The sequence below is a fragment of the Scatophagus argus genome, chromosome 23 (genome assembly GCF_020382885.2).
Source record: "Scatophagus argus isolate fScaArg1 chromosome 23, fScaArg1.pri, whole genome shotgun sequence".
Classification (NCBI taxonomy): domain Eukaryota; kingdom Metazoa; phylum Chordata; class Actinopteri; family Scatophagidae; genus Scatophagus; species Scatophagus argus.
Genome location: NC_058515.1, coordinates 1415929 through 1488017, shown reverse-complemented (window position 1 = coordinate 1488017; position 72089 = coordinate 1415929). Strand labels below are relative to the sequence as shown.

Sequence of the window (72089 nt, the reverse complement as noted above, 5' to 3'; positions counted from 1 at the left end):
TTAAATCTCGACTAGAATTCGCCGTAAGGCATGTGGGAGACTCTAAGGTCAACTGAAAGAAGGTTCTTTGGTCTAATGAGACCAAAATTGAGCTTTTTGGCCATCAGATTTAACACTATGTTTGGCAGACACCAAACACTGCACATCACCACAAACGCACCATCCCCGCCGTGATGTTTCTCAAGAAGACTTATAAAGGTAAAAGGTAAGATAAATGCAGCAAAACATAGAGAAATCCTGGAGGACAATCTGATTCGGTCTGCAAAGAAAACTATGACATGGGAGAAAATTTATTTTCCAGCAAGACAATAACCTGAAGCATAGAGTGAAAGCTACAGAAAAACGGTTTAAAGACAACAAAGTGAATGTTGTGGAGTGGCCCAGTCAAAGCCAATACCTCCAGCCAGAGAATTTGCAGCTGGACTTGAAAAGGGCTGTTTATGTCTGATTCTTGTGATTCTTCCAAGCTGGGAAATTACTTCTCTGCATTTAACCCATCACTGATTGAAACACACACACATGTAACATGCAGTGAAACACACAGGAGCAGTGGGCTGCACCAAGTGCCCGGGGAGCATATATTGGGGGTTAAGTGCCTTGCTCAAGGGCACATCAGCTGGCTAATGGGGGGTGCTGACATTATCACTCCACCACACTCAAATTTTTCCTGCCTGTCTGGTGGGGAAATCAAACCAGCAACCTTCCGATCATAAGCCGCTTCTCCAACCTCTAGGCCACGGCTGCCCCAAACTGACATTAAAAAGTAACTGACATTACTTTAGAAATCTGTTTTAACTTTGACATTGAAGAGTTTTTTCTTTAAATATTTGTCCAAAAAAGCCCTTGATTCCATTTATAAACACAATTAAAGAGAAGGTGCAAAAAAGAAGTACTTCTGAGTTCTGGCAAATTTTTTGCAGGTCTTCTCAAAGGTTTCTAGGTGATTTCATTATTTTGTCGTGCATGGATGTGTGAGAAAACTTAATTTGTAAATCAGAAGGTCCAGAGACAGTGGGTCAGGGGAGAGAAAACTGACAACAAAAGCTATCTCATGACACTTTCCAATTAGGTCTAGGCTACAGTCTTTAATCAAATTATAAAATTACACTGAACTCTTTAAGAAACTGCAATGTTGATGATATTTGTGACACACAAAAGCTTCCATAAACCTAGTCTGGAAGTATAGCAAATATAGGATATCAAATCCTTGCATAACTATCAATGAGCAATTCCACCATGTCTGAAACATGAGGAAAAATAAAATAAATTAATGTGAAAAAAAGAACTGGAAATCACAAATTACCACCTCATGATGATTATTATGAAAAAGCTATAAGACAAAGTAAAGACACAAAATGGACAACATTTGAAATGACCTAAATGACCTAAAATAACACAATGCAAGTATTGTATAAAATATATGTAAGTAAGTTGTAAAAAGACACATGGGAAAGTGAAAATAAAGAAAAAGGCAGGGATATGATGAAAATGAGGGTTGAGGAGCTGAAGGGAATGGGAGGGGAAGAATGGGGCTGAGTAGAAACACATGCTCAAATGGTGTGACAGACACAGAGAAAGAAGCTGCTCTCCGTAGGATTTCTTTAAGCTGGAGTGTTTCTTTCTAGCACTCCTCCCTGTCTTGGTTCTGGTCCAGCTCTCCCAGTTCTAATCCAGAGATGTCAACCTTTGGTCACACTGGTTCAACTGATATTGGTTTTTGAAACCAGATGCTGATATTTTTGCTTTGAGTCATCAGCCGTACACCCACCCACCCAAGTATCGCGTAAATCCACAGCAATGTATTTAACTGCAAGTGAAAATCCCCCAATTTTCAAAGATAGAAGAAGAAGTAAGAATAAGAAGTCAGGCTCTCAAAATAAAACATCCAAACATAGTTAAACTGTTTGATCATATAGAATGTGCAATATAATGTGGAAATCATTTCTAAAATTTCTAAAAAACAAATTTTTCAGCCCTGTACATATTGATATGCACTGATCAACATTAGTTTTCATTTGGAGTCATAGAAAAGTTCCAGCAAAACAGCAGCAAATAAACTCACATCTAGATGTTCCCCAGACTTCTACAGCACTGGGATGATCTGGATATAATGGTTGTCTGAGACAGAGGCAGGACTGGTGTCCAGTGTGGTCAGTCTGAATTTCTTGTCTTGTTTTAGGATATTCCTACTAGATAACTGTGTAAACTTCTTTTTTAATCATCTGGATACAACAGCAATTTGTACAACTTCATCTTAAACATCCACCATATGTCTATCTGGGCCTCTGCTTTTGACTATTTTCGTGACTCATGTGTTTGGAGGGATGAATGATTACATCTTGCATGGTATTCACAAAATCCCCAGCCTCTTCGCTCAGCCTAATGGGGTACAAGCACTTCTTTGTCTTTTTCTAGTTTGAGTGGAAGTGTGTAAACCTCTGTCCCCGATGTTAAGAGGCTAAATGAAAACTTAATTTTCGAAAGTACAATGGAAAAATGTAATAAATTATTAACACGTGCATAACATTCCTGGTTTATCAGCTGTGGCCATTATCAGCCCAGTAAATCAGCAAAACTCTGTGTCTGCTGGGAACTTACAGAGCAACACACTAACAATATATCCCTATAAGCCCTGAGGTGTGAGCTGTACAACTGCTGTGAAACTGGAAATTGGAAGTATGTCACCCGGTTTGGATTCCAACTGTGGTCCCATACCAAACCTTAATAACACCACTATGAACCTGGACACATGACACAAACTGTAAACATACATGTTTAGTCTGCTGACCTTGATGAAGTGCCCATTCAAAGATGTATTTCCTTACTGAAGTTTTACTGGAAGAAACAATGCTAATGGGGACCATGAGGTGGGTAGATCAAAACCCCTCTATGGAGTCATCACTGGAAACAAATGCTGCTGTGTTTACATCAAAAGTTTTCCACCAAAATGCATAATGTTTATCTTTAAGATGTCACAGACATGCTGAATGCATTTCCTTACCCAAAAAAGTTTTAAACCTGCATTGTTTACACTGGCTATTCTTCTCCTCCTCATGTAATGATTGTTATTTTACTGTTACCACCACCAGCTGCCCCTACCACCTTCAGAAATATACATCATGTTCCTTAAGCTTTTTGTGGGTGTGTGGGTCCTTGTGACCATACCATGTAGAAGGTGTGACTGAACTGACCTGCATTTCAAAGCACAGTTCAACAGCACCCCTAGTGGCCAAAAACACCGCCAGATAGTAAGTAAAACTATACTGTCACTGTAATTTTTGAAAAAGAAAGAACACATTCTTCTTCTTACTTCTTCTTACTCTTGAGGGGAACATCATTAGTAAATACTGTTATGTATGTGCATAATAGATTAGATGTTACTCACGCAGCTGTGGATGAGTTCATTATTCTAAAGTCGACCATCCACCAGCCTGTAAAGTGCAACTTAAATGCTTTGCCTGAACTGCTTAGCATTACATTTCATTTTGTTACAATCAAATACAACACCTTGATGAATTCAGCACACCCAAGGGGCCATAACCTTTCTTGGACTGGTATACTACATGGCTAATGTTAGAGAATGTTGGCAAACTTTAGGTAGTGATATTGTATAACATGACAATGACTCCAATCCAAAAGCAGAGGTCCTATGATTGTTGAAGTGACAAATTTGTGACTCTGTTTTTACAAATGTGCTGAGACACCAAATTATGGCTGCATTTTGGGAAAAAAATATTGGACCACTGCATAAAAACTAAAACCATTGTTCATTGTACATTATGGTTTTCTCATCGAACTACCTCACTTCAGTAGAACAACACATGTTCATCTCATGCACATCTGGTAAGACTCTTATAGCTGCATAGCATGAGGAAAGATGAAATAGTTTGGTGATTTAGGCAACCTGGTTCTGTAGTATACTGTTTGTGTACTTTCTGTTGCTATTTGCAAATTAACTTTGAATGGCAGGCTGAACATTTATCTGACCCATCCCTGGAGAGGTGTTCCTTGCATGCCCCACCGGGAGGAGGCCCTGAGGTAGAACCAGGACACGCTAGAGTTACTATGTTCCTCAGCTGGCCTGGGAATGCTTTGGGGTCCACCAGGAAGAACTGGAGGAAGTGTCCGGGTAGAGGGAGGTCTGGGCATCCCTGCTCAAGCTCAAGCTGCTGCCCCCGTGACCCAGTCCCAGATAAAGTGGAAGAAAATGGATGGATGGATGGATGGATGGATCTCTCTCTGCCTCTTTCTCTCACAAGCTAATCTTGTGCTTTGTTTTGGCTTGGGCAAAAGCTATTTGGATTGAATGGGGAAGGCTGACAAACCTCTAAACACACAAATTTAAGCAAAGGGAAAATTCATTCAGATGTTTGTCCCTACTTAACTTTGTCACAAGTACTGGGGGGTTTAGGCTTGTATCTACGGTAACTCAATTGTTTAGTGGTTAGAATTTTCCCTCACAGCAAGAAGGTCCTGGGGTTGAATCCCAGCTGGGGCACTGCCTCCATGTTTAGAGCTTTCATGTACTTCCCTGTGCTTGTGTGGGTTTCTTTTGGGTGCTCCAGACTTCCCCAATATCAAAAACATGGTTAAAGTCCAACTACTCCTCAGAGATGGGTTAAATGCAGAGAACAAGTTATCACAATGTTGTAGTGACTATGTGACAAATAAAGATTCTTTAACTTCTAATTCATTCCTCTGTTGTCCATAGGAGTCAGTCTTTCCCATGACTACACATTTCCTTACCAGAAAAAACAACAACAAATTATTTATTGCTTGTTGCAAAAATCCCATGTAGCTGTGGACTCACCTGTGGATTGATCTTGATAGTAGCTATGTCTGATTTCTTGTCAATGTCTTTAATGCTGGCTTCATACACATCACCATTATGCATCTGGACCTTAAGGAAAAAATAGAAGTAGGAGATATCAAGTTCTTTAAGATTTCAAATGACTACTTCATATCATAGGTTGTGGTTTAATCTTTTCTGTCAAGTTAGCTTTATATTTTATATTTTCTGTCCGGTAGCTCCTTTAAACAGCCTTTTGGTTTTAATCTTATTTTTATTGTTTTCAGTCTCACCTATAAAAGAAAGACACTCATTGGCACTGAATAAGCAGGTGTGGTGTTTTGATTAAACATGGCAGATTTTCTGGGATGATCACCGTCCCAGGCACCATTTAGTCACTCAACCAGACCGGGAGGCGGACCGGGAGGAGAGGAAAGAGATCCAGGATGGGAGTCATGCTAGCCCAGTTTGGACTTGGACTGCCCCTGGCTAACGTTTGGTCCTAGTAAAATGAAATGGACGAAATGGGGCTAGGGCTGGCCAAGCAAAATCAACAAATCAAAGGCTGTTGTGCCTACATACAGAAACCTCTCTCAAACACAAGATCCCACATCAAGCTGTTGCACTCAACAGGCAGAACAGCATGGTGCACAGGATTCTGGTAGGATGGTATATATTGCTCTGTTTTATTTTTTTATCCCATTTTAAATTTAATCACCTGTGTGTATGCCAGTGTTTGAGGCCAGTGATTGCATTTGCTCACTCTAGTGCCTAAGGTTGCCAAGTAGTTACAATTTAACATCCAATTCTTATTCTTGGTATGAGAAAGCAACAAACTCTCCAACCAGGACAATAATAAAGATGACAAACTTGCATATCACTAGGGTCTCATTAAAATCACCTGTTAATGTTATCTCACAGACATGTCTTCAGTAAGCTAGTCTAGCTGCATCATATTTTCAATTTTCAATTTATTTATTTATATGGCACCTTATACAATTCAAAATTGTCTCTAGATGCTTGATGATATGCCACAGCTGCCTCTCTTGAAAAGAAGCTTAATGCTAGTCCCCTGCCTGTGTGTTAAGTACAGGATGTTGTTAGCCTAGCTTAGCATTAAGACTGAAAGCAAGTTGAAACAGCTAGCCTAGCTGTGTCTAAATTTCAAACCAACACCTCGAAGGGTTAATGATTAACTTGTTTTATGTCACTTGTTTAATCTATACACAAACAGAACGGCTTTACAGTGTTACATTTGTTTTACAGGGAGTTAAGAGCTGTGCAACAGTTAGGTGCACTTTAACTTCCTGAAGTTGTCACAGTGAGGTTGTCAGGTGCTGATCACATAGATAAATGATGTTCAAGAAATAGTTTCAGGATGTAAATCCTCCTAAAACTAAAACTCACTGTTATGCATTTCTGTTTGGGTATGTTTGGGGATTATACAAACAAGATGTTAATTTGTGAGCTTTAGAAGTGTTTGTAGCAGTATTTTAGAACTTTGGGCACAAGCTAGCTGTCCCCCACCTTCCTCCAGTCTTCATGCTAAGCTAGGCTAATCATGTCTTGACTCCAACTCTTAACATGAGCTTGACATCTTATCATCTCACTCTTGGAAAGAAAGTGAATTGTATTTCACAAAATTTTGAACTGTTCTTTTAAATTAACACTTCTACTTTTATTTATATTACTCTCCTTTTTAGAACATTTATCCTCACAGTTCTTCTGCAATCTGAGGATTTATTAAGGATTAATTAAACTTAATTAGCATATGATTTAGATGAGAAATATTTCAAGGGAAATATAAATGACCAGTGTTTCTGTACCTTGAGGTGCTGCTGACCGGACACTGTTGTGGAGCTGGAGACCACATGGGCATTAGTAACAATCAGTCCATTCTCTGACATCACAAAACCAGATCCACTAGACAGAGGGATATTTCGACCAAAGAGAGGATGCCTGCAGTGTGGATAAAAACATCAGTAAAATTAGCTGAACTAGATTACACAGAGCCGTGATTACTGACAGTTTTGCTTAGTCCATTAGCGCAAATTTGAGACTTTATAATAACTGTTATTATAGTGTAATATCTTCAATAATCATGGCTAAATGTTGCACTAATGTAAAGACCCTGACAAACTAGCTAGTTCTGAGGATATTTGTGTAAATCTGTGTGTTTGTTTAGCATCCAAATGACAAATGGCTAATGAAATACTTAATTAAACACTGAAAACCATTTGTTAACCCAAAGTTGTTTTTCATGGATTCTAAATATTTACTTTTTAACATGTCTAGCTTACATATTAACATAACAAACAAACATCTGTTTCATTCAGACAGCAGCTCTACTGACTTCAACAATCATCACCACAGTCCCCAGGTTACAATCATCTTAATCACACTGTCTGTCTGTCTGTCTCACACACACACACACACACACACACAGCAAGAGAATCAATACCTGAGAAAGAGTTCAATGTGGACCACTGCAGGAGCAATTTTCTCCACCACATCGGCTATGAAGTTGAACTTGTAGCGAGGACTTGCAGCACGTGATGGACCTATACTGGCAAGAAGAATATGTATTTTACAAAAAAGTCAGCACTAAACTGCAAGTTTTCACCAACTTGGTATCATCTGTATAAGACTGGTCTGAAATAGTATGCTGACCAATGGTGTGACTGAATTGTCAATTGACAGAAGAAGAAGACGAGAGGTAAGAAATACACCATGTAAGAGCAGAAACACTTACACCAACCTAGAACACTTAAATAAACAGAACTAACAATGAGCACTTGCCAGAAAAGGCATCTTTCTGAACGTCATAGTGACACATAACAACACATGACACATAACAGTCTCGCTACTGTTAACCCGAACCCTGTCCACTATGCAGCTGTCAGTTTTGGTCACCTTTGGGCTTCTGTACTAACAGCCTCTCATGAAAGTGACACTTAAATTCTCTGCTCTCCAATTTAAATACCTAAAGACAGTAAATCTGCTTCAGGACATTGTAAATCAGTTCCCTCTGTTTCAACACATAAACATTAAAAAACCACCTGATGGCACAAACATGGCAGCACTGATGGAAAGTTTCATCTGCCGTGTAATAATAGGTTATACGTCATCTCCACAGCTGCACTGTACGCTGCTGAGCCAAGTCAGCCTTTGAGGAAAATATGGTTTGTTATTTTAGACTGAAAAGAGATTCTCAAATAACAGGCAGCCAAAAGTCTGAAGCCAGTGGGATTCAGTCTTAATATTTATAGTGTTAACATTTCACATTTCTTATTACACAACTTTTAAATGTCATTAGGTTGCCTTTAAATTATTTCTAAAAAAAAAATGTAATGAATTAAATATAGCTGCAAATTGAAATGGATGGTGTCTGTTGGGGTAAGTATTGTTTTTGTGTGAGAGATAAAGGCAGTTTTGAATTGTGAATGAAACCTGAAGGTTTCACACACACACACACATATAGTTTGGTTCAATAACAGTAATTTTTTATTTACGAGTGCACAATTTAACCTAATATTGATATTCTACAGGCTGATCTTAATGTGATTACTCAAACTTTGTAATGAGAGTATCAAAAACATTTGTTTTATAGCGTCACCAATTAGTAGATTTTTTTTTGTCTGAGTAGTGGTTGAGTGGTTGAGTCTTATCTGCTGAGTTTATGAAATATACCTGTTATAGTTTCATGAGACCCGGACACTTTTAATGCACAACAAGAAAAATAATCTTAGAGAATGCAAGAGCTTCACTGCTTGAATCTCTAATAATTCATGTGTTTTATAAAATTGATAATTACTGTATTGTTTGGGTCGACATCAAAAGTATCACTTCTCAAATTGCTAGTTTTATTTAAGAATAAGAGCCCTGAAAGAAAGGCGATTTGGAGTTATGTTTGTGTTCACCTTATGAATATCATAGATCATTATAGCAGGAGTTTGAAAACATAAATGGAATAATATCACTGAAGTCAATTTCTTACAAATAATTTTATCTTTTGGATATTTCTGACATGGAACTCTTTCAATATGCTAAGCCAAAAGGTTTTTCCATATACAAGGTAATACACACTTCTAAGAAAAAGAAGAAAAACGGATGCTACTGCTGGTAGAAAGCTTAAAGAAATTACTTTCTCTGTTTGTGCAGATTTTTTCCCCAGAGAGATACACTGACCACATGGAGGGTGTTTAAAACAACACATGTGAAGGCTTTCATGACCTGCATAGAGTCCAAATCACTTCCACCGGGAAAAAACTCAAATGTTAAATGGTATATAATCATAATTTTGTTGATAAATAAAGGTTTAAAACTTCATTTGATTTAGGAAAACATTATCTTGGCCAAAATGAATTCAGGGCAATTTTCTGCAAACTCTCTTCTACTGGTCCAAATCAGTGAGATGGATGATTTACTGCAACCGATTTGGGAACTGGGATTTGCAGGTCAGTTACCCATATATTTTTAGTTTACCACACCCACAAGGATGTCATGCTCCAGTGGTGTCTGTGTGTGTGTCTATGTATGAGTGTCTAAGCCATAAAGCCTCTAAACCCAGACAAGTAATTAAGATCAAAGGAAAATATAAATAGAGACTGCCACAAATCTGGGCTGCAGTTACTTCCTGTTTCCTCAGTTAATATTTCTCATTGGGATTTGCGTGTATGTGTGTGTGTGTGGGTGCATATTCCAGAACTGTGGAGACTCACCTTCCTTATGTGGGACAAAATGCGAGTCTCTGCAACATAAATCATCATCAAATCAAATGAAGAGTTGCTTTAAGGTTAGGCCGAGGTTAGAGTTAGATTAAGGAAGGGTTGCGATTAATGTTTATTGTTATGATTAGGTGGTGGTTAAGCCTCCAGGAAATTAATGTAAGTCTATGCAATGTCTCCAAAAGTGATGGAAACACAATTGCATGTGTGTGTGCGTGTGTGTGCGCGCGTGTGTGTGTGTGTGTGTGTGTGTGTGTGTGTAAGAGAGAGAGTAATGAAGATGACAATATATCTGATAATATCTGAATCTATTGGGAAGAGTACCATTCAATTTACTGAGCGACTCATGCTAGACAAAGATTGAACCCATGGATACTCCATGATGTTTTGTCAAGTGGTGCGAGTATTAAGTTAAAATGTCAACTTTGTGCTTACGAATAAAATTTGTTCTTGATATTTATGATCTCCCACAGAATGAATTGTACTTGTGGTGACATTTGACTTTTCCTGTGTCACTTTTCCTATAGCCGCCATAAGGCCAAAACATTAACTTTCTCCTATCACCCGAAAGAATGCTGATAGTGAAACGATTCAGCAATACTCAACGTTTAGTGACAGTAATGTGTAATAAAGTTTACTTACAACTGGAGTACAAAATAATGGTATATGCACTTCTGCATGCAATTTTTCCTTTACAGATCACAATCAACTTGTTTAAATGCTTGCAAATGGCAAAGCCTTATATTCCACACTCCCACAATCAACCATAAATAATCAACGCAAAATGCTCATGCATATACTTCTCCTCAGGATGAAAAACAAAGAAAGAATTAAAGCAGCACTGAGCGGGCCCTCGCACACCTGCGCAAATCGTGCATGAGGCCTTCACAACCATTTGCCAGCAGGTGCCGCTACGTGTATAAGTGAATATTGGCACGTCGGTGTATTAAGCTTCGCTTCACTTTGATCCAACAGCTGAAGTTTGGTGTAGACTGAACAATGCATAGTCGAGTTACAACAACTTCCTATTTCATGGCGAAGTGTGGAATTTTGCCCTGCATCCACGGAATGGGCAGTTCTGACTGCATTTGAGGTGTATCTGGTCAATTTGAGTGAAAAATGATCCCTGTAAATAGCCCAAAAAACATAAAAATTTGAATATTAATTCAAAATGTCCTGCTGGATTTATATCATGGCACCAAGGGATTAAACTCTACGTGCCTCCAACGACGGGCCTACCAAATTTCATTTCATCGAGTGAAACATAGAGTCAGCGTTATAGAGCCATTTTGCCACACCCAATACAAAACCTGTATCAAATATTACGATTCTCCTCTTGGGAAAAGAGTGCCAAGTTTCATGAGGATTTGAGCATCCCTACCCTCTCGAACACAACTTTTATTAAGGTCTTGAGGTTGCTCTGACCAAATTTGAGGAAGATCTGGTCAAACTGCTAGGATAAGTATATCCAAAAAGAGCGCTTGCCAGTATGTGGCAATATGATTGAGGATGAATATTGTCATATTAATCTATTTAAACCAGGAGGTTCATCATACCTGTAAAGATTGAGCCAGATTGGATTATGTATGTGGGAGGCAGAGGATCTCCCTGTTTTATGGCATGTCATTGAACTTTCAGGGGTCGTCATGCCCACACGGTGTGACAAAAACTCAAGCTTCAATAACTTCAGTAACTTTTGTTCATCATCTGAATAGCACATTTACCAAACAAAGGAGAAGTTTGAAAAACTATAATTTGTGGAATTGTCAAAAAAAAAATACACCAAAATCACACTTTTGAGCCAAAATGGCAGACTTCCTGTTGAGTTTGAGTTTTTGTGTGTCCTGTGAAACAGGGCCGAGGGCCTGTTTTATACTATTTTTTAAGGAGGCGCCGTTAAGTCGTTTTGCCATGCATTAAATGGATGTTATGGACACCCATAAAATATAATATATATTTCACCAGACCTGATGAGTGTGCAGAGTTTCCTACGTATTTGATTATGACAAGGCCTCCAAAAAGGTGATTTTGACTGAGGAACAATAGAAAAGAAAAATTTCAGTAGGGTCTTTGCGCCTTCAGTGCTCGGGCCCTAAAAAAGTTTGAGAGGTCAAAGACTACAGCAACTGTAAATGCAGCAACAAATAGGACAGTTCCAAACATTAAACGATGTAGTAAGAGGTGAGTGCCGAGAAGCATGCTACTGCTGACGTTATAGAGCATGAACCATGTGGGCAACAGACCAGAGCAAGTGTTAATCAATTTCATTGTATAGGCGACTGTGAAATGACAATAAAGACTATCTTATCTCTTAGTCTCATTTTGACAATAGTTAAATGAGTGAGGTCTTAAAGAAGTGATCGAACCACCTACCTGTCTATCTATGCACCTGCCTACCAACAGCCTTTCACAGGGTTAGACGGACATGTTAGCTGTTAGCAAACTAGATGCACAATAATGGCTGAGAAAGTGCTAAAATTTCCTTGCAAATCGATTATTATTATCATTACTGTTATTTCCATAATAGCCCATTACTAACAATAGCCATGTTCATTGTTTACATTCCTTATGATAATGTTTTAGGTGAGTGGTACGACTCTGATTCACATAGGTGGGAAGCCAACATTCCTTGCAGCAAAGCTATCTCTCTCAGCTAGTGGTTGTACATATTGCTGCTAACATATGAGTGAGAACTGATTTGTGGCTCTGTGTTGACCAGGATGACAAGAGGCACGAGTATGGACAGAAATATGTGTTACTAATGACTGAATTTGAGTCATATCATATTTGACTCAGTATGCACATGTACTTTGCTGCAAAGCTTGCAAATGATTGCAACATATACAGTTGATCATGCTCTATTTTGTTCCTTCTCTCTCTCTCTCTCTCTCTCTCTGCTGTAAGGTTTGAGCACTGTAAAACATAATGTGGTATTATTTCAAGCAGTGCAGATGTGACTGAAAAAAGCTGACTTGCGATAGAAGGTACATCTGCCAGTACTAGATGACCAGTATCCTACTAATTTCGTTGCAGCCAGATGCTTGATAAAAAAACAAAAAAACAATGTAACCTTTTATTAGCCTATCACCTACCAATACACCTGACCACCTGTTCTCTTCACACCACAATGCAATTTCTCTCCGTGGGTTGCTGTTTATTCTAATCCCCACAGACCAAAATGTTATGGTTCAGGCATAAAACTAAAGAAAATTTCCTCAGAAATAAAACTACAGTTTTCAACAGATTAAAGACCTAATGTTTTTAAAATATCTACCTCCCTTTGGTCACTGATACGTAGTTAAAAGAACATAGTCATTACATTAGCCTAAGTGAACAGCGGTGCGTATGCACTTGATTGCTCTACTTTAAGAATCAGATGTGTGTCTCAGTAAATTGAAACTGAATTTCAAGAAGTGAATTTGAATTGTAAGAACTGAATGTAGACGCATATGAGAGTTGAACTATTGGTGAGGATAAAACACAGTTTCAGAGCAAATCAGTTAGATTTCTCTTTCAATTTTACTGTAATGGGGGGCAGCTGTCGCCTAGAGGTTGGAGAAGCAGCTTATGATCGGAAGGTCGCTGGTTCGATTACCCCACCAGATGGGCAGGAAAAATTTGAGTGTGGTGGAGTGATAATGTCCCCACCCCCCATTAGCCAGCTGATGTGCCCTTGAGCAAGGCACTTAACCCCCAATATATGCTCCCCAGGCACTTGGTGCAGCCCACTGCTCCTGTGTGTTTTACTGCATGTTGCATGTGTGTGTGTTTCAATCAGTGATGGGTTAAATGCAGAGAAGTAATTTCCCATCTTGGGATTAATAAAGTAACTTAAATTTAGATTCAAGTGTAAGTGGCTCAAATTCAGTTTTTGATAGCACATATTTTTGCCCATACTGTATACAGGACTCAGCCCTCTCTACAACATGATGAGTCTTATTTCTTTAAAATACTTTCTGTACAAGCGGGTCACAATACTTGTTTCACAGTGTACTAACCTAAACAAATGTCAAAGCCTAATGGAGATCAACATAAACACTGTAGGACTACCTTTGTCTAGAACAGTGTGTTAAAGTGTTTGGCTAGTGTCAGTATGAAACATTTCCTTCAAGCAGTGATCATGCTCTAACTTAGTAAAGTTTAGCACATAACAAGAAAGTTTAGATTGGACAGTGGGAGTGTGTCTGTGATAGAGATGGAGAGAACGTGGGACAAATGAGGCTAATACAGCATGTAGTGTTTAATTTCCAGTAACTTTTCTAAGTGTTTGGGTTTAAACGGAGACAGCAGTGTAATAAACTTTTGGGAACTGAAAAGCAGGGACATGTATATCAGTCTAACAAAGGAAAGGATACAGAAGTGTGGACATAATGTATACTGTATTTGGGTCTGCAGAAATTTGTCATTCATTGACACTGGTTTGCTTTAGGTACTTTAACTTGACCAGAAAGCAGTGGGGCAGATAGAAAAGATCCTTTGCTACTGAGCTTGACATATCATATCATATCGTGCAACATATAAATGTTTCAGAGCTGCAATAGCAGTCTCCTTCATAAATGACAACAGGGTCACGTGGCAGCATGCAGTACAAAGGGTAAATCACTTACTAGACCGCTCAGTAGAGGTCTTCATAGGTCCACAAGAACCATAAGACCCGAGATCTGACACAGGATTTGTTGGGGCTTGGATCCACATTTATATGCTTAATCGGGCGCAGTGCTGTTGTTATTGTGTGCAACTTGCAACATTACATTAGGATGAGTATCTCAAAGAAATATTAAAGTCTCAGAACAGAGCCCATGCCAACAGTTGGGGAAACCAAAGCCGCTGGTCTGGCATGCACAGCATCTACAGGCGTGTGGATGGATGATTACAGGAGGGTCAGTTTCACACGTGTTGCATTGCATTACATAGACGGCATTTCGTACATTATTATTAAGGTGATATGTGCGGCGCATCTCCATTTCAGGGAAGAAATGGGACGGCTCTGAACCTGAAGACAAAACTGCTCGAGCAAATGTGTGAATTGGGTCTGACCCCTGTTGAGATCCACAGATTGCTGTTTGTCAGTGGACAAGCTGTAAATGTGCAGGCAGCGCTCTGCACTTGGGTGTATTACAGCAAGTACTTAATACAGTACTGAAGCACACTTTCAGAGCCTGCATTGAGCAATGTAAGGCATTTTTAACTTTCTGGATTACAACTCAAACAGTCTTCAGCACAAAGATGCAAAACGAGGTGGAATACTAAACTGGAGATGGTCAAATCTGTGCTTAGTGTATTTGAAGAAGTTCAGTCCATTCTGTTTGAACAAAGAGAGATGCATCTCATGAGTAACATAAACAAAGACATTCTTCAGCTGCTTGGAAAATTTCTGCAGACTTTGAAAGGCTGGCTCAAACTACTCTACATTCAACCTGATGTCCTACTGGAAAATCAAGCTGATGAGTCATTGATGAGTCATGTCGGCTGATCCACTACCCCTCCAGACACTGAAACACAGGTGAAAAGTAACTTTACCCTCTTCTAATTTCTGACTCATTACCTCTCTATATATGCATGTATGTACATAAATATCTATTAAACATTTAATTAGCTAATTAACTCATGTGACCATGTCATAATGTGCACCGCATTCATTGCCTTAGCTTAATATGGTTAGTTTAGCAAACATTCACTAATTAGCACTAAATCCAAAATACAACTGAAGGGGATGGGAATGTCATTACGGTAGTTTTTCAGGAATTAATCATAAACCACAGTGTTGGAAAAACTAAAGTTCTGACCTGATACATCACCTGGAAACCATGGAAGCTAAACATTTAGACAGCTGGTGGTGCTAGACAAAGACACACCAGTGCTGGTCTCATTTCAGTCTGAAAGCAGTGTGGCTCAAACCTGCTGTGGACCCTTCTGAAACAAATACAACTGTCTGACCGCCATCGGTGCTGAGACAGAATCTCTTCGGTTTAAAGGGACATCACATCATTAAGCCGCTCCACTTTCAGACACAAACATGTTTACAGGAGCCTGCAGTGCCCAACACACGAACTCAGTGTTTGGGTTGAGGAACTTTGTAGGCCACTCCGCAGGACAAAATAACAGCCTTTTCACTAGAGGTGTGGTTAATTCTCACTGTCTGCTTTGTCCCAAATAAATAGCTCGCTTTAACATGTTGTTAAACCTGCACCTTCCCTGTAACCACTGTGTGTCGGTGCTGAGAAGCATTACTCTGAAGACAAAACCTTATTGATTTGGCTCTTATTTGTGTAAAGACAGTTGAAAAAGTACAACTAAAAATACACAGGGCAGGTTAATAAAGTACGGGTGGAGGATCACAGTGCACTTATGAGTCAACATGATATTGTGGGAAAGGCTTTCTACATTTCTACTGCTAAGTTTAAAACAAGAACGAAATGACTTTTGTAGTGAGACAATTTTGTCAACCAGTGTCATATATGAACTGGACAAAACAATTTAACTGTAATCTGTTAACTTATTGCACACTACAGTGTGACTGATTTGACAACATCAGTATTTGAGAATTAAAGAGCCCATGTACACAGAGGGGTCATCACTTTTCAAATTTCCAAATTTCATGAACATGAATGATAAAATTGGAAAAACAATATGAAATGTTTGATGTGTTCATCTGAATCCCTTTATTTTTATAAATAAATATGTTTTTCTCTGTTTTGACTGTTCATTTAAAAAAGGTTCAACAAGATCAAAGGCTTACTTACTATACTTGACCTTGAATTACTTAAAATGACTTAAAAAATAAATTAAAAGATGGCAGGAGTGAGCAGTTTAGGAGAGGGCTCTGTTTAGGGTCCTAGAAATATTTGGTCCGGCCCTGTCAAGTGACTGTTTTTCCAAATTAAGCTATCATTGCGTAAATCGTACCTATGCTCGTCTCGCACGGCCCTTTCTGGGTCTGGGTGATGCCTTGCTGTCCTTGCTGCAGAGCGCTCTTGCTGGTAGCCTTCAGCTGGCACACATTGCCGTACGTCTTCCCGTCGCTTCCGCAGACTTCTTGGCTGAACTTGCATTCACAGACGCCCTTGGAAAACCGCTTTCCCGCCGGGTGTTTGCACTCCAGTCCGTCCCCGCACGGCAGATCGTCCTTGCGGCCGCACGGCTCTCCTTCTCCGTGCGCGCACACCAGGCAGCAGTTGCAGCGGTCTGGCACGTAGCCGCTGGGGCAGCTGGGGCTCAGACAGGTACTCACATCGCATCGCGTTGGACACTTGGCTTTCGGTTCTGCGTTGGCAGACTCCTTGAGGTAAAAGAACACAATTGTGTACAGGAGGACTTGCATTTTTTTTAAAGGAGGATTTTGACCGGATAGAAACTAAGAGATAAAGAAAAGTTTAAATGATCATATTCCCTGACTGCGCATCACTGTCGGGGGACTTTACAAAAGGAACTCCACATCCACGAAAGACAGAACAATAGATGCTCCCTCAATATTACAAACTACATCAGAATAAAACGACGCTGATGTTGGGACTTGAACGGTGCAGTATGTATCCGCGCGTACTTCCTGCGGCTTCAGTAAATCAGCAGTAGATTGAAAGAAGAGAGTTGATCTAATGTTTTCTGTCTTTCCTTCTCCCCAGCTGAGTGATCATCCGCTCACTTGGCAGCGTGAGCGGCTTCAGCAGTAAAGGCGGCTGTAGACGGGGAGGAGACGGGGGAGAGCCGCTGCGCTCCCGGGGGCGTGGCAACCAAACTCAAACTGTTGCCGGGTATGACCTCACAAAGTGTCTTACGAGTCACATTCTCTTTTATTACTAACAGATGTGGTGGTGGAGAGTCATAGGAGATGCGGTAGCCAAGATAGTAGGAATAATGGGGTCAGGAGTACAAGTCCTCTCAGTGCGCAAATGTTTGAACTTTCTACATTTTACGCAGTTCACTAACTATAAATGTTATTTCTCAATATTATTTTTATCTAAACATCTTTTCAAGGTATTACCGGGACAAATACATGAGAAAAAAGCTCTGCATTTTTTTTTTGCAGGGCTGTTGAAGATGGGTGCCCAGGTGGCCTCCCTCAGACGTCTTCCTGCACGGTCATTTAGTTTGTGTCATATTCCTTCAGTTTCTTAACGGTGGATTTAGCTGAACTCCAGGGGATGTTCAGTGACCTAGAATTCTTTTGTATCCATTCCCTCACTTATAATTTTCAGTAACCTTTTTTCCAGAGTTGCTTGGAGTGTTCTTTTGTCTTCATGGTGTAATTGCAGCCAGGAGTACTGATTAACCAGTGACTGGACCTTCCAGACACAGGTGTATTTATTGTATTTCACTTGAAACACATTCGCTTGGGTGATCTCCATTTGATTAACTGTTAGACGACTGGCACCATCTGGCTGGACCTCTGCTTATTTAGGTCAGTCACTTTAAACGAGGTCAATACTTATGCAATCACTTCATTTACATTATATATTTTAATACATTTTAATGACATAGTGAAATAGCGTGGTATTATGGCAGTTGTTGTCTTTATTGATAAACACCCACTGTTCCCCATGATAAGATAAGATAAAATAAGATAGGATAAGCCTTTATTAGTCACGCACTGGGGAAATTCGCATTGTCACAGCAGCACAAGGATAACAAAATAAAAGGTGCAGTCTGGTAGGTCGAGTAGAAAAATATACCAAGTAAAAAATTATGGGTATATTTACACCCTTTTCAAAAAGAAACTATCAATAACATATAATACACACACACACACACACACACACAGTATTTACAGTATTTCACAATTTTTAAATTGTCAGCAGTAAAAAAAAAGTTATAATGTGACTAAGGCAGAATTGTTCACAGATGAAGTAATGTTTTAAAGTTTTAAAAGTATGAAGTAGATGTATAAAGTGACTTGTACATGGTTCTTTTTCAGCACTGCTGATTATTTGCGTTATTGTTTACCAACTGTCACTCAACTGTAAGCTCAAACCTTCTTGCCAGACAAGAATGTTTATATTGGACAGTACTGAAACTGCATTACGTTCCAAGGATCTGAGTACTAAAGGATCTCAGTACTAAGAGTACTAATACTACACTGGGAAAATACTCCACTAGTATTCCATTGAAAATATTGCTGTGAACGTATATATCAAAGCTTATGTTATAAGCTCTTCATGTGTTTTGTATATAAACTGAGCAATATTATCATGTAAAAGACTGTAAGCCTTCCTACCCAATGGGTACACTACATAAACTCCTGAATCTCAGAGACAGAAGTAACTATACATGTAGTGTTTGGTGGCCCAGTGGTACGTCCAGACTGCAGGCAGCAGTCAGCTCCATGGACTTACTGTTTTGTTTTTTTTTTTTCTTTCTTTCCAAAACATGAAGTCATTCTTTGCTGCAGAGTAGGGATATGAGGACATGCTTTCATTTCAGTCCCCTTGTAAGGGCAATTTAAGACGACCTAACCACACACACACACTCATGTTTCCATCACTTTTGGGTCCATTACGTAGACTTACATTCATTTATTCATTTCCTTGACCTTAAATGAAGTCTTCATCTTAAAAGAGACATTTACCCATTTGTCTTATTATGATGACCATCACATCACTACATGTATTCCTTCACTTTTCACTTGAATACAAACTCTTCCAGTTTGTTTTTGGTACACTGACCTAATAGTTTGGCTGTAAGGCCCTTTACAGGTATGATGCGTTGGTGGTGTGGCTTTGCATGCAGCTGTGTACGTACATATACACATACATAATCTTGAATCCCTTGGTAAATTCACTCGACCCCTAAAAATAACCAAGATTCATGAATCACCCTCTTCATTAACCTGGATCTGTTGAGTCCTTGGCCACACTTCTTGCTAAGAATCCACATAAATACAAAATTATGCATTTTGCCATTCATAAACTCCTTATAATCTACCCCATTCATTCTAAGTAATCGTTGCAACAAATAACATAAATTACATGGACGGGCAGTGGTTGCTATCTTATTTGTCATCAGGGGACTCAGGCATCCGACTTAGTCGAGTTAGAAAAACTTCCTGCATGGCCGGAAACACAGCTGATCTGGTTCAGTTGTATCAGGCTGTAACCAACTGAACCAAGTGAGTGGGCAGGACTCACTGTGCCAAATCCGGATCAACAGGACTCATGACTATATGTATTTATAAATATCTCCATATACAAATCCACTTTCAACCCCCTCACCACTGGAACGACTGTTGCTTTTACCTGCCACATCTTTTCTAGCTCCTCTTTCAGCCCTTAGTATTTCCCAAGCTTCTTCTTGATGTTGCTGTCGCTTGGGATTGTTACATCTCTCACCATTGCCTTCTTCTGTTTGTCAACCACCACAATGTCTGGCTGGTTCTCCATCACCATTTTGTCAGTCTGGATCTGGAAGTCTCACAGGATCTAAGCTTGGTCATTCAACATTCAAGATTCAAGACTCTTTATTGTCATTATGCAAGAATAACGAAATTTTGTGCAGATTCTCGGCTTAAAAACACACTTATAAATAGTCAGCAGAAAATTAAAATTGCACACTTAAGAAAAAATATAAAAATATAAAATACAAAAAATACATGTAGATAAAGTGCACTTAGTGCCGGTGCCAGTCTATGGTATGCTATGTGTGTGTATGCAGATAGACGGAGGAGTATGTGTGAAGTCCTGTGGGGGGGTGGGACGTGAGTGTTTCACTGTATGGGGGTTATTGCTTTAACAGCTCTGGGGAAGAAGCTGTCCCTGAGTCTGTTTGTGCTGGTTTTAATGTTCCTGTACCGCTTTCCTGATGGAAGCGGTACAAACAGTTTGTTGCGTTTGCGGGTGGGTGGGATCTGTGACAATGCGTCTTGCCTTCTTCTGGACTCGGGCAGTGTAAAGTCCAGATCTGTCCAGATCTGGTAGACTGCAGTCCCTGCAATCCCCTGTGCTGTCCTCACCACCCGGGCTAAGTCCTTCCTGTCCTGTGCAACTGCCATACCACACAGTCACACTGAGACAAGGGATGCTTTCGATTGTGGCTCTGTAAAAGTTCATGAGCAGCTGAGTAGACAGTCCAGTCCGTTTCAACTTCCTGAGAAAGAAGAGCTGTTGTTGGGCCTTTTTCACCAGGTGTGAGGTGTTCACTGACCAGGAGAGGTCAGAGGAAATGTGGATGCCCAGGAACTTAATGCTGTCCACCCGCTCAACCGCCTCCCCAAGCATACAGACGGGAGCGTGATCGGTCTTCCTGGACCTCCTGTAGTCCACTATGACCTCCTTGGTTTTGCTGATGTTCAGGATGAGGTTGTTCCTGGAACACCACTGTATCAGGTTCTGGACCTCGTCTCTGTAGTGGGTCTCATCATTGTTAGATATGAGACCCACCACAGTGGTGTCGTCCGCGAACTTAACGACCCTGTTTGTGGGTTGGATAACAGAGCAGTCGTGTGTGTAGAGTGTGAATAAGGCAGGGCTGAGTACACAGCCCTGCGGCGTGCCCGTGTTGAGGATCAGTGGGGCAGATGTAGACTCCCCTGTTGGTGAGGAAGTCCCTGATCCACAAGCAGAGTGAGTCTGACAAACTCAGGGTTTCAGGGCCAGCATATCCGGGGGGATGGTGTTGAAAGCCGAGCTGAAGTCCACAAATAGCATCCTAACATAGGTGTTAGGATGCTGCAGGTGAGTCAGGGCCGTGTGAAGTGCTAGCAAGACAGCATCCTCTGTAGAACGGTTCTCCCTGTAGGCGAACTGCAGACTGTCCAGGCCAACAGGGATGGCGTCCTTGATGTATCTCAGGAGGATCCTCTCGAAGCACTTCATAATAACCGGGGTCAGAGCGACAGGTCGGTAGTCCTTGAGGCAGGTTATGGTTGATTTCTTGGGCACAGGCACAATGATGGAGGACTTCAGGCACACAGGGACCGTGGACAGCTGCATGGACAGGTTGAAAATGTCCAGAAAGACTTCTGCCAGTTGGTCAGCGCATGACTTCAGTGTGCGTCCTGACACCTTATCTGGATCTGCAGCCTTGTTGATGTTGATCCTCCTCAAAGCGGAGGTCACTTGGTGCAGCTGCAGGACGAGAGGCTGCTGTTGCACATCTGGCTGAGGAAGGTGTGCAGTTCTTCTGCTGCTCGGAGAGTCGAAGCGTGCGAAGAAGCTGTTTAAGGTGTCAGGTAGGGTCGGGTCATGGCTGACCTGCTGGTCGTTGCGCTTGTGGTCCGTGATGGTCCTGATGCCTTTCCACATGTTACGTGGATCGTTGTCATTGAAGTGCTCCTCAATGCGCTGCTTGTACCTGTGTTTTGCCAGCTGGATGCCCTTTTTCAGTTCTTTCCGGGCCCTGCTGTAAGCCAGCCTATCTCCTGACCTATAGGCTGCATCCCGGGCTTTTAGCAGGGGCCACACTGTGTCGTCCACCCATGGTTTTTGATTAGGAAAAACCGTGATTGTCTTTGTGGGTAGGACAGCATCAGTACAGAAGTGAACATAGGACAGCATAGCTGACGTGTATTCCTCCAGGTCAGTGTCTGCTTTGAACACTCCCCAGTCTGTGTGCTCAAAGCAGTCCTGTAGGGCTGAGGAAGCCTCCTCAGTCCAAACCTGTATGGTTCTTCCATTCTGACCTCAGGACTTCCAGTCCATACTTCCAGCACAAAATGTTCCTGTACACTATGCCAACCACTTGGTTATGGTGTTCCATATATGCTGTTCCCACCTGCATCTTACACCCTGTTGTTATGTGCAGAATTGTCTCAGGGTCATCTTTGCACCGCCTGCACCCAGGGTCTCGTCTGCTGTGGTAAACCCCAGCCTCTGTTAATCTCGTATTACCTGTTCTTGTGCGGCCATGATTCGTGAATCTGTGTGTCTTTCAATCCAGTCTTTTCCAGCAATTAGTAGGATTTATTGATATCAGCCACTTCTTCTGTCTGTCTGTGGTACATGCCATGCAATGGCTTGTCCCTCTGTGATGGTTTGTCCTCCTCCTCCTCCTCATCATCATTTCCAGTTTTCTGCTGCTTGATGTATTCACTTAGCAGTTCATCTTTGGGGAACATCTTCCTGATGGACTCCTGGATCTTTGTTTCATCCTGGACAGTGGTTCTGACATCGGCCTCGGCCTCTCTCGTTCCACTTAATGTACAGTCTCAGGGTGTTGGACTTGAGGTGAAACCCTCGTGCATTGTGAGGAGCTTCCTTGTCTTGATGTCAGTGGCCTCCATCTCCTCCTTTGGCCAACTTATTATACCAGCGGAGTATTTGTGATGGGCAGGGCATATGCGTTCATTGCCTTGTACTTTCAATCAGAAGCCCCAGATGAAAGATAAAACAGCAAGGATGTGTACGTCGCCCGGATTGGCGTTACCGGGGCCTCACCCTGGAGCCAGGCCTGGGGTTGGGGCTCGCAGGCGAGCGTCTGGTGGCCGGGTCTCCGCCCACGGGACCCGGTCGGGTACAGCCCGAAGAAGCGACGTGGGCCCGCTCTCTCGTAGGCCCACCACCCGCGAGAGGGTTCAGAAGGGGCCGGTGCAATGTGGTTTGGGCGGCAGCTGTGGACGGGGATCCCGGCGACCCAAACCCCGGACAAAAACTCTAGCTATGGGGACATGGAATGTCACCTCACTGGGGGGGAAAGAGCCCGAGCTTGTGCAGGAAATTGAGCGGTACCGGCTAGAGATAGTCGGGCTCACTTCCACGCACAGCCTGGGCTCTGGAACCCAACTCCTGGAGAGAGGCTGGACTCTCTTCTACTCTGGAGTTGCCCATGGTGTGAGGCGGCGAGCTGGTGTGGGCTTGCTTATAGCCCCCCAGCTTAGCCGCCATGTGTTGGAGTTCTCCCCGGTGAACGAGAGAGTCGTTTCCCTACACCTTCAGGTTGGGGATAGGTCTCTCACTGTTGTTTCGGCCTATGGGCCAAACAGCAGTGCAGAGTACCCGGCTTTCTTGGAGTCCCTGGGAAGGGTACTGGAATGTGCTCCGACCGGGGACGCCATAGTTCTACTGGGGGACTTCAATGCCCACGTGGGCGACGACAGTGATACCTGGAGGGGCGTGATTGGGAGGAACGGCCTCCCTGATCTGAATCCGAGTGGTGTTCTGTTGTTGGACTTCTGTGCTAGTCACAGTTTGTCCATAACGAACACTATGTTCAAGCATAAGGATGTCCATCGGTGCAAATGGCACCAGGACACCCTGGGCCGGAGGTCAATGATCGACTTTGTGGTTGTGTCATCTGGCCTTCGGCCATATGTCTTGGACACTCGGGTGAAGAGAGGGGCTGAGCTGTCCACCGATCACCACCTGGTGGTGAGCTGGATCCGCTGGTGGAGGAGGAAGCCGGACAGACTTGGCAGACCCAAATGTGTTGTGAGGGTCTGCTGGGAACGTCTGGCGGAACCCTCCGCCAGAGGGGTCTTCAACTCACACCTCCGGGAGAACTTTGACCAGATTCCGAGGGAGGCTGGGGACATTGAGTCCGAGTGGACCATGTTTTCCACCTCCATTGTGGAAGCTGCTGCTCGGAGCTGTGGCCGTAAGGTCTCTGGTGCCTGTCGTGGCGGCAATCCCCGAACCCGGTGGTGGACACCGGAAGTAAGGGATGCCGTCAGGCTGAAGAAGGAGTCCTATCGAGCATGGTTGGCTTGTGGGACTCCTGAGGCAGCTGACGGGTATCGGAGGGCCAAGCGTGCGACAGCCCGAGCGGTTGCGGAAGCAAAAACTCGGGTCTGGGAAGAGTTTGGGGAGGCCATGGAGGAGGACTATTGGTCGGCCTCGAGGAAATTCTGGCAAACCATCCGGCGCCTCAGGAGGGGGAAGCAGTGCCCTGCTAATACTGTTTACAGTGGAAGTGGGGAGCTGCTGACTTCGACTGGGGATATTGTCGGAAGGTGGAAGAAATTCTTCGAGGACCTCCTCAATCCTGCTGACGTGTCTTCCGTTATGGAAGCAGAGGCTGAGGACCTTGAGGCGGGTCCATACATTGCCCAAGCTGAAGTCACTGAGGTAGTTGGGAAGCTCCTCGGTGGCAGAGCTCCGGGTGTGGATGAGATTCGTCCTGAGTACCTTAAGGCTCTGGATGTTGTGGGGCTGTCTTGGCTGACACGACTCTGCAACATCGCATGGCAGTCAGGGACAGTGCCCTTGGACTGGCAGACTGGGGTGGTGGTCCCTCTTTTTAAGAAGGGGGACCGGAGGGTGTGCTCCAATTACAGAGGGATCACACTCCTCAGCCTCCCCGGGAAAGTCTATGCCAGGGTACTGGAGAGGAGAATCCGGCCGATAGTCGAACCTCGGATCCAAGAGGAACAATGCGGTTTTCGTCCTGGTCGTGGAACACTGGACCAGCTCTATACCCTCCGCAGGGTGCTTGAGGGTTCATGGGAGTTTGCCCAACCGGTCCACATGTGTTTTGTGGACTTGGAGAAGGCATTCGACGTGTTCCCCGTGGCATCCTGTGGGAGGTGCTCTGGGAGTATGGGGTCCGGGGTCCTTTGCTAAGGGCTGTGCGGTCTCTGTACTCTCGGAGCAGGAGCTTGGTCCGCATTGCCGGCAGTAAGTCAGACCTGTTCCCAGTGCATACTGGCCTCCGGCAGGGCTGCCCTTTGTCACCGGTCCTGTTCATTATTTTTATGGACAGGATTTCTAGGCGCAGCCAGGGGCCGGAGGGTGTCTGGTTTGGGAACCACAGGATTTCATCTCTGCTTTTTGCGGATGATGTTGTCCTGTTGGCTTCATCAGGCCAGGACCTTCAGCGTGCGCTGGGGAGGTTCGCAGCCGAGTGCGAAGCAGCTGGGATGAGAATCAGCACCTCTAAATCCGAGGCCATGGTTCTCGACCGGAAAAAGGTGGTCTGTCCCCTTCAGGTTGGAGGAGAGTTCCTGCCTCAAGTGGAGGAGTTTAAGTATCTCGGGGTCTTGTTCATGAGTGAGGGAAGATGGGAGCGTGAGATTGACAGGCGGATTGGTGCAGCGACAGCAGTAATGGGGTCGTTGTACCGGCCCGTCGTGGTGAAGAGAGAGCTGAGCCGCAAGGTGAAGCTCTCAATTTACCAGTCAATCTACGTTCCTACCCTCACCTATGGTCATGAACTTTGGGTCATGACCGAAAGAACGAGATCTCGGATACAAGCGGCTGAAATGAGCTTTCTCCGCAGGGTGGCGGGGCGCTCCCTTAGAGATAGGGTGAGGAGCTCTGTCACCCGGGAGGAGCTCGGAGTAGAGCCGCTGCTCCTCCACATCGAAAGGAGCCAGTTGAGGTGGCTCGGGCATTTGTTCCGAATGCCCCCTGGACGCCTTCCCGGGGAGGTGTTCCGGGCATGCCCCACCGGGAGGAGGCCCCGAGGAAGACCCAGGACACGCTGGAGGGACTATGTCACTCAGCTGGCCTGGGAACGCCTTGGGGTCCACCCGGAAGAGCTGGAGGAAGTGTCTGGGGAGAGGGAAGTCTGGGTATCCCTGCTCAAGCTGCTGCCCCCGCGACCCGGTCCCGGATAAAGCGGAAGAAGATGGATGGATGGATGGATGGACTTCTCAGGATCTACATCACTCGGTAAGTATTTAACTATAGCTGACCTCCTTGCAGCCTCCTCTTGGTTTCCATTTGCCTGCAGGATCCCAAGGTACTTGGGCTTTACCCAAGCGGTCCTGAACTTTTGTAATGTTGCCTTCTGGTGGTTCAGCCCCCTTCATTCCTAAATGTTTCTATTGTAATTGCTTTGCTCAACAACTGCATGCAGACTCCCTAGATCCTAACCTGATAGAGAATCTGTAGGGATCCCTGGAATAAGCTGAATGTTTTGGTGGGTGGTGTGTGTTACAGAACATCCACATGATTGCTAGAACCCAAGGTTTCTCCACAGAACATCTCACCTGTAAGCGGTTTTAATGTTGAGGCCATGTATACAATATAGACCTGCTCAATTTGGAAAGTGTCCTACAACTTTTGATGTAATTTGGTGGTATATATAAATACATTGAACTGACCTGTCATGTATGGAGCTTTTTAAGCTCTCAGAAAAGAAACGATGCTGTGTGTGGGAAGACTGTGAAATACTGTGGCAACACCACAATAACAACGCTATGCAATGACTTTTTTTTTATTATTATTAACCTTTTGTACAAAGTATCAACATCCTATAGGTATTGTGATACCAGCTTGAGTTTTACCTGGGGGTATATTTAATAGGAATGTATTTTATTGCACATAAACCCAACTTTTCATTTGTGAAAGAATGATTATGAGGGTTTTTTTTTTTTTAATTCAAAATTTTTGAAATGTGAAACATTTCTTCTGTTGTTACAACACACACTCGGTGTAAATCTGTCAGACAGTATCACTCATGTTCAGATCATGCTCAGACTACAAAAACAAGACACAGGTTATAAAAACTGGAATTTTCCAGGGTCTGAGATGATCTCTCTTAGTAAAAATTTGGTTTCTGTCAGGATCTTTAACATGCTTCTCACATGGATTGGAGAATACTGCAAGAACCGTTTCACACGCACATGCATGCATGCACACACACACACACACACACGTACACTTGTACACACACAAGCAGATGTGAGACTGTTTTTAATTCTTGCTTTCCTCTGACAGGCTGACAGTCACAGGGGGGAGGTTGGCTGTGAACTGCACATATTCATGGATCAATGACAGTCCAGGTTTGTTTGGACAGACAAGAGGGGTGTTGACAGAGACACATGTATCTCAGCCAGCCGTAGGAGTGTTTATTTGAAATAGGTCTGTCACTTGAGGAAACACAGGGCTCCCTGTTCAGCAGGCATACACACTGTTTCTGAAGGAAATGAAGAGATACAAACAGTGCTGTACTATTACCCTACTGCTACTATTTTGTGGGTCCCACTTGTGCTGACAAAACAACATCAACCTGTCAGGAGAAGGGACACAAGAACACTGGTTGTAATTCGTGGTCACCAGCATCGAAATGTTGGAGGGATCAAAATGGCAAAAGTTGGTAGTGTATATCAAAGATAATCCACGATTTCCAGAACCCAAGGTTTCCCAGCATAACATTGCACTGTAAACAGACGGTTAATGCTTTTGACTTTAGTGGCTGATTGGTGTATGTGTACACAAAAGAAAATAAGAGACCTTGTGATATGCCACTTTATGGTGCTTTAATTAAAGCCACTATAAAGTAAGCTAAAGACTTACTTAGGTGCCATCTAGTGATCATAATAAGAATCACAGTGTATCAGATAGCAATGTGCCAGTTAAACAAAATAAAACAAAACATAATGCCATTAGCAATTATTCTAACTACTTCATATTTATCATTTCGTATAATGTTAAAGACAAAAATCCATGTGACGGTTTAGTTTTAAATCATTTCACCCTTTAAATGCTATTATTTTGTCAAGCCTGGCAATTACTGGAGAACTTGTAGGCTGAATAGCTGTGATTGTTAAATTCTTTTTAAGACTAGGACCCCAAAGCAGAGGCGTGCACACTGCCGAGTGGGAACAGAAGGTTCTTTTAGTCACTCTACAAACAAAATCCAGAACAAAAGCAGGCTGAGGGGGCAGGGAGCTGGCTGGCAGGAAGAAATCTTCTGCAGCATAACACAGGAGAATCTCTATTCAGGTAACACAAGAGCACAGCATGCAGCAGCAGAGCATAGAACAATCTGGCAGCAAGCAGAAGTGCAGGCCGGGCTTATAAAGTGGAGGGAATAGGCTGATAGGACTCAGGTGTGCCTCTGCTGCCAAACGGAGGAGCCAGCCACACCCCCTGCCACACACAGGCTCTGCAAAAAGAACAGGGGGAACAGAGAGAGCACAAGGAGAAACACGCAACAAAAAACATACAAAGCCAAGCCATAACAGTGATGTACCTAAAGATGCACTTATGTCCAAATGGGAGTCTGTCAAAGGACAGCACCGTCAGTAATGCTGTCATTAAGTTGTTGCAAAAAAAAAAAAAAAAAGTAACAAATTTGGGGACAATTACTTTAACTGTAGCCAAAGTACTACAACAGCCCTTTACTGCTTAACAGACGTTTCAGTCTGAGCAAAGACAGGTTTCCATTTTGCCTCCGGTTTCTTTTTGAAGTCGTGGAAGCCCAGCTCACCTTCTGATGACCCCACACATCGTCACGGCTTAACACAGAAGCTCCAGAGGACTCCTTGACTGATTTGTGTTTATTATTCAACAAGTTTAGCAGTTCAGCATTTGCACTCACACCTGTCATGACAAACAAGTGCAAACGTAACTGGTAATTTTGCAGTCAAGGATGACAAATTCCTACACAACATAAAATATCCATTTCTGTCAAATTGTACTGTTTATTCACATGGAAGCAGATTGCTATGGACAGCAGGTAAGACGCTCTCCTGACAGCTTTTAAATTTCTTTTTATTTTATTATTTCATTTTAATTTATTATTTATATGGTGCCTTTATAATGTATCTCATGACACTTTTCAAACAGAGGAGGACCATATTCTTTAATATTTTTAATATACAGAGACCTAGCATTCCACCACGAGCAAGCACTTGGTGACAGTGGTGATGAGTTGTAATCAGTTGGGTAAGCGAGAGAAATAATAATAATATTTATAATCATCATCATCATCATCATAATACGAAAATATGACAGCATAATAATAGTAGCAGTCAGCACCAAGAAGGACAACAGCAGGAGGTCCAGCCACAATCCATGGGCACCTGTGAGAGAGAAACACACACACGACGACTTTGGAGAAGATACCAAGTTAGTAAAATACATTAATGGGGCATGAATGTGTACGGAAGGAGGGGACAGGAGGAGTGAGATGCTCAGTGGATCATGTTTTTTAATTAGTGAGATATGTTCAGGTCTGCTTTATGAAGGAGTGAAAGCAAACACTAATGAGATCGTCCCTGTCAGTTCATGAGGTTTTCCAAACTAAACCATTAAATAGCTGTGAAAACCCATAGAACTAATTTGCTGATGTAGACAAAGGAAAAGCTCACTGGTCGGGCAGACCGATTGATGGGGGTTGATTTTTAAGCTACTTGGTAAATTTTAGAGAACAATTGTGGTTATTGTTAAAAGCGATCAACAACAACAAAAACACTGACAGTTGGTAGTGGAGGTGATATGAACCTATACCGCTTATCCGTCAGGGTCGCGGGGGAGCTGGAGCCTATCCCAGCTGACTACAGGCGAGAGACGGGGTTCACCCTGGACTGGTCGCCAGTCAATTGCAGGGCCAACACACAAAGACAAGCAACCACACACTCTCACACTCACACCTAGGGGCAATTTAGAGTAGCCAATTAACCTAATGTGCATGTTTTTGGTATTGTGGGAGGAAGCCGGAGTACCCGGAGAAAACCCACGCAGGCACAGGGAGAACATGCAAACTCCACAGAGAAGGGCCCAGGCTGGGATTCGAACCTGGAACCCTCTTGCTATGAGGCGACAGTGCTTGGATTTCAGATGTAAAATATAAAATGTGCTGCTTTCCAGTCTGAAAAGAAGAGACATTTCTTTTGAACTTGAGACTTTTGAACTACTGGTATTGATACCTGGCCCCACCTGATTTCATAAAGCCTTTCTGACAGAAAAAGCGGAAGCTTTATACTTCTCACAGCACGCCACAAACAGCTGCAGGTCAGTGGTGCTGCCACTGGAAACCTTGAAAAGAGAAATTTGAAATGGGAATACAGAATGCGGAAAAAAACACTTCCAAAAACACCTTTCCACTTCATGGTTCTATATTAATCAGTGTCAAACCCCACACTCTATATACCCTCTGTCTTTCACTATATTAACCACTATCTAAAAGCAATCAGTGGAATGGAGAATAAACCCTGATGGACCCTGTTTGTACACTGAAGGTAGTGAACACCACAAGAGCGGGTGCTACCAGAGATCATATAGCATTTCACTGTATATGGTAGTGTCTGAGCAATGATTTAGAACAATGCAAAAATTTAAATGTGAAAATATTTTTATTGATTAAGTCAAATTGTCTTATGTATTTCCACAAGCTGTTGCTTTGTCTAATGGATAGTCAAAGGTAGAAGTACAAAACAGCATTGTCTCCTGTCTCCTTAAAATCTGCATTTTTACCCCTTATTTCTTTTTCTTTATTCCTTTTTTTTACATTAGTTAGATCTAATGATGGGTAAGTAATATTAATACAGCAATTTTGTGTACTTTTTATACATGTGCATATAGTGATACATGCTAAGTATAAATCAAAACAAAAAAAAATCACGACCTTACCACATGTGCCCCAGAAAAAAAACAATAACCTACAACTACGAGAAGGTTTCACTTTGAGACCTGAGCAAACAATAGAGTTGAATCTTGATTTCTGACACTTAAAGTTTAATAATGCAGTAGGTGATTAGACACTGTCCAAGTGAAATCTTTAAAATGGGCTTTGGAGTCAGTTGAATTTGTGCTACAGTCTTAATGTAAGGCTCCTCATGAAACAAGTTCACTCTACCAAAAAAGAACATTCATTCAGCTGCCAAGTGTTTTTTTTCCACTTCACATTTTTTTTTTTTCCAAAGTGTCTTTCCTATTGTCTGGCAATCTTGGACTGTGAGGGGCTGCTATAATGCTGATCCGGTGAGATATTAATCCTCCTCACATTCAGCTCTGCAGCAAATCTTCTTGCCTTCTGATAAAAGAAGAGAGAGAGCTCCCGGTCTACTAGGAAATTGTGGTAGATAGTGGCGAGGCGGGTACACAGATGCAACTGAGACCTCTTGTTGCCCAGATCCATGGCTGCAGCGAGAGCCAGGTGGTAGTAGCCTGCAGCATCAAATGGGTCCTGCACATATAACAGAAAAATATACACTCCCTTAAAAAGGTACAGTTTAGTTAAATTATTGGTGATTATATTTCATACAAATATACAAACAGAAAACTCAACAATACACTAAGAGGTGCAGATTCCTGAGTCACATCACTATTGAGTCAAAATTGAGTTAAGAATGTCATGAAGAATGAATCTCAAAAACAAAAACACCCCATCTTCACGTATAATGACAGATTTAGGAGTTGCAATACAAAGTTTAGGACTTGGACTTGGTTTGGGTTGGCTGGTTCGGACTTATATATAATAAAAATAGAAATAACAGCCAAGACTTAACAGTTTTGAACTGCAAAACAGTAATGTCCCATCTTTGGCACTTTTTACAAGAATTACCTGAGACATAAGCTTTTCAATTTTGTGACTCATTCAGTAGGTTCACTGTGCCTGATGTGAAGGATGTGGTAGCAGACCCTGGGCATTTTTGTGGCTGTGAGCATTGCATTCTAAGGAAAATATCTACTTACTTGAAGCAATTTTATCCCAAAATAAGACTCTACTTCTCTCTACTTCTGTACACAAACTCATGTCTGTAAATAGGTTTTTTCTTCTATACACATTACTCTGAACAAACCCAGACAACTTGTGGATGCATTAGCTTGTAATACATAGCTGCGTATATACTGAACACATTTTTTCAATTTTTAACTTTCAGAAAAGAAAGCTCTCTGATAGTTACTGAGCCATCAGAAAATACAAATGCCAGAGAAGTTACTATTTGGAGACTAAGTGCTATGGCAGAGGAACTAAATTTCGACCATGGTTCCTCCATTAGAAACAAGCTAGCACATTCAATAGAGCTCCAAACCCAGTCAGAATAATAAATGGCAAAATCTTATTTTGGCAAGGATGCAAAATTCAGTGTTTATTATTACATATTTGGGGCTTTGTTTATTTTACATTTTAACATTTAATACCTTACCTTGAGGTCATAGAATATGATGTCCCCAAGTGTCTGGTACACCCTGACATAGTACAGTGTTTCCTCATCAAACACAAGAGGTGTTGGACAGAGGGACAGGGCCTTCAGGTAATAGTGTTCAGCCAGTTCATACTGGTCTAGACAGTGGTACAGAGAAGCCAGGCGGTGATAAGCCACTCGTTCATTCAGACGCTCACCTGTATGTAGAACCAAACAAAAAGGTGAGATATCGATAAGTTCCACACTGCTCGTGGCAGGGTCTATGGGTGGTGATGATGGTGATGATATTCTGCGCCTATAGGTTATTAGAGCGCCAGGGGTCTTCCCATTATACACTGAGCTTCATGGTTGGACCTCCTGCTGTGATCCTGCTCGACACCGACTGCTATTATTAATCTTTACTCATATTTCTACATTCTTATTGTCATTCACATTATGGCAATTACTGTATTAATATTAGTTATTGTTCCACTATTTCTGTTATTATTGCTTTTGCATCTCTGTCTGTGATCTGCCCCCCTCCCATTGTCCAACCCATCAAGGCAGATGGTTGGACACCTGCTCTGAGAATTTTACCTTTGACTTCTAGAGGGCAGTTTTTCCGCACCACTGTCACCATAGGGGAATGTTGGGTCTCTCTGTATTTGGTTTTTAGTATGGTTTAGACCTGCTTTATTCCATGAAAATGGTTGTCTTCACACCCTGACTTTAGAGCCACGATAAAGACAAAAGAATCCAAACAAACCTCTCTATGTGGCTGTTTTTAAGGCTTCCACAGAGCATTGACCTCAACTCCATCCAATGCCTTTGGGATGATTTGGAATGGAGATTGCGAACCAGGCCTTTTCAGCTAACATCAGTGTCTGATTTTGGACTATTTGTAAGGTCAGCCCCATACCACACTTGAATTCAATAATAAAGAAGTGTGTCCTTTGTCTGCATAGTGTATTTTATGTACAGGTATTTGCATTTTTTCTAGTCACAACAAAAAGTCAGTGGTATGGAAGAATGGTGAATAAAGAGTTTAACTTTTTAATTAATTTTGAATTTTGATTAATTTTGATTAATGTAAGTTGAAGAAAGACAGTATACTGGCCTTTTAACAGCTACCTCTAATAAGGAAGTCAGGACTCACAGGTTTCTGCTGCAGTGGTCATGGGCCAAGGAACCAAGAAATATGCAATTCTCTCACACTCATATCCTGCAATGCTGCTCAGTACATGCATTGGACACCAAAGTTGTTATTCTGTAGCCTACTAGAATATAGTTTTTTGTCAAGAATACCGTTGATGGTCCTATTGCTGCTGAAAATAACAAATAACAAATCCTATGCCATCTTACATGGTTTGTACTGGCTTGTGTGTTTCATTTGTTTTTGCAAGTTTGTATTTTTAACACTCCTCCTGTGACAAATGTGATGAGCCTGATCTAAGATCTTAGTGCAAATAAAGGTTTTTGGCAGGGATATGGCATGATTTGCAGTTTGTGATGGAAACATAAAAGCTCAGCTGACATGAACCTGGCTTTCTTCATTAATACTTTGAGATATGTAATTCCACAGACAACAGTAGGTTTATGTAATCTAACTGCATTATATACAAAACTTCATGGATTATATCACAAGTGACTGACAGAAATTATAATTATAACCATAAGTTGCTTTAAAAAGGGGGGGGGTGTATAATCATAAATTACAATAATAAACTGATAGAATTTTTTCCATACCTAGAGGTTTTCCATACCTAGAGTGATACTGATGTCCAGTGCAGTCTGAGCAAACTCCACAGCTTCCCCATACAACTTGAGACTGAGCATCAGTTCAGTCAGTTTATTACACAACCTCAGCTTGGTATGAACACTGCTGCTCTTCCCTGCAATAGGCAGTGCACGGTCCTACACAGTGGAATACACAGAGATACGTTATAATAGGCTTTAAGGATAGCACCAATTTTTCTTCTTTTTTTTTTTCAAAGTAGGTCTGGTTTTCTTAGTTTTGGCCATCATTCAAACAATAATATGGATAGGTATAGCACAAAAATGAAGGCCTAAGGTGGCATAATGGCTAAAAATTCAGAAGGTAGGACAAGATAATACACAATAATTGAGAATGTTTTAATAAAACATGGATAAATAGTATAAACTTACATCAGAACCAAATTGTTTGAATCGTTTGTTTTATTCAGCCTGTACCTTGTAGAAGGTGACAGCCTTGTGCTGGTCCTGGCAGCTGTTGAAGAAAATATCTCCTGCAGCTTCCAGAAGCTTCAGGGTGAACATGGTATCTCCTGTACTCAGAGCGATGTCCTGAGCTACCTGACAACACCATCAACAAAAATGCAAGCTTTCATTCACTCTGAGTTTTAATTTAACTGTCAAAGACTGTATAAAATGACTGCTAACCGAGCAGCTGCTTAGAGTCAAAAGAGTCCTGTTCATTTTCTGAAAAAACCTATTGATTCTAGTTTTTGGGGTGGAATTGCATGTACTGCACATACGGCATTTATCCCATAATGTTCATCAGTACAAGAATTGAGTCATGTCATATTCACCACTCTTTTTCTCAGCTTCTCTTCATAATACAACAGTGTTTTCAACTCACAAAAACTCAACACTTCTGTCTTCATAAGAGTCCCTTGAGGCACATTTGTGATTTGTGATATTGAGCTATAAAAATAAAATTCACTGCAGCAACAGAAGAGGACTCTAGCAATGTAGTTATTAAACTATAAAAGACCACATTTACTCAACAACTTGGTTAGAGAAACAAACACACTCCATCCAACAGCTCAGCTTTATCTATCTTTAACTATCCTCTAGCAATCAATTAATAAGTAAATATTTATAAAATAACCTCAATGTTTATTTTGAATTTTAAAGTTGAATATAAACCAAAATGCTGAATGTAAATTCACTCCTATTTTTTGATAAACATAATGAGAGAGAAAAGTGACTAAAGTGTCAGACATAAAATTCTGGTGATCCATTTATGACTTGTGAACATGTGAAAAAAGGTTTTTGGAAGAAGTATTTAATTTATAATTTGTTTTCCATCTGTGAAACAGGTGGGGGGCGGGCAAGTACAGTACCACATGTGTCCTAAAGTAGAGTTTTCACAAAATCAGATTTTCACTATTCAATTATCTTGACCAAAGGAATTCAGGATTAATATCATCGATCAATATTAATCAATATCGCCACAATATTTATAAAAGATTTTTAAAAAATTCTATCAGTCAAATTTATCTTTAGCAATTTGTGTGTTTTGTCTCTTTATTGACAAATTAATTCTACTCAATATATGAGTGTAGGTAGGCGAAGAGAGAATGTAACCATCAGTAAAAGGTGTACAAAAAGACCAATTACACTTAATGTTTAGCGAATAGGAAATCAGAAGAACTGATTTTAATTGGCTAGCCCTGACTGCAGATTACATACAGTACATTTCTCGCTATCTCAGTTGCCTCTCAGGGCTTCAGTACAACAATATATTTCATATTTTATTAAATTCAGTTGAAGTAGGTTCAAAATGTTAAAAATGAAGGAATTAATTCAAAATTTATTTTATTTTAATATACAATTTTCCAATATTTAAGAATAATTTAATACGTTTGCTGACTCTGAAATAAGCTTTGTGGCAGTTGGGCAACCGCACATGAACCTTCTCTTCTCAACCACTGGTGATGAGTATGACAATGTCAGACCCATCACCTAATTCCATCTATACAATGTACAGATGGAATAAGTGCTACAGAAATATACAATATGATCCTGAATTATTACTGAATTTATCAAGACAACAGTTAGAGTCTGACAACAGTGGAATTAGAGCAATAAAGCTAGACCTGAAGCAGCTCATAGTTGAGTTTCAAAGGTTTTGTTGAAACTGAAATAGTTGTGATGTCTACATAGCTGGCCTGACCTGAACATAAAGGTCCACCAGTTCAGTCTGGCCTAGCAGGTGGTAGATCTTCCCCGCATGCAGCCAGCCATATGCCTCTTTCTCCTTGCAGCCCAGATCGATGAAAATACCCAAACTGCTCTTGGTGTAGTCGAGAGCTGCCCGGTATGCCCTGAGAATGTAAAAACTTTAGCCCTGTTGATCCAAACTTCAAACGCAACATTAAACTCATCATTAACACCTCCAACCTAACAGCTGAGGTGATGTCATTTCAAAAGGGTTGCATGTTCATTTCTCTGCTGATAACAGGTTTATATATTTGTCCCACCTCAGAATTTTCAATTTCAATTTATTTATAAAGCACCTTATACAATCAAGGTTGTCTCTAGATGCTTTACAGAGACCCAGAGCCTGAACTCCCGAGCAAGCAAACAGTGGCAAGGAAAAACTCCCTTTTAACAGGAAGAAACCTTGAGCAGGACCCGGCTTGCAAGGGAGAACCATCCTGCTGATAGCCGGCTGGGTGAAGGGGGGGAAGAAGAGGTAGACAGGACAGAGAGGATGAAAGAGAGAGAGAGAGAGAGAAACATACATGCAGTAAACATCATAAATTACGAGGACAAACATGACAGGTTGTTATAATTGGAATTCTGAAGACTATATATTGTATGTATTTGTTTTTTAGAAGAAGATGTATCCACTAAAAAGACGCAGCTTTAATGGTTAAACCTTCTGTATTGTGTATAGGCCATATAAACCTTAAAAATAATATTAAAAAACATTTTATTTTTGTATTGAAATGGAAAAATAATGACATTCCAGCTCCACACACACACCTTTCTGTGCGTAGAGTAAGGTAGAGCTGGCTGATGGCTTCCATTGCATCTCCCTCCTGTCTTTTGTCTCCTGTGTGTCTCAGCAGCTGGACCTGATGCTGGCTGTAGATGATACACTGGGCCTGATCTGGACACTCACACCCATACAGATTGCACAGGTGTCTGGTTGCAGTGAGCTGACCTGGCAATTCAGTTAATTGAAAACAGCAAAAGTAAAAAAAGACAATCTTAGCACACAAGACAAAGCACAAGTGTACATGTGTGACTTACAATCTATCAGGTTGGCATTTATAGACAGCAGCAGAGCCCATTCATAGCATCCTTTCCCGTATTCCAACTGGTGCTGCTTCACATAGTGCTGTCCCAGCTCCAGCAGCACTGTGATAAAGTTCTCCTCGTGACCTTCTTCATCCAGCTCAGAGAAGAGCTGCACAGCCTCGGTCAGGTGTCCCTGTGCTAGTCCATTAGCTCCAGCTTTCAGACATAGCAGCCCTTCATGCGGATGAAGAAGCACAGAGTCATCTCACAGAACTGAAGAATCATCTGTTAAGACATTTACATGTACTAACTCACCTTGGTTAGCCTGAGCTACAGCCCAGTTTGGCATGTCCTCGTACTCTTGGCAAATGTCAACAGCAGACTGGTAGCTCTCCGCTGCCCTCCGGAGGTCGCCCATGCATCGAAGTGCCACACCACGCATATTGAGGACCACACCTTTGTGTTAAATTAAAAACATTTGCTTTAACAACAATGAAAAAGCGCGATTTTTTCCCCCTATCAGCTCACAGAGCATATTTTTTTGAAACATTCATATGTTTACATCTTTAAAACACTGGCCAATGTCTTCAGTTCTAGCACGCTTTGTGACTACAGTCCACATTAGTAAAAAGCAGCACATATTAATACTAAAAGATTAATCAGTATGCTTTGGTTGAATGGTGAACCAGGAGGTGGTTCTGTAAAATCAAATTAACCTTAATAATTGAAGGTAAAGGTAATAACTTCAGCATTCAACTGTTGCAGTTCCAAATTAGTAATTCAGATTACATGGTTAAGTGACAAAAAGTGAAAAAATAAACCTTTCAGGGTCTCAAGAGATTTGTCTGAGGAAACATAGTCTAAATGATGTTTTTCTGGCAATAATAGTAGTAATAAAGTAATAGAGCGCTGTTTGTATCTTTGGACTAGTATAGATGGCATGCTAGTTGGTTGTGAATTAACTTCCTGTGGCTCCATAATTAGTGGAAATTTTTACTTGCACCAGGACTTCTCACTGTTTTTTAAAAGCCATACAAACCCACAGACCTTCCTGAGGAGTAGTGCAGTGCTCTGGCATGGAAGCTAACACGGAGTCCAGAATATCCAAAGCAACATCTGGTTGATTGTTATCAATGTGAAGCCATGCCAGCCAGATTAAGGCACTGTTTCTCTCTGCGACAGAAACGGATAGGTGCTGTGAAGGCGGATTGTTGATGAGAGTAAGCATATGGCGGATTGCGTGTTCAACCATTCTGTGCTTGTAAAACAGTTGGCAGAGACAAACAGTGAGATGATGACTCAAAATATGGTATTGGTCAAATTCTTCTCCACGGACTCTGATAGAAGAGAGGGCTTGGTGTAAATATAAAGCCACTTGAGATGGGATGGAGGCTTCTTGTTCTGTGATCCCATCCAGTTTGTTGACACTGTCCCAAACTAGAACCATACTGCTAAGGCAGTCAGTCAGGGTAGCAGAGGGCTGCAGAGAAGCTCTCCTTGCTGAACTGACACTGAGGTGGGGAAGCTGGAGTTCGCTGTAGAGTTTTGCCAGGGTCAAGTATCCATGACTGGGAGAGAAGCTCCATGGTATTTGAGCTTCAGCAGACAGAACAAGTAGTCTCTCAAGATAAGGAACAACCTGAGCCCCTTCAGCATGAATCCAGTGGTGCTTCGCCAATAGGTGACAAGCCCAGGCCTCTGCCATTTTGTTGTGACAGAGAACAGCTTTCCTGAGGATGTATTTGAGAGCAGAGTTGTCCTCTAAGATTTCCAGGCAATCTGGGATTCCTAGTAGCAAAGCAACAAGTCGCTCTGTCAGAGCAAAGAAATTTTCTATATTTTTCTGCAAAAGATAAATGGCAGCCAGGTTGGAGTAGATGCTGGCCAACAACCTGAGGTCGGTGAAGCCTTCTCGTGGCACGCTGAGGGCTTCCTCAAAATAAACCCGGGCCTGGCTGAATTTTGACCTTCCAGCACAGAGCTTACCCAACAGGAAGCACAAACGAGTCTGTGACCAAAAGAGTTGCTTTTTCCTGGCTGTTTCCCTAGCAACACCCAGGAAAGCAATCAGCTCATCCTCATCAGAGTGACCAGTGAAGGCTGAGGAGACAAGGAGTTCAGAACTCAGTCGGTACAGGGCGCCAAACTCTACTTTATAGTCTTGTTCCTTCAAAAAAGAAAAGAGGGGGATGAACTTCTCAGTGCTGTTGTTTCCTTCTACAACTGGGTGGACTGTGAAACAGGGAGGGGTTGGGTTCTTTGCCTCTATAGCCAGGACCAAATCCTCTGGGGTCCTGTTCATAGTCACAATGGGATCTGAATGATCTCTCTGATCAAGAATCCTCTGAATATGTCTTTTCAGTTCAGACTGCTGAATATCAACTTCGCTTGACGAGCTGACTGCAACAATAGGAAAAAATGATGTTGACATACAGAGAAGACGGTAAAATAAATAAAACACATCTACATGACATTTGGATAGCAATACTTACATGATGTTTTCTTGTCAATGTACTGGTAATTAATCACATCTGAGATGAACAAGGAGAAAGTACCAGAAAGAGAATGAGAAAACTTGAAACTAGATAATTCATTCAAGATCACATTACATTTTTAAAAAGCATTTTGAGTTAATAAATCAGAAATGGTCCACCTCATTACTAAACTTCCTCCTTGAATCCAAGAGCCTATTCACACTTGGTATTACCATGCTTATGGTGTGGTCCATTCACAAGTGGACAGCTCTAAGCATGTCAGTTAACACCTGGCATTATAATGCATCTCTGTATTTGTCTCTGTGATCACTTGTGATTGGATCTCACTTGACTGCAAATAAACACATACTTGCCCAATGGCAGTTTTTATTTCCCCCTGTACAAATAATTTCATTTATTAGCAGTTATCAAATAACAACGACTTAAGACTTAAGTTCACTGTTATCTTAAATCTCATGTGCCTGCCTCAAACTTGTGATAAACTACATAATACACAGTTGGAGTTCCACCCACGTCCCCTAACACTACCCATCTAAACTCCAGTTTCCAGGATAAATAACACGTTCTTTTACCTCATATACGTATTTACCTACTACCAACAGGAGCATCTTTTATTTTGTATACCTTGTTGGTTTTCTTGTAAATCAAAAGTCTCATAAGCACTGTTGCTGCAAGACATTGCATTTTCTTGATTTTACCTGGAAAATACAAAACGCGTTCTTGATTTACGCTTTACAAATGTACCGTAAACTCAAACCTATCTGTAACAGAGACTGAAGAAAATGGAGATGGGAGATCTCTATGAATCAGTGTGACCTATGAGCCCAACTGCAACCTCTCTGTCTCACCCAATTTGTAGTTATCACCAGTATCATTGTAAGATTTCTTCTTCAACAAGGCAATCGTTTCCTTTATGACTTTGTCCTCTTGCTGACTGAAGAAAGTCCTGTTGTCTCCATCCAAAAAAATATCTGTTGAGCTAGACAGGTGACAGAGAGTAGAACGAGGTGCAGCGTTGTCAACAGCAAAGTAACTTAGGAAATTAGAATTAAATAAAAGTAAATTTTAATGGTAAAATTGAATACATGTTTTGTTATGGTACTTAACACAGTATTGTTGGTGATACACTCACTTGTAAATGTCAGCAGATGGTTTCACCAGGCTTGTCTTTACCAGACCTACTTCTCCTGTTGACTCCTTCCTCCCTGTGAACCAATCAAAACAAGACACCAGAAGTCCCACAATGATGATGCGATCAGCAGGTGCCATGCTTAGCTCATCCGGGCCCTCAGCATCATACTCCACTGTGGCCACACAGGTTCCTCTGGCTGAAAAGAAGGAATGAGGAGGATAAAACGAAACTAGATATCCCATAGTTTTCTGCAAGGTTTTACGATTTTAGGCACAAATTAACATTAAAATATCATTGATGAAATCAAAAGTGATGTTCTTTACAACCCCCATACTTTCATTTTCATCATGGTTTCCTGTTCTATTGTCAACGGAAATTTTAATTCATCTTTTTTTCAATTTAATATTTCAAGTTAGAGCACTGCTATTAAACCTTTTTCATGGGTTTTAGTAGAAAAGACAGTCAAAATAAGATTCCTGAAAGAAACTGAAGTGGCAATTAAAAAGGGGAAAAATACTGAGTATCAGCTGAAGATTAAGTAAGATTAAGTATCAACTGAAATCCATATGCCAAATAAAAAGATAAAATCATCAAAGAGTAAGTGATAAAATGTTAAAAGTTGGTCGGGTCAGTTGAAGTGGAGGTCCGGAAAGAAATTAATACCAGTTTAAGATAATAAACTGATTTGTCTGATGAAATGTTGGCTGAAGTGTGCATTATGAAAGTTGACTCAGACGAGCTGAAGAAGTTATTTTTCACTCAAGGCAAAGAGCAGAGGTATCAATGTGATTGTAAATGCTGAAAGCAGATAAACTTTCACTTTAAGAATGAGAGATGAAAGCAGTAAAACCGTCTATTGATGAGTAAATGCTAAAAACACTTTAGCTGTGATTTAAAGATTGAGAGATTAAAGCAACTGAAATGTCATTCGACGTCAAACCACTGAAAGCAGTTGAGTCAAGCTGGAGTCGGACTAAGAATAAAGTTACAGTGTTTCTGAAATTATATCTGCTGAACGTATCCTAAATAGACTTTGCTGAACTTACCAAACTGCACAGGGAAGTCACAGGCAGGTTTCCCATCACCAACTAAAATGCTCTCTGCACCAGATTTGAGAAACCATCTGTGAAAAGACAGGATCTTGACCACTTAGCATGACATGACCTAATTTTTTTCTGCTGTATGGTCACAGTGACACATTACAGTGAGTCCAGTCTCATGTGTATGAGTGTGAATGGGACTTACTGATGAAAAGGGATGACTGGCTCAAGAGCAGGCTTGGGTGCAGTGCCACGGGATCCATCAGCCAGGCAGAGGACAGTCCACCCTGAGCCCAGGAAGGGAGGCTCAAACTGGGCTATGTCTCCCTGCTCCAGGTAGAGGTCACCTCCAGAGGTGGAGCTGTCAAACATCTGGTTGATACTACAACTAGCAAATAATGAGCCTGAGGACAACGAGAAAATTTGAATGTGTGGATGTGACACATCAACTTGAATGACATTTCTTTGTAACTTTTGTTGTTTTGTACAATTGTGACATTACAAAAAGACATATAATGATGATAAAATTAGGATTTGTTTTTTTTCCCAGTTATTTACTGATAGTGAAGTAGGTATTTTGGCATGGGCATGTTATGATCTGTGCATACCAAACAAACACACAAAACTGAAAATATTGCATGAAGGATACAGTTACCCAAAGATAAAAGAAATAGAATTTTAACAAATGAAACTGCTGCTGACATGAGGTTAACCTAGCATCAATAATACTGCTGATCATGTGTCTACTCATATTTAATGCCATTCATAAAATGGCTGTTGGGAAGTTTGGGAATTTTTCTGGTGGGCCGATTGATTGATTGATAAACCTCATTACTAGCTAAAAGATCTAACTTAAGAATAAAATGTTTTTTGCTAACCTTGGGGTTTAGTGATAGACTCCCACTGTAAGTTTGACCATTTATAAGGTTAAACTAGTTTCAGAAAGTTTATGCTTTATATTAATGCTAAAGTGTTTAAAAAAAAGGTCATCGAAATCAACTGTAAATGAGTAAAATAAACATGTTACTAATGATAATTTTAAGATAATTTTCTTTTAGACTACTAATTAATTCTTTTTTCAAATTATAGCTTATAAGGCATCATATTTGATAACCGACCCAGCAATAAAATTATCTGTCAAATACACAGTATTTTGCCATATTTCCACCAAATTAGACATTGTAATATTGCTAATGTATTATTGTAATATAATAATGTCTTAAGTGCTAATAGTGCATTTAGGTAAAAAGGTGTAGTAATGTGGAAGGCAGGGGATGCCAAAACGCAGTGGTACTGCATCTAAAAGCTGAGATGCACAACTTTTGGAGAAACACAACCTGACTTTACTCTGCAGTGGCAAACATTACAGTTTAGTTTGTCAAAACAGATACTGTCATAACAGCCAAAAAAAAGACACAAGCACAAATATTCTATAAGTCCTGCTGCTCCATGTTTCTGTAGACTGCTCTTACAGGGGAGAAATACTCTACAAACGTTTGAGATGGAGAAAGCCTCTCTGGATGAGATACTTTAAATGAGTGCTTTCTCCTTGTTACTATCTGTTCATCACTATTTACTACTGAGCTGTTTGTGACATTAGAGAAGATAAGTCTAGCCCACTTAGAAGGCATAATAATGTGCTGCATGATATCTTGTCAGTCACCAGAATTTTCCTCTATGGTTTCTGTGTGTGCCAGAACTATCCAATCCAATCCAATGGGAACTGTCCAATCCAATCCAAAATGCAGTCCAGTGTCCAAACTGCCAGTCCAGGTGACTTTCTTTACTGCTGTTGGCTTGGTTTCATTTTTCAAAACCAATGATAGCTACTGTATGAAAGGCTGTTGGAAACTGTGGGAAAAACTGAGTGGACAGCTGAGTTAAGATAATTTAGTCAAATAGTGGCAGTAATATTTTGCATTTTCTCTATGTTTAATGACACCGCTCTGTGCTATAAATGCTGAAGGTACATTAGCACTTAAGGATCAGTGTATCTCAGTCTAGCAGGCCTTTCATTTGCAGTGCAACTCAGAGGACTGCATTGTATCACTGACCTTCCTGCATGAGGATGTCTTTGTAGATAAAATTGAGAGTGTCCTCCTGAATGGAAACATCAATAGCTATGTCCTCTTCCAAAGAACTGAGCCAAAACTTCTGGTCAAACAACAGATTCTCCATACACCGACCCAAGAAACCTAGAGGAGAGGACAGAATGTGCGGACAAAAATGGTGGATGAATGAATCCAACAGCAGGAGTAGTAAGAGCCCAGCTTGGTGCAGGTGTCCTATCCATTACATTATGATGGCTTCATAATGTATCCATTACATTATGAAGCTGTATGCTTTATGACATTGAGCAGAGTTCAACTACAGTACAATGCTGATGTGAGTTTTTAACAGTTAAACGAGAGTTAGCTTAACTTAAATTATGCCTTATGGTTAAATCTCACTGTTACCAACACATATTTACAAATATTATATATATTTCAAACTTACCTATCAGGTAATATGTGGTGAACTTCCATATTTCCTCAAATGTTTTGAATGTAACAAAAATAGCTTTTTCTTCACTGTTGATGGAGATGAGATGAGTGGACAACTCCTATAGACAGAAAACAATGACATTTACAGCACGGCCATATCATGAGTCCTTTTGTTGAGCCTACCACCACCAAGCCAATAAACTGAGGTTTTACCAGCTGAAGGACTGGTGCCAGGACAGCCAAACATCAGTTCCCCTGCCTTCATTTGCATGGCAAAATAGCACAGTTTATTGCAACTCAGTGGTGGTTAGCATCTTTCCTACTTCTCCTCCTTCTTCTCTCTCTTTTCTTCCACTAATCTAGCTACACACCTCTTAGACATTCATAGCCACCTAAGTGTGGAGATCGTGTGGTAGAAGGTAAGGTTTTCGTCCGACGCCATCTCCTTGTTGGGCATATGTGTTAGACCATGTTGTTCCTCCTTTGCTCCTCACTCTCTTTGCTCAAACATCAAGGGTGAGCCTTCCATCTCACGTGACCCTGTCTGCCATCTTTGCCCTCCTTCTCTCCCCTTCACACACACACGCACGCATGCACACGTCTCGTTTCCATCACTTTTGTGAACATTACATAGACATTACCTAACCCTAACCTCAACCTAACCTTAAAGCAAGTCCATCCATCCATTTTCTATACCATGTATCCGTCACGGTCGCGGGGGAGCTGGAGCCTATCCCAGCTGACTACGGGCGAGAGGCGGGGTTCACCCTGGACTGGTCGTCAGTCAATCGCAGGGCCAACACACAAAGACAAACAACCACACACTCTCACACTCACACCTAGGGGCAATTTAGAGTAGCCACTTAACCTAATGTGCATGTTTTTGGTATTGTGGGAGGAAGCCGGAGTACCCGGAGAAAACCCACGCAGGCACAGGGAGAACATGCAAACTCCACACAGAAGGGCCCAACCTTCTTGCGGTGAGGCAACAGTGCTAACCACTGCACCACCGTGCCGCCCTTAAAGCAAGTCACGCAAAGCAATATTTAATGATTTATATTGTGGGGGCTTGCATTTTGTCCCCATAAGTACAGCAGCCCTCACAGTGACTATAAATGTAAGGTTTTTGTCAACATAATCACATCACACTGTGCATCACCAAAAGAACACCATGACCACAGTGAAGCACGGTGGTGGCAGCATTGTGCTTTGGGGCGAATTTTATTCAGATGGAACTGGGGCTTTAGTCAAGGTGGAGGGAATTATCAACAGTTTCAAATATCACTCAATGTTGGCACAAAACCTTGAGATGTCCACTAAAAAGCTGAAGATGAAGAGGAATTTCACCTTGCACAACAACAACCCAAAGCATACCTCCAAATCAATAAAAAAAATGGCTTCAGCAGAAGAACTTCAGAGTTTAGGTATGACCCAGCCAGAGCCTGGACCTGAATCCAATTGAAAATCTGTGGGGTGATCTGAGGAGGTCTGCACACAGGAGATACTCTCTCAGTCTGAAGAGTGGGCAAAGATTCCCAAGGCAAGATCTAGGCATGCTGATAGACTCCTGTCTCAAAAGACTGAATGCTGTCATAAAATCAAAAGGTGCTTCAACAAGGTATTAGTTTAAGGGTGTGCATATTTATGTAACCAAATCATTGTAAGTTTTCTATTTATTTATTGCCCGTAACAGATTTCAGTTTGTTTTTCAATTGAATTGTAGGTGGAGGTTGAAAAAGTTCTGAAGTGATTGATCTTGGTCTGGTCTTTACAGTATTTGTTGATAATTATATGACAATTAATAGTAATCTTTGTCTTTGCTTAACCAAATCTCTACTTGTGTACAACAATACTGACATGAATCAAAGTAAACAACTACTACTGCCTATGAAGGCAGAAAGTACCAATGATCAACTACTAAAAGGATAAATCTGTGAAGTATTATTTTAACTTAATATATCTATTTTCAACCCAAGATTTAAAACTATATGACAAATAGACGCAGTTTACAGAGGGAGAGGACTTTTTTAATATAGGATTTGTAACCAGGTGTGTGTGTGTATGGGCATGTATGTCTGTGTCTGTGTGGGAGTGTGTGTGTGTGTCATGAGCTGTACCTTGAATAGAGCATTGACCTCGGTGCTGTCAGCTTGCAGAACACGCAGTTTCCCTCTCAGCATTTCCTGTGACTTCTCGTCTGCAGGAAGACGCTCAGGACCCCTGACCACATCCAATAGCATAGGCAGAGCTGAGCGTGGAACACATCATGTTTATTATGACACCCTAAACTGTTCCACTCCCCATGCATCTTGGTCACTGTCCTTTATTAACCACATTTAAAGGGTCAGATTTTAATCTCTCAGTTATATTTATCAAATCAAAGATAGCACCAAAGTCTTGGGCCTCTTTTTGAACATTCCTAAGTAAGATTGTATATAAAGATGGACAATATAAGAGCTCCCCAAAAGTGAAGCCAAAACATCTTGACTGCCCCTTGTATCAGGCTCCAGACATTATGGTCCACTGTACTGAAGGCTGAGGTCAACAAGATTTAAAACTGGGCACAAAAAAAGTTAATTCATTTAACAGTGAATAAACTGAATAAAAACATTTAATATTATTCATTGAAAAATATACATCAATGATATGCACAGCAGTTCTGATGTTACTGCTACTTTGTGATGAATAGTTAGATGGCTTATAGGGTTACATTTCAACAATCAGACCAACTCACATACTTGACTAGAATACAAACTGGCAATGAGCTACCTATAACCTTATGCAGTGAGTTAATGATGACACTGTCAGAATGACTCACAGATTAATAAGTGACTTCACAGGAATTTACAGGTTCATAATTTCTCACATGACTTTTCACTGAGGTCACTTTTAGTTTTATGGGTCATATGTTGGGCTGACAGTACCACTTCACGCAATATTTCCAATGATCAAAATCCAGTAACTGCAATAAAAATTCAGTGAACAGATTTCTGTCCAACCTGATTATTAACCTTCCCTCTGCTGTACACAAAATAACTGCATCTTAGCAAACTCTACCCCATGATGAATCTCCAGGAATCTCAAACATCAATTTTTGTTACTTTGGCTTGGTTCCCAATATAGCAAAGTGGTGTGATGCAGCATCAATGGGCCATCAGACTCTTGCCACAACTATCTTTAGTTGCTACACCACATTTCTATCACTGAATGAAACGTTACAGTAATGAAAATGAGCTGGAGTAACAGGAAGATAGAAGGTGGGGTACAAAGTCCAGGTCTCTCACATGGGAATCCGGGATTTAAATCCAATCTATGTTGTATATGTGCCTATCCCTAATGTTCAAGATCTTACTTTAGCATGATAGCAAGACAACATTTGTTAATTAGCATAAAACACAAAGTGCAGCTGAGAATGTTTTTGCAACTTTGAATTCAAAATGATTAGCATTCATTACGGATATCTACACCATATTTCATGGCCATACATCCAATAGGCTTCATTTTATTCTGGGCTGAATAGGTTAAGTGTTAAATTGAATAATAAAGTACAGTAATTTATAAGTATTTTGGGCGATTTCAATATCCATGTGGATGCCTTTGCACAGCATTTATCTCTATTATATTCAATCAGCTTCTGTCAGTGTGTACATAAACCCACTCACTGTTTTAATCACACTCTTGACCTTGTTTTTACATATGGCATTGAAATAGAACATTTAATAGTCTTTGAACAAAGTCCTCTTTTATCTGACCATTGTTTAATAACTTTGGAATCTGTATTACTTGACTACATACCACCAAGAAAAACCTCCTATACTAGACACCTGTCTGATAGTGCTGTGGCTAAATTTAAGGAAGCGATTCTATTGTCATTTACTTCAGTATCATGTCCCGGTACAGCAGAACATTACAACACTAAAGAAAAGTCTGTGCTGCAAGCTCATTTAGGACAACAATTGACTGCATTGCTCCGCTAAAAAGGGAACACATAAAGCAAAAGAAACTTGCGTTATAATAATAATAAGGTTCACAAATTTAAACAAAATGCGCAAAAACTTGAAAGGAAATGACGTTCCTCCAAACTCACAGAATCTCGCTCATTCGGGAAAGACAGCCTTAGATTGTATAGGAAGGTCCTACAGACTGCCAGAGCAGCCTATTACTCAAAATTAATTGAGGACAACAAGAACAACCTCAGGTTTCTGTTCAGCACTGTAGCCAGGCTGACAGAGAGCCATAGTGCTATCAAGCCTTGTATGCCTGTAAGCCTCAGCAGCAACGACTTTATGACCTTTTAATGACAGGATTTTAAACATTAGAAACAAAATTCACCACCTAATGACCTCAGCTGGTACTGATCTACCATCAAACACCAGAGCCTTAGAAACAGCAGTAGAACCAGATAATTATCTTAACTGCTTTTCTCCCACTGACTATCATCAGTTAAATCCATTCATATATTCATCTAAACAACAACATGCCTCTTAGACTCCATCCCACCTAAGCTGCTCAAAGACATTTTACCCTTACTTGCACCTCTCTATTAGACCTGATCAGTCTGTCCCTGATAACAGGCTATGTACCCCAGTCCTTTAAAGTAGCTGTAGTCAAAGCTCTCCTTAAAAAGCACACACTTGGAGTCGCCAATCAGCTATGTGACTTTCTACATAGAAATAGCTTATTTGAAGATTTTCAATCTGGCTTTAGAGCTCCCAGCTCCCGCCTCTCTCTCTCTCTGTATATCTATCTCTCTCTCGATCGATCAAGGCAGATGGCCGCCCATCTTGAGCCGGGGTCTGCTCCAAGGTTTCTGCCTTCTGAAAGGCAGTTTTTCCTCACCACTGTCGCCAAGTGTTTGCTCAAGGGGGAATGTTGGGTTCTCTGTATTACAAAATTTAATTAAAGAGTTTGGTCTAGACCTGCTCTAATTGGAAAGTGTTGTGAGATAACTTTTGTTGTGAATTGGTGCTATATAAATAAACTGAATTAAATTGAAAAATTGAGGGCACACTTGACCAGCATGGCATGGACGCCACAGCATTTTGTAGTAACACGCCACCCCATCTGGTTTGCACTTGGGGGACCATCTTTTTTTTTTTTCCAACAGGACAATGAACCCAAACACACCTCTAGGTTATGTAAGGGCTATTTGTCCAAGAAGGAGAGTGATGGAGTACTGCATCAGATGACCTGGTCTCCACAATCACTCGATCTAAATCCAATTGAGATGGTTTGGGATGAGTTGGATCGGAGAGTGAAGGAAAGGCAGCCAGCAAGTACTCAACACCACTGGGAACTCCAACCATTCCAGGTGACCACCTCATGAAGCTGACTGAGATAATTCCAAGAGTGTGCAAAGCTGCCATCAAAGCCAAGATGACTACTTTGAAGAATGAAGAAAACAACAAAAACAAAACATATTCTGGGTTATTTAACACTACATCATGTTGACTACATCATTCCATACTTGTTTTGTCATAATTCCAATGTCTTGGAATATACAATGTTGAAAACAATAAAAATAAAGAAAAACCACTGAATAAGAAGCTGCGTCCAAACTTTTGACTCGTAGTGTGTATTAGTATATAGATAACATCATAGTAACTCCTTGAGCCGACAGGTATAATTGTAATCCATCAATTTAATTAATTAACACTATCTTTGGGATGAACCCCTAAATTTACACTTACAGAACAGGGCTACCTGCAATACTATGTTTTTTACTCCTCGAAAGTATACGATACCGTAAATGTTTGGTTTTTAACTCTCGGTTTATCGCAAATTACCTTTTATTGTCTTATGTTCTGTCATCAACTTTTAGCACTACGTGAAACGAGTAAGGTCTAGATTTGTTTTCAATATGTTATTAAAAACTGACTTTGAAATTCCTATGGTAGAAGTATAATATTAGTACAGATAGACTACCCATTCTGCTGTGTCGGTTTGACTTCTCCGCCACCTCCCGGGGCTGCTGGCCGTCTGCAGAGATCTTGTCCTGGTACCCGTGGCCATTGGTGTCTCGGTCCGACCTGGTTGACATGTCTAATACAACCGCACAGTATCTCCGTTCTCCGGTGATCAGCCAAAGCAGGAAACTTTTCTCCCACACTACTTGAGTCAGGAGTGTCAAGCTGACCACGGTAAGATCCTGGTGTGTTTTTTCAAAATAAATGTCCTGAGTCGTCCCAAAAAATGTATAACCTCACCGGATAAATGCACAAATTTCATCAAATGATATTATAGGTATTTTAATTTTACTTACTTGTGTCAATATTTTGGTCTGTATTTAGTTTTTTATTTAACTCAGTATTTCTCATGGCTATGGGAATGTATTAGAATCACCTGTTAATGGCATATTTACAGCAGTAGACTAGAAAATGTAGTTAAACAATTATAAAGGGCACATTCCTGTCTTATTTTGAAGTTACATTTGCTCAATTTCCCATATAACTATTGTTAACTTGACTCAAACTCGTAACTTCTGTACCTCACCTTATCATGTTGATTCCATTTGTGCTATAACTTGTTTTATTTCTTTCCCAGCTTATACGACATGTTACATATACGATTATCAGTAAAGAATTTCTAATTTAAATCCATTTTTTTCCCTCTTTGTTAGATTTATATATGAAAACTTCCTACAATCCCTCCTCAAAATTCAAGTGTGCTGTTTTCAGGTTAATAATCACTCACTGAACAAATAAAGCTCCTTCCATTACCAAATAGGCTCAGAGAGGGTAACACACTCCTACATTGTTTTAATTCTCTTACTTAATGTTATGTATTTTGTAAATATATCAACAAAGAAATAGCAGTAGTAGTATTTTCTTTCTATCATAAACATTCCACCCAGGGTTGCCCTTTTCTTTTGGTTTTATGTTCATTTGGGTCCATTTGTAAGCCAGAGTTTCCCTCAAACATCACAGGAACAGACTCAGCATTTCCTCCCCTACAGCCAGTTCCTCTGTCAGCTCACAGTTGCAGTTAAGCGGCAGCAATAGCGTTCATTTGATCTGAAAGTGGAACAAGACAGGAATTTATAACAGCAGCAAAGAGAACAACAGGGAAGGAGTCACAAGACAGATGATGGCTCAGCACTCATGTAATAATTCTGCAAGGTGTCTGAAAAGTCCAGTGTCATATTACAATTGCTCTTTTTATTAAACTTTAACTCACCACACACTAGTTGTCAGATGACTGAGTGGTGTAAAGTACAAGAGTTTTTATATTATATGCGAGTGTCAGTCCCTGAAAGTATTATCCATGCTGTATTTTTGTGCCTGCAAGTTCACGTTTTTTTAAACACCCTGCAATAAGGTTGCTTTTCAGTGATTTCATAGGATGGTCACTTACATAATGCTGCATCATCACTTGATATTTTTTTTTTAATTATTTTATTTATTTATTTATTTATTTGCCACATCCATCCAAGCTGTCATCATTTCATTCAGTTTCTTAATATCACAAAAATGATATTTTATATAAGGGTTTGTAAGTTTTAACTAATGACTTACATAATATATTGATTACTTTATAGGTTATACACCATTAACAAGAAAAACACTGGTGTTGTGAAAAGTCCCCTTGTCTGTTTAGACTGCATGATTTCCACACCTGAAACAACATTCTTTTGAGTTACTTGATTTTTATATATTTCTTTACAATATCTTTTGGATTTATTTATTTATTTTTGGTTCATTTTTCATTTAAACTGAAGAGTTTTTTATCTGTCGTGGTTGTCTACAGTAATGTGATCAGTCATATGTTTCATTTTGGGTTCAGTTTATTAGCTCAGGTTGGTCTGCTCAGCTGTGTTCACTTTATGATCGGTTGTCATGGCTTGTGTCCAGACGGTCGACTGATTCGGATTCTGTGGAATGGAAACAGAGTGGAATTGACAATTCCGTTTGTCACTATGTGCGTTTATTTGTTTAATTAACATATTTTATGGGGCCAGTACTTGGAGGCAATCACAATGCCCATCACAAGGACATATTTCTAGAAAAGGGCTGTACATGATGGTGATCAAAATCCATTTCTAACAGTTTATTAACACTTACAACTGCATTGTTTATGATTAACACCACTGAGCCATCAGAAATAAATGAACAAAAATAAATAACATTTAAAATTACATTAATAGGCCTACTATCAGAATAAAAAATAATACTTGCAAGTGAAACGTTTCCAAACTTACAACTTTGAATTAATTTTATCAATGAATCATACATGATCTACAGAAGGTGAGAACATTTGTCTATTACTCCATTAGTTACATCTTATAAATATATTATAAAGGGTGCCTTGGAAAGTACTGCTATAATATAGATACAACTCCCACAGCTGTTGAGCTGCTCTATACTGTAGAGGGCGCTGCTTGTGAAAACTGATCTATTCTTGAACTAAACTCTGTCTAATTCAGCCATTACTGTAACTGTTGTGCGTTATCCGTCAAGTAAATTAATATCAAAAGGACACTTCCATTTACTCCCTTCAAAACAAAGGTATAATTAACAAAACTACCTCCAGGCAGTTGTTTAACATGAAAATGCCTTTGTTTTGAAGAGAGATTCCTTTTTACATCCGGCATTACTCATGCCAACCTAACTACCGTCTTTCAGCATCATCCAAACATTAGCCTGCCTAGTAGCTTTTCGCTAGCCAAACTCTCCACAAAATAAAGCTCATAGCCAACATAATCTATGAGTCGTAAAAGAAACCACAATTTCGCTGAAACAAGCCTGTCTCCTGAACTCCACGGCGCCTTCATGGAGCCTCATGGGTCAGCGAACCGAGTCGACGGCGATTTCCTGGAGCTGGAGCCCGACGAGGAGCTGCTCTGCTCGGTCAGCGACATCACCGAGCACCTTGGCAGAAACATCACCGTAGTGCTGGAGACAGCTCTGTCTGAGATCCGCAAAATGGTCAGCATTAGGATACGAGTCCTGAAAATGGAGCTACGCGAGAAAACCGAAGAGATCGAAGTGTTGAAAGCGAGGCTGGAAACAGTCCAGAGGGATGGTAGGGACGGATTCCCCGGCATTTCCACCGTGGAACCGTCTACAGATCCTGGTCTCAAGAAAGCTGACTTCACCCCTGTCAACAAACACAATAATGTCGACCCCAGGAGAGCCAAAGCTGTTATGCCTGGTGTCAAAAAGGAGAATATTGATGCTATTTGTGACTATCTGATGAAAGACAAGAACTCGAGGGGGTGTGCTGAAATGGATGGAGATCAGAACAGCCAAGCCACCGTGGACAGGGAGGCTCGCCAAGAGACAGACACACACTCCCTTCACCTGTGGTCAGACAGCGGGATGGCTGGCTCCGGGCCTGGGCACGGAGACTCCGAGTCCACCACAGATGACATCTTCAGTATGCTCCCATCTGGTAGCAAACGGATGTATGACTATGAATGGATAGCACCAATGGAATATTCTTCAGACCTGAAAGGTAAACTCACAGGCCTAATGATAATGTGTGTGTGTGTGTGTGTGTGTGTGTGTGTGTGTGTGTGGACTCAACAGAGGTGTTCATACAGCTCTGAACATGTACAAGTTGTGGTGAACCATCACAGCAGTGTTCTGTGTTCTTTTAACATCCTCAGTGGTATCAGAAATTTGTGTGAGGAAGGCTGCTTTTGGATTTTTGTATGATTTTTGCACCAATGGGATGAAGCACTTTGAGTCATGTGATCGTCATGTCACTGGGTTTGTTGTCATTAAGGTAAAGGTGGACTCCAAATAAGTAGACGGACTCTAGCAGGGAATAAACAAACACAGTCTCTTATTTGTGTAGAAAATCCAAAGTACCAACAAATTATCAATCAGTCTGAAATTGAAATGGAAAAAGCTTCGATCCACAAAACCAAACGCTCCAGGTTGGACAACAGGGTGCATTCACAATCAAAACCATGAACTAACAAAGGGACAATAAACAAAGATGAAGAGCAACAGTGACCACAAGAGAACAATCCTCACAAGTTTAGCCAAAAACAGACAGACATGATCTCCCACTCTTCTTAATACAATATCCATCCATCCATTTTATATCCCAGCCGCAGAAGGACAACCACACACACTCTCACACTCACACTTAGGGGCAATGTAGAGTAGCCAATTAACCTAATGGTCATGTTTTTGGGATTGTGGGAGGAAGCCGGAGAACCCGGAGAAAACCCACACAGGCACAGTGAGAACATGCAAACTCCACACAGAAGGGCCCAGACTGGAACCTTCTTGCTGTGAAGCGACAGTGCTAACCATCGCACCACCTTGCGGCCCTCTTAATACAATACATTATGTATAATTCATGAAAACACTTCTCATATGTATATTTATTTTTATTTCTTATGACAAGAAACTGTTCTTGTTACAGCAAAACAAATACAATATGTCATATATTGTATTGTATTTGATTCTAGCTACATGCCACCAATATGCCACATTTATATCAATGTAAATTTTTCATCACTTTTCCTCTTGCTAGTGGAAATATTCAATTCAATTCAATTCAGTTTATTTATATAGCGCCAATTCACAACAAAAGTTATCTCATGACACTTTCCAATTTGAGCAGGTCTAAACCAAACTCTTTAATTAAATTGTAAATAGGCCTCCATAAAATGCCAGTAAGGACAGAGTATCTTATAGAAGTGGAAGAAAACATGAACAGTGAATTCTCGCAGTTCAACTCTACCCTGGTGATCAAATGTTACGTGGTCTTATTTTTCCCAGTAATGAAGGAGCCTGAGTGTGAGAGCACCCTGACCGGTGAGACAGAGGATGATGATGATGAGGATGAGCTGTCCAGGAGAGAGAGGGAGGGACTAGAGCAGGCCCAGGCCCCGCTCTCACATGTCCAGCCCTCTGAGTTCTCCATGGAGCCTCAGAGCTCTCCAGGGGAGGGGGGCAGTCCCCTGGAGGGCAACACAGACCGATCCACAGCAGGTGGGTAAGAATGGGGATAAGGGAAAGGGAATGATGGTTGGAATAACATAAACAGGACCGAAGGTGAGCTGACTGTCACAAGACTGTGTTGCCATCAGGTCAGTGAATTCCCGTCATGTATCAGCCGTTTATCAGAGACTAAGGCTTACCTGAGGTCACATCCTCACATCCTTTCGATCTAATATACTCTATCAACACGTTCTCTTCAGACATCCCCTCCTTCCGCTTCTCTCACTCTTTTACACTTTGAATGTGGAGCCAGTTAACATTAACAAGGTGCAGCGCCTCACATGCTTTTGGCTGAACTCTTTGTGATGCAGAGATATGGCTAGCTAGCCCCAGAAGGACACGCTGGGCCTAGTTAGCGAGCCCCAGCGTGTCCTTCTTCTATTAAACTAAGATGAGCTGCTTCAATTAAAGTTGAATTCCACAGTAACCACATGTAATAAACCATGCTGAAAAGTATGCTTCATTTATTGCTTGTAATTGTTACATTAACTGCACTTCCCAGAGAAAGTTAACATGAGGAGGTCGGCATTGGGACTTCAATTACCTTATTTTGTTGGTGTGCTGTCTATTGTGTGTGTGTGTTTGTGTACATCAAAAGTAAGCGGGAAATGGTGTTTCTTTTCTGTCTTGTTTGAGAGACAGGAATTGATAATTAACAATTTAGGAGAAAAAGGACGACCGGCCAATTTAGCAGTTTAATCTTATTTGCACATAATGTAATATAATGTGTAAGTGAATTGATTGGAATAGATTTTGCTCTTATTTGCCATGACAATGCTAAACTAGTCACCTACCATTATCAGTTGTTTTACACCTTCAGTTGATGGTAACAATAGGCAGTTCAAGTGGAAACGTCCAAGTCTTTGATTGAACCCCTCAGCTGAGGAACACTGACTGTACTACTACACAGCGTATTTACATCTTGATACTAATTATTTGGGATGCATGAAGTATAATTTCATGATATGAAGGAGTCATAAAGAAAATGTTATTTTATAGAAGACATTTTAATGATATTATAGCACATCACAGAATTCTTTTTGCAGTACACTTTGCATTACTTACCGTGTGTCTATATTTCAATTCAATTTTATTTATATAGCACCTTATACAGTCAAAATTGTCTCTAGATGCTTTACAGAGACCCAGAGCCTGAACCCCCGAGCAAGCAGACAGTGGCAAAAGAAAAACTCCCTTTTAACAGGAAGAAACCTTGAGCAGGACCCGACTTGCAAGGGAGAACTATCCTGCTGATATTTGCAGGAGTTACTGTTATATTTTGTAAAAAAAATATATATATATATATATATATTTATAGAAATTAAATTAATGTTGTACTTTATGTATTTTGAATCTATGGAAATCTGTCAGTCACTCATCAAATCGCTGCACGTAAGCAAACCGGATTCCTTCAGACATGGCCCTGCTAAAGGAGTTGCTAAAGAGTTGTTTGATGTGTTTTAAACCTGCATTGCAGCTGACAGTGGTCTGTACCTCACAAAGTAAAACAATCCAGTTTGCCGTAGTTTAACCTGCTGAAATAATGTCACTTTGTGCTTTCAGGCCAGCAGTTCCCAAGTCACACCTATATCTGCTCTCTGTGTGGAACCTTCTGCCCTGACTCTGTGTTCCTAGAGGAACACGTCAAACTGATACATTCAGACTCCACTGATGCCCAGGCTCTCCAGACCCTGCACTCCACCTGCTCAGCTGCACCCGCCATGGGAGATAGCAGTAGTGACTCCAGGAGGGGTGGAGGGGCCCAGAATGAGGGCAGTGCAGGGGTAGGGGCAGGTGCCTGTATCAGCCGAGGAGGGGGGCCTGTGAAAAAGGAGATTAAAATTGAGGGGGGGTATGAGTGTGGGGACTGTGGCCGCCATTTTAACTATCTTGGCAACTTGCGGCAGCATCAGCGTATCCACACTGGAGAGAAGCCTTTCATGTGTCCAGAGTGCGGGGAGAGGTTCCGCCATGCAGCCCGCTTAAAAAGCCACAGGCTGGTGCATAGTGGAGCCCAGAGCCCCTTCCCCTGCCCCCAGTGCGGGAAAGGTTTCTCAGTGCTCTCTGGACTCAAGAGACACCAACGGGTACACACCGGTGAGAGCCCATATGCTTGTCCACAGTGCGGCCGCCGCTTTAAGGAGCTGGGCAACCTGTACACCCACCAGAGGATCCACAGCGGGGCCACACCCTACTGTTGCCAGCAGTGTGGACGCAGCTTCCGTCATCTGGGAACCTACAAAAGCCACCGTTGCACCCCGGCGCAATAACCAGCCCTGCTTTCGAGGCTTATGTTAACCATATGTCAGAGCCGGGTGCAGACGCTGAGGCGTGCGTCTTCATCGTGTGGCTCTCAGTTGACACTGGTGAAGGTGCCGCTGCTCGCCTGGAGAACAGGGCTGCTATGCCTGTGATGCTGCCCCAAGCTTTGGTGTTTTGTCACAGTCATGACATTTCACTCCTGCATGAGACATAAAGACAAGCTGTAACATTAAGATTGACCTCAGACACAGCTGCTTGACCAATCAGAGCTAAGTCAAAGTCCACATCATTGACACGACATAGCTGCAGAAACATCTACAGTTCCATGACAATAGAGCAAGTTCTCACTGATATGAGAGTGTGTGGGGATTGTTAAAAGCTCTGTAACAAGCTAATTACCGTGTTTTGTTAAAAAAAAAAAGCTTATCAGAGGCCATCAGGCAACAGTTATGTGTTTTTGTAGAGGTGATTGTGCTTTAAGGTCGGGGAAGTGGATAAACCCCTGAAAGCCCAGAGGATGCCCTTCCTTTGTTTGAGTGGAAGGCATCGGTTCATAAAAGGACCTAACCAGTGTTATAGCATAGTTTTAGTCCATTTTCTATAATGTTTGTTTACTTTACAGGATAATTTCCGTTCATTACAACTTCAGTTTGCAGTTGTGCCCATCATTTCTATCTGTTGTAATGATATTGTAGTCAGTTACAGTGGGGCAAGTAAACAACCCCCTCCCCAATCAGTCAAACTTATTTAAAGGAGAAAACAAAGGTGAATAATACAATTTTTTTTTTTTTATTCTACAAGTTCCAACTGTCTGTTGTAAACATCCATCACAGTTTCCAGAGTGATGTTCTGCCGTACACAGTTTTCTGTGCATTGTTGGATTATTAGTCCCATTTGCAGTCATTCAGGTTAAATTTAACCTTCAAACGTAGTGGTTCAGATAAAGTGTTGACTTAAGTTGTAATTAACTGTGATTATCCTTTAATCATGTTCCGAAGCATATTTCACTATACTATGGAAATGAGCCTGAGTAGACTTGAAGCTGGCTTGAGACAGGCAGCTGGTCAACACTAATGTACTTTACCTTGTTACTGTGTAGTAACTCAGCTGAGGAGGCAGATCAGAACTGTGCAAGACAAAAGGCAAAATGGTTGGGATTGTGATAGCCGTGTCTGGTTACTTATGTACAGTGTTTGGTGTCTGAGAGGCAGTGGTGGAAAGTAACTAAGTACACTTATTCAAGTACTGTTTTTAATTACCATACAATTTTAACATGGTTGTACTTTACTGCAGTATTTCCAGTTTATGTTTTGTCGTACTTCTACTGCACTACAGTTTGGAGGACAATATTGGCAGCTTTAGACACTACTACTTTGCAAATTCAGATTATTCATGCAGAATATATACAAAGTCATTATGATGTGTTGTCATGGATTATGCTAGCCATCAGTATATAAAGGAGTTGAATTGAGCTCCACCTTTAACATTAGTGATGGTTACACATGAATGTATTAATAATTACAAGGTTTTAAACATTATTCTGAAATATGTCACTCTGCATTATGAGTACTTTTTCAAACTTTAAATATATTTTGATGCCAATTAATTAGTTTGTACTTTTATTTTAGTAAAACTGAGAATGCAAGATTTTTACTTTACAGAATATTTTTCAAGTGTCGTATTATTGCTTTTAATTAAGCTAAAAATGTGAGTACTCATACTCGCTCCACCACTGTTAGTCAGACTTCCAGGATTGTATTTTATATCTCAGCGGTATCTGAAGAAATGCCTGACCCAGGGCTGATTTTGTTCTGAATGCTGATTTGGCCTGCAGCATAATCCACTTCTCCCATATCTCTGCAATAAACTTGTTTCCTCCAAGAAATGGGTAAAATGCTCCAATTTTCTAACAACATGGAAAGGAACCAAGTTGACCACACCTACAGTTCTTTTGTGAGAGAAATTCTATCCGCCATTAAAGCCTACGTTGGTGGATGTTTGATGCTACAAAAAATAAATAAAGAAATAATCAATCATTTAGTATCACCTTAATGGGAAACAAAATGCGATATGGATTAACACTACTTGGTCACATGATGTTTGTCAAATGATATGTCACCGTATGCCTCAGCAGATGTGCTTTGCACTAAAGGCTCGGAGCTTCGGAGCTGCAGTTTGTTTTTCTAACTCATCATGGCACAGTAATTTAGCTAAAAAATAAGAGCGAACATGATGCTGACCGGATTACCTCCCATCGACTTGAGTTTTCAGTATTTGATGAATGGTTGCCAATAAAATGGGAAAAACTTAAAACCTCAACTTAAAACACCCCTGATTTCTTTAATGAAGTGTGTGTGTGCATATGTGTGTGTGTGTGTTAACAAAGACACTACTGGTTCAGAATTTAAGAACATGTTACATTGTTTTCAGCAGGACCCCCCCCCCCCCCACACACACACACACACACACAGATAATGAAGGAAGACTTTTGTTAATCTGGGTACCGTGGACGTTAAGGTGAGAGTCGTTGTTGGATTTATTCATTTCCCTCAGGATGACCTGTCATAACTTCACTCTGTGGTGACGGATAGGTCTGTTAATGGAGCACCATCGCCTACATGTGGACTAACTGTGTAACTACAACAAAAAACATTGTTGGGACATCCTGCTCACCTTTTTTGTTTTGTTTTTTATCATGACATGGCTCGATGCTGTGTGTAAAACAGAAAGGTAATTATCTACTTTTTTAAACATTGTAATCTACTGCTGCAATCAACCGCCGTTGGTTATTTTATAAATTTGCTTGTACGATGAATAAAAACTGTGGATAGAAAAATACTTGAAAGAAAAAAAAACACATCCCAAGTGTGTCTGGTGTATTTCCATAATTGATCTGATTCCCTGAAAGTCCATTAAAAAACTGACCCATTACTCAAGCTTGTCTGTAAAATGAGTTTCTAGGTCTTAGCACTGTGTGAACTACGAAAAGCAAGAAAACAACTTGTGGAAGTGAAACACTCACCATTGACAAACTGCTTTCTAATAAACGGCTGTCTTAACGTCAAGGAGTGGGAGCTTTTTTGAAACAAATAACAACGGTGGAATTTAACGAACAATAGTTATCTATAATACTTTACCTGTATTTCCATTTTTATGCCAGTTCACTATGTCAGATGGAAAGGTTCTACTTTTGACAGTTATGCTTATTTGACAGCAATAATTACAAATGTTCAATTAAAAAAGAAAAAAATATAATGTTAATATTTAAGATCAATACAATTAATGATGTCTAAAATACAACACAATGTAGTTCTGTAGCCAATGTGACAGCCACAGGATTAACATTAGGCTGTCTTTCCCACACATACCCAACCTCATTCACTCATATTGCACACACACTGATCTGCAGCAGACACACTTGATTGCGTTTAGTCGATGTACTTCATTTTCTTCATTAAAACATTAATCATTATTTAAAGGCTATTTATACAAGGTTGTAGCATTTTTCCTTGTATCCCCTGTGTATGCCCCTGTGTCTTTGCTTTGTCCCTGTAAGTGTGTGTGTGTGTGTGTGTGTGTGTGTGTGTTTTGGCAGACCTGGGCAGGGCTGATCTACTTTTCCTCCCACCATCTCACCTGCACAGCTGCAACACTTTTTCCTTCCATCAACTCCAGCTGAAGCACTTTATATTTAAGCATCGGCTCACTCATGCCAGATTATACTATACTATACTATGGTTCATTTGCCTCTGCCTGCCCTGCCTAGCTCTGTTTCCCGATGTTCTTCCATTCCTGGACATTCCCTGCTCTGGACACCTTTCTGGCTTTCTCTGGCTTGGCAGGAAGTCTGTGTTCTCTGGATCCAAACCACATTGCACTCACCTGCCAGACAGGCTGCCTCTCTTCCTGGACCCATAAGCTCAGCATCTCCTGGACTCTTTGGAAAATACTGTTTCAGCTAAGCTTTTTGATCTACTATCGTGTCGCGTGTCTGCTTAATTGGTCCACTATTTTGTGTTGTATTTTGAGTTCATAACAGTATGCTCTCCCTCCGATGTCACTTGTACTTGTCAGCCTGGTTGTGACAAATTAAGCTTTGTAATGCTGAGTTAGAAGCTTGCTTGTATTCTGCCATTAGGTTGGAATCACTGACTATATATATAAAGATGGATAACATGGGACTCCCCTAAAGTGAAGTCAAATCATCTTGGTGATGCCCCCTGGTGGCTGGCTTCAGTAAAAGTCATAAACTTCTCCCTCTCCATGTTAGCAGAGGAGATGTCATGTCAATTTTTTTTCCTAAAGATCATTTTAGGTATCACAAGTTCAAGTATTCATATTTCTGATAAGATCTGCTTTGAGGTTTCTGTCTGTTAAGAGGCAGGTTTACCTCTCCACTGTTTCCAGGTGTTGGCTTTTGGACTTTGGTCTAGACCTGCTCTATTTGGAAACCATTGTGAGCAAACTTTAAACTGAACTGAATGGTTCGCACAGTTGCATTTCTTGCCGTGATAGTTTTGAGTGCATTAGTATCTAATTGCATGAAGACTAGGGTTGAGATTAGTATGATTCTGAGAGAGAGGGAATTTACACCTCAGGGATCTAAACTGTATTATTACTGTTAGTAATTTTGTCCAGTCTCCAACTGAGCAACTTTTGTACAAAAGAGCAACTTTTGAAGCTTGAGGAGCATTATGAGTTGATGCTGGGGATAAACTGTTCATAGAGGAAATTAAATGTTTAGGGCTGCTTTAGTGGACAGTAGTGTTTTGCCAGCTACTTTACAGGGTCCAAGTAACAGTGCTGGTGAGTCTGTAGTCTCTCCTACAGTAGGTTTAATCTTTGAGCAACAAAAGGAGCTTGAAAATGGAGACGGATAAACTGAGAATATTCATATTGCCCCTAGGTCAAAGAAAAATGTTTGGAGGGATTCTGAGGAGTGATTTTGCTGGATATCATGTCTAGACTGAGGGCAGATTATGTCTCTCTCACCTGTCTGACCATCACCCAACTTTCCTCATATGTCCTCAAGTGTAATAAAACTTCCCCAATTAGCCCTCAGTATAAATTCATCCAGAATTGTTCCTATTTCTTGGATCCTACTTCTCCTGCATGGCCTTTTAGATTTGGTTGCTTTTTGGACTGATTATCTGGTAATCTGACAAAAGCCTTGGCTGCATAACTAAAAAAGAACTAAAACTAAAAACTAAAAAAAGCAACAAAATGGCATTTATCTATTTAAGCAATTATCTGCCAACAGAAGAGAAAGAAATTTTCAGTTGCACTTAAGTTGTCACATTTAAGGTGTGTTGACTGAGTCTAGATGTAGCTAGATGACTACTGCTTAATAGTCTCAACCTGAGCTATTCAATCAGTGCACTCCAGTACTTAAAAAAAATAGCACTACACTTCTGGGTCAGCTGTGATCCGACCTGCACGCCTCAGAGTCCTGGAGGTGTACAGGTCTCTGAGAGATGGAAGGCTGCAGCCGATCACGTTCTCAGCAGAGCGCACAGCACGCTGCAGTCTGAGCTTGTCCCTGGCGGTGGCCCCAGCGTACCACACGGTGATGGAGGAGGTGAGGATGGACTCAATGATGGACTCATGAGATAAGCTGTTGGCTGTATTGGCTGTATGCTGTATAAATAAATTAAATTGAAAAGTGTCTCTGTTCTATTGTTGTTCTGTATTTTTATATGACATGGAATAAGCTGTTTGGACTGAAGGAGGAGAAATCACAGGACACTGAAATGGCCTCTGATACTTTATTCTTTTGGCCTATAGGAGGTGCTGGTTCTCTGCACACCAGTTTAGGAGAAGCTGTGTAAAGGTATGGATACTTTCAAAACCTCAGTTTATTACTATGGTATACAAATTTACAGAGCTTGTGTTTGTGGATCTAATATGTAAGATAACATTCATCCTTCAACTGTACAACTAAATCACCAGTTGAACTATTTAACTTCATATGACCTGAGCCAGGTTTCCATCGTGATGACATGCTACAGTAAAAGAAGTCATGGAAATGATAAACTACATCGATCTGTTTAGAGTGCCCACTTTCAATCGATATTATATTAAAATCAGACAGGATGACAAGTCAACACAGTTTGCTGATTGAAGATAATAATGAGACATTACAGGAGGTGGATACAGTTATGCATTATGCATACTCAAAAACAACAGAATATTAATCAATATACAGTCAATATATGTATACTAATAGAAATACGCTGTATAGATGCTGATTGCGCTCCAGTGCACAAAATAAATACATGGTTGGAGGAGTTTGGTGTGGAAGAATTTGCAAGCGAGACCTTTTTGTCCAACATCAGTGTCTGACCTCTGTATTGCTCTACTGTATGAATGGGCAAAAATCCCTACAGCAACACTCCAAAATATTGTGGAAAGCCTTTCGTGAGGAGTGGAAGGTGTTATAGCTATGTGGTGAGGTGAGGAGCTTTAGTTTACTATACACTATTTGGAAATGCATGGGTTTTGAGACCCCCCCCCCCCGGAAATCTCTGTTTTTCCTTGAACCTTACAGGTAGTGATTAGTAATGACACACAGGCCTGTTCCTGATAAAGCAGGCAGAGACATGGCTATTAGGGATTAAGGATTTTATTGAAATAATTCTAAATAATGAAGGTGTAGGGAGCAGCTGAGGCGAGAAAAAAATGGATTAATCATACAAATGAAACTACTTGTCTATGTGGATTTAAAAATGATAGTTTATGAAAATAATTTCAGTTAAAAAGGCTTATATCTAAAATGTAGCAAGCTAAAAGTCAGTCCAACAAAAAGAAAAACGACCAGCGAGGGGCAGACTATGCAGAGGAGTGCGCTGCCACCACACACTCGCCTTGTGAACATGGCAAGCCTCACAGCAAAACTCTGCTGAAACCCGTGCGTTTATCCAAACACAAAAGTGGGGGGACCCAACCACGGGTGCCTCGCCCCTCAACCTAATGGCACCCATCTGAAAGAAAATGGAAAACCCTAAACAAGGGAAAAGATTAACATTCAGCTTAGTTGGTTAATTTTAACCAACTAAGCTAAATAACCAAACAAACTAGTAAAAACATCGGACATCCAGAAGGAGCTCAGAATAGAGCCACTGCTCCTCCACATCGACAGGAGCCAGTTGAGGTGGTTCGGGCATCTGACAAGTGCTTGCTCATGGGAGAATGTTGGTTTGTCTGTATTAAATTTAAATTTCAAATTTAATTAAAAAGTATGGTCTTGACCTGCTGGCCTGGCCTGGGAACGCCTCAGTGTAACCCCAGACGATCTGGTGGAAGTTGACACACAGTCTGGGCTTTCCTGCTGAGAATGCTGCCACCCGGCGACACGGATAAGCGGTACAAAACGAGACGACATAAACAGCAAAACCACACTAAATTGGCTGAGCAAAAAGCAAGACAACATTTAGCAAAACCAAAACCAATGTAAGCCAAACAATGACCAAAATATAGAAATAAAAAACTACAGGACAAAAAAAGGGAAATGCCAAAAGAACACAAAAAGGGCAAAACAAGCAAGTGAACCTAAAATAATTATAATAATAAAAAAAACTAGACTAAACAAAATACAGTTGACATGCTGCACAATAAAACACCATAAGAGCACAACTCTAATCACTAACCTGGAGGGGAAAAGTGTCACCAGACGATGAGAACTGTGTTTTCCAGGAAGCCACCTTAATGACACTGCTCTCAGGGTCAGCTAAAACCAGCCACAGCCACTACCACAGGAGGCAAAGAAAATTAAGGAAGCCGGCAGGCAACCACAGAACTTGCTGTCCACCTCCCAAATCCTTTCCAATCATTTTCCATGTTTTAGATTGGTTTCCCGATTACCATGCAGTCATAGGTAATCTGTCATGGTGACCTTTTCATTGCATGGTTATATAGCAAGGAGCACAGACTGATTCGAAAGCTATTGGTACCTTCAAAAATACGGACATTCAAGCGTTAAGAGTCTGACTGCTGGACAGTGACCTTTAAAAACAAAGAAAGGCCAAATATGCTGCAGCAGCTACCATTGCATGTGAGTTATCTAAAAGTAGGAAACTGAAGGGAACACAACTCTTTGTTTGTGTATTTACATTTTTCCTTTCATCAAAGAGGTTGCATCAGTCCTACTCCACCCCTAGGTTTCTGTAAGGCTTCTGTCAGTGTGTACATAAACCCACTCACTGTTTTAATCACACTCTTGACATTGTTTTGACATATCGCATTGAAATAGAACATTTAATAGTCTTTGAACAAAGTCCTCTTTAATCTGACCATTGTTTAATAACTTTTGAATCTGTATTACTTGACTACATACCACCAAGAAAAAATATATATACTACATGTCTGTCTGATAGTGCTGTGGCTAAATTTAAGGAAGCGATTCTATTGTCATTTACTTCAGTATCATGTCCTGGTACTAAAGAGTACTAAAAGATGCCAATTATAGTCCCTCTCAAATCAACCATTTTGTGGACAGTGCTGCACCTCACTAAGGTTAACAATTGACTTTGTTGCCCCGCTTAAAAAGAAACGCATAAAGCAAAAGAGACTAGTGCCATGATATAATGTGCAAAAACTTGAAAGAGTATGACGTTCCTCCAAACTCACAGAATCTCGCTCATTCGGGAAAGACAGCCTTAGATCGTACAAGGAAGGCCCTACAGACTGCCAGACCAGCCTATTACTCAAAATTAATTGAGGACAACAAGAATAACCTCAGGTTTCTGTTCAGCACTGTAGCCAGGCTGACAGAGAGCCATAGTGCTATCAAGCCTTGTATGCCTGTAAGCCTCAGCAGCAACGACTTTATGACCTTTTTAATGACAAGATTTTAATCATAAGGGACAAAATTCACACCTCCTGACCTCAGCTGGTACTGATCTACCTTTAAACACAGGAGCCTTAGAAACAGCAGTAGAACCAGAAAATTAACTTGACCCGTTTCCCCCCCTTGACCTTCATCAGCTAAATTCATTCATATTTTCATCTAAACCAACAACATGCCTCTTAGACTCCATCCCAACTAAGCTGTTCAAAGGTGTTTTACCCTTACTTAGCACCTCTCTATTAGACATGATCAGTCTGTCCCTAATAACAGGCTATGTACCCCAGTCTTTTAAGGTAGCTTTGGTCAGCACACACTTGACCCAGAGGTTTTAAGCAACTATAGACCAATATCTAATCTTCCATTTCTCTGCAAGATTCTTGACAGTTCCAATCAGTTTCCAATCAGCTATGTGACTTTCTACAAAGTGATAGTTTATTTGAGGATTTTCAATCTGGCTTTAGATCTCATCATACCACAGAGACGGCATTGGTCAAATTCACAAATGACCCTCTACTTGCATCAGATGAGGGACTTATCTCTGTCCTTGTACTGTTAGACCTTAGTGCTGCATTTGACACCATTGACCATTCTATCTTATTACACAGATTGGAACACTTAATTGGCATTCGAAGAACTGCATTAAGCTGGTTTCAGTCCTATTTATCAGATCAATCTCAATTTGTTCATGTTCATGGTGCATTGTCCATACTTAGTCATGGAGTTAGTCATGGAGTTCCCCAAGGTTCTGTGCTCGGGCCAATGCTGTTCAACTATTATGTGCTCCCCATTGATGATATTATTAGGAATCAATCCATACATTTTCACTGTTATGCAGATGACACACAACTATACTTGTCAGTGAAACCAGATGAAACAAATCAGCTAGCCAAACTTCAGTCATATAAAAAACACAGTCGAAAGTTGACAAAAACACCTGACTTGCAATTTTCTACTTCTGTTATTGTGTAACTGTTAAAGTTAATGTTCTGGGCCCTAAACACCTTAGAAAAAAATATCCAATGATACAGCAACTCTACATGGCTTAGCCTCAAGCGCCACCGTAAGGAATCTAGGAGTTATTTTTGATCAGGACATGTCCTTTAACTCATATAATAACTCACATAACACACATTTCAAAGACTGCATTCTTTCACCTCCACAATATTGCAAAATTAGGCACATTCTGAGTCAGGAAGATGCAGATAAATTAGTCCATGCATTTATTACTTCCAGACTGGATTATTGTGACTCTCTCTCTCAACCAAACCGGTCAAGGTAGATGGCTGTCCACCTAGAACCAGGATCCGCCTCAAGGTTCTTCTAAAAGGCTGTTTTGCCTTGCCACTGTCATCAAGTGCTTGCTCATGGGGGAATGTTGGGTTCTCTGTGTTACAAAATAAGATAAAATGATATGGTCTAGACCTGTTCTAATTGAAAAGTATCTTGAGTTAACTTTTGTTGTTGGCGCTATTTAAATAAACTGAATAAAATTGAATTAGATGTTCTCATTATCTCCTCTTTCCTTCCAGCCATTACCATTTCTAACAGTTTGCAGGGCTTTGCACTGATTAGAGTAACGGTATTCTCCAAACGGTAAAGGTAAACCAGCAGTGCTTAAACCATTTTACTTTCATGAGGATGGCCATGAATCACGTGAGGGACAGTGGTTTTCATCAGTTCCTGCCACTTATGGATTTTCTCACCTGCTCATGCTATAGTGCATGACTATAGTGCTGGTTCTAACCTTGTCCGAGTGAATGAAGGGTGGCATGCACGAGTCCCGTATGCCTATAACCCATATGTTACTAACTTGGCATCCCATGGATCACAGGTGGAGTTCCTGCTGTAGTCCTGCTTGACTCCCACTGCGACTATTATCATTAATCAGATTTTCATCATCCATCCATCCATTTTCTATACCGCTAATCCGCCAGGGTCGCGGGGGAGCTGGAGCCTATCCCAGCTGACTACGGGCGAGAGGCGGGGTACACCCTGGACTGGTCGCCAGTCAATCGCAGGGCCAACACACAAAGACAAACAACCACACACCCTCACACTCACACCTAGGGGCAATGTAGAGTAGCCAATTAACCTAATGTGCATGTTTTTGGTATTGTGGGAGGAAGCCGGAGTACCCGGAGAAAACAAACGCAGGCACAGGGAGAACATGCAAACTCCACATAGAAGGGCCCAGACCGGGATTCGAACCTGGAACCCTCTTGCATTATTATTATTATTACTCCAGTCTGGTGGTAATAAATGCATGGACTAGTTTTTCTGCATCTTTTTGAGAATGTCAGAATGTCATCATATAGGTAAGATGTAATATAGCTAATATGCACCTTGCGTACATTCTCCAGAACCAACAAGGATAAGGGACCAGTCTGCCCAGTACTTTAGTACAGTATTTCCATTTGCATCTGACCATCTGACCAAATGGGCAATGGATTTTCCATACTGCTCATGAACATTAGTCATCTATCTTCTGCTTCTGTAGATTCACCTCACTGGATCTGCTTTTTTTGTGATATGTGGAGAGATAAGAGGCAGAATCAGTATCACCCAAAGGTCAAAACACAACAGAGTTCTGAGGACAGGCCTGAACTGAACAAATGTCTGCTATTAACCTGAAGGTACCAGGTGCATCTCTCTACCATCTGCAAAGGTTGCCACGGTAACAGAAACAGGCCTTGTAATCCATGACGTGGTGTGTTGGACGTTGGCTTGGCAAACCTATATAAACTGTCACACACACACACACACACACACACACACACACATATATCCTTGAGATAGAAATTATGAAAGTCAAGTCTCATATTTAGCACTGTTAGCAAATAAATAAATAAAAAAAAGCAGAAAAAAAAAATCATATAATGCCACAGCATGGCCCACACACCTTTTGGGTAAACGTGTTCGGCTCAAAGGTGACCAATGTGCACATTATAATAGTATTAATAACCATTCGTATGTCCCACTGCACAAACACCATCTGACACTGGAAGTTTCATTTAGCATTCAACATGAATCATTCATCAGTAACATAAGAGGGATTGTTACATCATGTGGCAGATGGTGACTGATGTCAAATCAGTTACAGAGGGCTTTCAAGATCAAATATACCACACTACAACATAAAAATGGCAATAAATAAATACAATGTTCAACATTAGTCTATGTTCATGTTCAGTGATGAGGACTGTAGTTTCCATTAATATATCTAATCTTGTGATACAGTGTTTGCTTATAGTGACTGCAGCACTTCTAAACTGTTTTCTGTTATGTTTAGACTTCTTGATCAAGGTGAAGAAAGTGTTAGGATTCATAGTTTTGGCCTGTATGGTATTAAATAATGAGACAGCAAGGTGGTAAATAACATTCAACTGAAACTACTATCTTTCATTAGTCTAATTTAAAGTGCCTGTGTTGCCTATCCTGAACTACAGATGGGATTGTGGATGCAAGCCCTAGTCTCTTCATTCACTCAGTAAAATGTGATCTGTGAGGATAATCCAGCCAGCGATTGTGTTTGTCAAAACAACATAATTGTAAAAACACATTTAGTTGGCACACACAAAATTTAGAGTCAAAATCTATTATTTATTACTGCTTAATTTGTTTGTAAATAATGGTTTATGTTTTATTTTCTCTGTTATGATTGTAAAAGCAGAACACAAAATGTTAGACCCCAGACTGTGATGTGAATGATGATTTTTGAAAGTTTTTTCTGAATGTCTGAAGACATCAAGTATGGTATCTTAAGTGACCTGAGAATTATGGTAATTAGTAGCACCTCCTGAAATCTTACACAATTGGTTTTCATCTATTTCTCAAGTACTTACAATCCTGTTATCATTAAGACACTCATCCAGGATTAGGTTTGATGAGGGTGCAATGATATATGTAGGATGTGGATGTAAGTATAAATATTGCCAACTGAAAACCCATATGTATGTAATAAACAATTAAACCCGATTATAGAGGCAAACAACAACAATTGAGCAAAAGTTCATGGCAATTTGATGAAGTATTTCACTCTGGATCAATTGACGTTTTTTTTTCCCTTCCTGAAACTTCCTGTTTCTATCAGAATGACATGAGTCATGTTAAATCAAGCAAATTTATTTTCTCTATTTCCTTTTAGCAGCTTAGTAATCACTATACATACATACTTTTCTACTGAACTAATTCTAGTATCCAAATCTTTTGCCGCCTATCTGAAATGCCCATTCTGCATTGTTATTTATCTTTCATCTGTCTTTTTCTTCTGTCTACATGCATTAACCCATTTTAAGCCTCTTATCCCACCTTAAGATGTATTTTTCACTGAAATGAGTTGGTTGTGTCCCCCTCAGAGGTAGCAGGATGTACCAGGCAGAGGTGGAGATGAGATATGAAACAGTGGAGAGATGGGAGATAAAAGAACAGACGGCAGGGTGTGTGTGTATGCATGTGTGTGTGTGAGGGAGGGAGAGAGAGCGAGTGAGCATATCAGCGGGCTTCAAAAACAAGTGTCTAGCAGCACAGAGGGAGAGAGAGAGAGAGAGAGAGAGAGAGAGAGCGGACTGAGAGCGTGTGAGAGTCAGAGGAGAGAGTAGGAGCATTAACCAGCTCAGAGATCAGTGGATGCTGACAGATGCGCAGCTGCTGATGCGAAGAGGGAGACAGGAAATGCAAGATTCTCACTCCACGGAGGAGCAGGCCAGATATATTTCCCTTTTCCCATCATCACAGTGGTTACCATGGGAGGACAGCAGCACTTCTGCAGCTACAGACAGATGGTAAGTTACCAACATTCACCTGCAAAAATGAAGCGTAATCATCAGAGTCAGTAGGAGTCAATGCAAATAGACTGTGTTTATCAGCAAGTTCATGTTTTTCTCAGATTTTTCAAATTTTAGATTTCATTTAGATTCAAGTGTGTCTATGTTTGTCTTACATTGATGTTTTGTATGGCGAGTAGTCACACATTTTATCAGTGATTCATAGTCGACTGTATCATCTAACTGTTTCCAGTTGCCAACTGTTGCTATTATGATTTGCTCAGATGCAATATTTACACTCATTACCGTACAGGTACAGTAAGATACGACACGCAATAAGAACTACTGTTCTAAATGATTAAGTTATCTTTTTTTGTCTTCAGAATCTAAACAAGATACACACACGCACACACACACACACATATATATCTATATATATAGATATATACAGTCTCGATCACTTGACCACTTGAAAAATGTCAAAAAAATCATATTTTGCACGGTTGAATCTTAACAAGGTTCCAAGTAGAGCCTCAACATGCAACAAGAAGAAACGGGAGTGAGACAAAACATTTTTTTGAGCATGCAATTTATTGAAAACAATGGCTAAACTGAAACAGGCTGTTTTACAGCTGATCAAAAGTTTAAGACCACATGCCTTTAAAAGGCCAAATTCATTCATTGTCATGTTCTGTCAGGTAGTCACACTGTCATGACCTGCTGATGGCAAAGGCAAAAAAAACTTTCCCTTTTTGAATGCAGTCGGGTTGTTGAACTGCATAAGCAGGGTCTCTCGCAGTGCACCATTGCTGCTGAGGTGGGACGCAGTAAGACAGTCACTTGGAATTTCTTAAATGAT

General features: G+C 40.9%; 3 protein-coding genes across 5 annotated transcripts in view; 1 reads left to right on the top strand and 2 right to left on the bottom strand.

The window, feature by feature from the left end:
• htra3b (HtrA serine peptidase 3b) overlaps positions 1–17170 on the bottom strand; it is a 23948-nt gene extending 6778 nt beyond the window's left edge. Inside the window, exons 1-4 of the mRNA XM_046380904.1 lie at positions 16423–17170; positions 7251–7350; positions 6616–6748; positions 4811–4900 (exon numbers count right to left, since the gene is read on the bottom strand). Of these exons, the coding sequence (XP_046236860.1) occupies positions 4811–4900; positions 6616–6748; positions 7251–7350; positions 16423–16837 (738 nt within the window). The 5' untranslated portion in view covers positions 16838–17170. The remainder of the gene's footprint in view (positions 1–4810; positions 4901–6615; positions 6749–7250; positions 7351–16422) is intronic.
• Positions 17171–30444: 13274 nt separating this feature from the next.
• On the bottom strand, positions 30445–50571 carry LOC124054615 (SH3 domain and tetratricopeptide repeat-containing protein 1). Of its 3 annotated transcripts, XR_006842426.1 has the most exons (19): positions 50328–50570; positions 46520–46650; positions 44416–44521; positions 43974–44114; positions 42125–42323; positions 41926–42002; positions 40880–41075; positions 40596–40726; positions 39745–39783; positions 38300–39652; positions 37568–37708; positions 37265–37486; positions 36995–37175; positions 36180–36330; positions 34451–34573; positions 34003–34153; positions 32261–32457; positions 30976–31296; positions 30445–30933 (listed from the first exon to the last, which is right to left on the bottom strand). XR_006842426.1 is itself a non-coding variant. In XM_046380806.1 (18 exons), exons 1-18 carry the CDS (start codon positions 50440–50442, stop codon positions 31042–31044), a joined length of 3909 nt encoding a protein of 1302 aa, XP_046236762.1. In that variant the 5' UTR covers positions 50443–50570; the 3' UTR covers positions 30445–31041. The 3 variants fall into 3 exon arrangements, 2 of the variants coding, with proteins under 2 accessions (XP_046236762.1, XP_046236764.1); XM_046380806.1 differs by having other exon boundaries at positions 30445–31296; XM_046380808.1 differs by lacking the exons at positions 30445–30933; positions 30976–31296 and having other exon boundaries at positions 32321–32457; positions 33986–34153; positions 50328–50571.
• Positions 50572–52144: 1573 nt separating this feature from the next.
• znf16l (zinc finger protein 16 like) lies at positions 52145–60737 on the top strand. Its single transcript, XM_046381473.1, has 3 exons — positions 52145–53855; positions 55139–55351; positions 56924–60737. Exons 1-3 carry the CDS (start codon positions 53105–53107, stop codon positions 57628–57630), a joined length of 1671 nt encoding a protein of 556 aa, XP_046237429.1. The 5' UTR covers positions 52145–53104; the 3' UTR covers positions 57631–60737.
• Positions 60738–72089: the final 11352 nt, after the last annotated feature.

Coding starts and splice junctions, on each gene's coding strand:
- LOC124054615 (XM_046380806.1), bottom strand. CDS start 50,442: ATGTCAACCAGGTCGGACCGAGACACCAATGGCCACGGGTACCAGGAC. Junction 44,522..46,519: donor AGGTCAATGCTCTATTCAAG/GTACAGCTCATG, acceptor TTCTGTCTATAG/GAGTTGTCCACTCATCTCAT. Junction 42,003..42,124: donor CCAGTCATCCCTTTTCATCA/GTAAGTCCCATT, acceptor GTCTTTTCACAG/ATGGTTTCTCAAATCTGGTG.
- znf16l (XM_046381473.1), top strand. CDS start 53,105: ATGAGTCGTAAAAGAAACCACAATTTCGCTGAAACAAGCCTGTCTCCT. Junction 53,856..55,138: donor ATATTCTTCAGACCTGAAAG/GTAAACTCACAG, acceptor TATTTTTCCCAG/TAATGAAGGAGCCTGAGTGT. Junction 55,352..56,923: donor CACAGACCGATCCACAGCAG/GTGGGTAAGAAT, acceptor TTGTGCTTTCAG/GCCAGCAGTTCCCAAGTCAC.